General features: G+C 41.4%; 1 protein-coding gene and 1 long non-coding RNA gene across 2 annotated transcripts in view; both read left to right on the forward strand.

Moving 5' to 3' along the window:
* Positions 1-5,987, forward strand: part of SV2B (synaptic vesicle glycoprotein 2B) — a 197,314-nt gene extending 191,327 nt beyond the window's left edge. Inside the window, exons 12-13 of the mRNA XM_069866966.1 lie at positions 2,286-2,445; positions 3,365-5,987. Of these exons, the coding sequence (XP_069723067.1) occupies positions 2,286-2,445; positions 3,365-3,548 (344 nt within the window). The 3' untranslated portion in view covers positions 3,549-5,987. The remainder of the gene's footprint in view (positions 1-2,285; positions 2,446-3,364) is intronic.
* A 10,776-nt stretch (positions 5,988-16,763) lies between these two features.
* Positions 16,764-44,327, forward strand: LOC138725818 (uncharacterized). Its single transcript, XR_011338311.1, has 3 exons — positions 16,764-16,940; positions 42,658-42,734; positions 43,811-44,327. It is a non-coding gene; the product is annotated as an uncharacterized lncRNA (long non-coding RNA).
* Positions 44,328-72,089: the final 27,762 nt, after the last annotated feature.

Raw genomic sequence — 72,089 nt, forward strand, 5'->3', positions numbered from 1 at the left:
GAGTGGGGATGATGGGTGTGTGAGCAGGTCATGGGCACAAGCATGAGTCTGCAAAGGAACAAGGTCAGTGTGAAGGTCTCACTGCATCTGCACACACCAACACAAGCTGAGGTGGCTCAGGTGGGGATGAGTCATTCCCATATCAAATGAAGCAAAAGAGTGAAAGCACTGGAGGGTGAGGAAAGTGGTGTACTCTGTGGCAGTGGGCAAGTTACCTGCCTCCCCACCTACTCTTCTGTGACATTCTCCTTTTTTACCTTTGTTTTGACTTTTATTAAAGCCTGTATGTTCATCCAGTTCTCGGCACAACAGATTAAGAGCTGAAGCAGGACCTCTTGGTGCTGTTGAGCTGATACTGATGTCCATAGCACTCTGGATAATTAAATAAACACTTTGCTTGTAGTAATAAATAGTCACAAAGATTATTTGATGTAGCTGTTTGACAGTCCAGGAGTTCCCTATTTTTTTTTTTTTTTTTTTTATTTTTAAATGATTTTACAAACAGCTTCAGAGAGCATATAGCAGATTAACTGACCATGTCACAGCCAAGCAAAATGTCACCCTTTAGCATTATGGAAATAAGTTATCACCTTATCAGCCGTATGATTACTTGGGGAATTTCTGATGTTGCTTCCTCCAGCGATCAGACCTTCCTCTCTAGGTACTGGGGGAATCGTGCCTCAAGGGACAGACGAGTGAGTTTTAATAAAATCAAGGATATGGCTCAGGGGTAAGGAATGACTCATTCTCTTGAGCTCACCTATCTCTCTGTTCTGAGAACAGAGTAAGTTTAGTTAGCTTAGACTCACCATCAGACAGGTTAAGGTAAGCACGATGACCCCACCAGTGTGTCAGGAATGCATGGGGGGGAAATGAGTGTTCACACAGTGACTTTAGAAAAAATACAACCAAACTAGAGGGTCTATAGAAAACAAATTAAATAAAACTGAATGAGAATCAGATTGTCCACCCTGCAAACATGTCAACATTTCAGAATTTTCATCCGGAATTGAGATGACAGCTGGAATTCTAAATGCTTATTTCTGCTGCAGAAAGGAAAGTACAAGACAAAAATTAGCAACGACACAATGAAACATTTCACTATGGAATTTTTCAGTTGAAACAGCCTTCTGGCATCTCACCCATATCACTCTGTTGAACATGTTATTTCTGGTCAACTTAATACAAAAACTGAATTCCACTTATGTGTTCTGTGTCTCGCTGGGACTTCAGTTCAGTTTTATCATGTTCTGCTAAACTCTCCTGTGCCAAATGTCAGATCTCTTGATGCGCATATGGAAACCCTAATGCTGCACAGTTCCTCTTGAGCAGAGGGAACATCAACACGGCACAGTGGAGGATGTAGTTTGGCCAGGTACTGTGGAAGAGAAGTGGATATGGAGTCCTGCATGGCAGCCTTTCATAGGCAGGGCACCAGAGTGGCAAAATGCAACATAATGCCCCAAATTAAGCATTTTATTTCTAGTTCAGCATCCAAAATATTTCAGATGGTGTTAGATTGATCCAACCCATCCATCACTCTCCCACTCCCCAAAAGAGTTTGATTTCCTGGTAGCAAATGAAAATATTTCAGCAACAACAGAACTTGATTTTGCAAAACTTGCAACCTTCAGGTGAAAATTCCCAGTGGGGTAGAAGGCAGTGATGTGGTCATTAATATTTCTAAATTTGAACTGTGCCTAACTGAGCATGAACACTCTCACTTTCTCCCTCGGTAATGTTCATAAAATTATGGCTCCTGTGCAAATGTGCCATGAAATCTAATGATGTTCTTATAATTAAAAGAGACCTCAAGTGCTTCATACAATTGACTGTAAATTGTCTTAATTGAGACTATAAAAGTGTCAAGTGATTTCAATATGATATGTAATACACCAGCTTTTCACTCAAAATTCAAGTTGGAAAACCTTCACAATGATACTTTCCCCTCATTGACTTTCATGTTTACTTGCCTGTGCTCTTCCTGGATCCATCTGGATGTCTGAGATGCTGGAAACTTGCCTGGAAAAGCCTGTCTTCAGAGTCTCCATAGACCATAACTCTCAGCAAGATCAGATGGCCATTGAGAACACTTCCAGGCTGATTTCCAGCATCTAAGAATGACAGATAGGCAGTATTAAGGTATTTTTGGATTCTTGCAGATTTAATACATTTTGGGGTGAAACGCCATCACTTGAAAGCCATCTTAATCAACAAATGTGTTTGTTCACGTGTGGACAGAGGAATCCAGTGCCAACGTTTTTCTCTTGGTTTGCTTCCTGTAGGTGGCTCAATGTTGATCTCGGCAGTGTGCTGCTTCTTTCTCTTTTTTGGTAACAGTGAGTCGGCAATGATTGGCTGGCAGTGCCTCTTCTGCGGGGCCAGCATTGCTGCTTGGAATGCCCTGGATGTGATCACTGTGGAGCTCTACCCCACTGACAAAAGGTATTCAGTATAAATTCTCCTTTTAGGCTCCAGTCTCTGACTTTGTCCTCTCAATTTCTGACAGAAAAAGTTGCTCTAGACACATGTAGATAGAGGAGGTGTATTTTTTTATTTTATTTTCACCGGTCCTCAAGGGTTTGGTAGTCCCGTGGCTAAACTGGATCGTCACAGGCATTTGCAAGCATAATTCTGTATGCATGATGCCTTGTACCTGGGAAGCTGTGGGTGTACGGAAACTACAGGCAGACAAGATAAGGAGTCTATCATTTCCACAGATGTATATCTGGCCTTTCAGACTGTGTCCCCCAGGCTCTTGTCATAGCTCATCACTGTGATAGCCTTACTCTTCACAATCTGGAGACAATCATGTGCACACAATAGCTTGGGAGTTGGGGCAGCACAGGAAACTTTGGGAGAATGCTGCAGATGAAGTCTTTCCTCACAAACTTAATTCTTTTTTCACCTTTTTCAGACTGTTGGGGGAAGCAAGAAGGGAAGGAGAAGGACTGTGCTTTGAAGGCAGCATGCTCTTAGCTGTTGGATGGGAGGAAAGCCCTGGTTGTTTCTCTGGTGACAACCTTCTTCAGCCAGAGCCTGGAAGGGCTTTGACAAGTTCTAGAGTAAATTGTGTTCTGTTGTCTTTGTGGAAAGCAAAGGCTGTCAGCAGTGGACCATTCTAGGGCTAGGGAGAAGCTGAGATGAAAAGGAGAAATGAGTACACATAGACATTCTCCTCATTCACACAGATATGCAAACTAATGATATCTATTTATCTATTTATTTATTCTGCCTGGTTTTATTTGCTAGAAGCATAGCCTGGGCAACATAAGAACATTCACAAAATTACCCATCCAGATCTTTTGTAGTTATGCCAAGAACCTCCTTCCTAATCATTGTTTTCTGCTTTTCTTCCCCCCAGGGCAACTGCCTTCGGCATCCTCAATGGTCTTTGCAAGTTTGCTGCTATCCTGGGGAACTCAATCTTTGCCTCCTTCGTGGGCATAACCAAGGTGGTTCCCATCCTTCTGGCTTCCTCTGCTCTGGTTGGAGGTGGCCTGCTTGCTTTGCGCCTGCCAGAGACCCGAGAACAGGTCCTGATGTGAGCAACTGAGGCCAGGGAGGTCAGCAGGGAAGATGTGGAAGAAGAACAAAAAGAGCCATGTTTGGAAGCATGAAAATGACCATTTCTATACTCTTCTGTCAATACCTCAAAGAGAGAGGGCAGAGGGAAAGAAGAGCCCAAAGGGATAAAATTAACCCCTAGTTTCTGACCCTTTTACAGCCACAACTGGTGCATGCAACTACTACACCCTCCTTGCAGAGCTTGGGTTTAACCTTGCCTACACTGGAAGTTTCCCCTTTCCCTCTCCATCCCAGTGTAACCACACAAGACATGAACAGCGGCTTTGTGCATGTGTGCACCTGTGTGGGTGTGAGCGTGTCCAACAGGAGAACAGATCCTGACCCCCTCATGCCTTTGCTGAGCCGTGAGACGCTGCCTGCCTTGCCCAGCACTCCTTGGCAATTCACATCAGCTGTGCTCAAACATGAAGGGGAGGCAGGTAACAAACCTACTCTAGGTGAGCTCCAGCAGTAGGGACAGGAGCTACAACTCTGAGTAGGGACTCTCGCTGTCTTGATTCTGCGGTTACCACTTGAACTGCCTGAAAGGGTGAGAGTCCTGATTTCTGGAGGATATGAGGGAGGGTGTTTTGCTCTTTCAGAAGAAACAGGGTTTCAAAACCCTTTAGTGTCTTCACTTGGGCATAGAGAATCACTAAGCACCTTTTTGGTCTGGGAGAGAAATATATAGAAAATTTTATTATATATATATATATATGTATTTACACATACATGCAAATATGCATACACATTGAAGTGATCAGCTATTGAAATTTATAATTTTTCATTTCTGCACCCTTAAGAAGATCTTAAGGGAGACACCAAAATTTTATCCCACTGATTCAAGTTTATCTGTAGTTGTGAAAAACTTTAGTGACCCTTCATTCTTTATATCCAGACACCAAATATTTAAATATATTGCTGGCTGGGAATATATATTTCTATGATGATTAAGAGGGTTTTTTTTCCTACAGCGTTCACAGAGAAGTTGATACAGTGTTGGAGCATTCCACAAACCAAATGTGTACATACCACCCAGTGTAAATAGGGGAATTTTTCTCTAATACCTAGAGTATGGTAACTGTGAATTTACCAGCATTTTAGCCATATTATTTAAAGAATATGATGCTTGATTTTCTTATATACTTGGGTCTCATTGAAACACTGTAAGCACAGTTACTTAAAGCCATTTAACTTGTTACACAGGGAATGCACGCAGCAAGCTTTCACTGTACAGAACATTAAATTCTCCATTAAGTCAGGTTTGATATACTGCAAAGACCATTTTTGAGATTCATATGCCCTTTTTATCATATGAGTTAAATTCTATTGCATGTAGAAGTGAAGTGAGTTGTGTATTTTTGAATATACTTTCTTGGGAAGCAAGAATGAAATTCATGCTGTTAAATAGCATACCAGTGCTCTCATTTGACTAAATAGTGCTAATTAGACACTTTCAACAAGTTCAGCAACAGACCAGAATTGATCAGAAACTATCATATAATGAAGGGAATTTGACTCACCAGTTTACTTTGTGACATAAAAAAATCTTCTGCTTTTGCTCATGATCTTCCCATTTACCTTTCTTTGGAGCTCTCTTTTTTTTTTTTCCTCTTCTTTTTCTCTCTTTTTATTTTTTTGAAGAAAAACATGCAAGGTTAGGCTGAATTCCAACAGGACTGAAGTCTAACACCTCTACCTTCAGCTGCAGAGAGGCAGTCAAACATACTGAGAGCTGACTCCAGGGCCAGCCCCACTCAGCTGTGGGAGTCAATGTTGGTGCTGCTGCAGGGGGCAGTGGAAGGACACAGAATGGTTAGATCACAAGAAACAAATCCTTGCCAATGAGGCAAAACGCTCCAATGAGCATCGCTTTTATCATTGTGTCAATCAGGGATAAACACTTATGGAGCATCTAGGCTACAATGGGCTATTTGGGATCTTTGAGATTTATTCTGAGGTTTATGAAACTGATAAAATCACAAGCTTCTGTAATAACTGAGCTTATTATGCCTCATTTCTTCGTTTTATGGGTAGCTTAGGGCCTTTTTTTGATTTGTCTTCAAAACAACAATTTTCTTTCTCTAAGATGGGAGTGAATGTAATTATGTCCTTTGGCAACGGTTCACAGCTTCTGTTGAGAATCAAGCCCAGAATGTGTTTTTTTTCTCTGAGAATGTCTCGTCCTTTTACATGGTGAGAAGCAGTTAAATATGTATTTCAGCACAAAGATCACCATAGTCTTTATGTTTTTCATCTGTTTTGTTGGGCTGTGCATGCCAATTACATTGTGTTTGGGGAAAAATAGTTTCTTTCATTTTCTGGACTATTCTGTTGTGTTTTGCTGTGAAGCCAGAACTTATCTTTATTTATTTTGTGTGAGCAGTTAGTTACATATCTATCCAATGTTCTAGCAGTTTGTGTTCTCCATTGATGTTGTACAGGGACAAAAATGAAATAATTTATTTTGAAAAACTTCTCTATTAATTTTTGGAGAAGGACAAAATTGAGGTCTTGAGGAGATAGAAATGGTAAGGTAACATTCGGAAATGTTATCCAGTCTTAGAAACCTTTCCTCATTACAGCTCTTTCAGAGGCTGCTAAACCTCACCTTCAAGAGATTAGCTGGGGCAACGTAAAGAGCAATAGGGTCTTGCTTTCAATGTCAACCAGGCTACTCATATGACTGTAGAAACTCTTTACACCCCTAAAATCCACGGTCATCTGAAGATAGGGGAAAATGCACATGTGTCATGACAAAGCTCCTATCCCTGATGTCTCACCAGGGAGTTCATGACCTAATATGAAAGTGCAAACACTGGAGCTGGTGCACAAGGGCCTTGGAAAGGACAACAATGAACAGAGAAGGAAGACGGGAAAAGCTGAGGAGAAAACATCTCACCTAGCCTTAGACACCTATGAGTTAGAAGTCTAGATTGGGACTCATTACCCTGAGTTCCCATTATTCTCAGCTGAAAGGCACAAGAAATATATGTGACCACTCTCAGGCACCATGATGAGATGACTTGCCCTGGACAGACCTGCTGCCCCCTTTCTCTAACAGAGAAATCCAGGGCAATGGCTCCAGCTCAGGCATTTGCCTTTGTGACACCTCGGCTGCTGTCTTCCATCCAGCTTCAGGGTGAACAATACTTTCTGATGTGTTTGTTTATTGTCCTTGTCATGGCCTAAATCAGTGCAGGCTTCATACTATTGCTCTCTAGAGAAAAATGATTGATGAGTGTAGTCCCCTCAGCACTGGCTGTGTTTTGATTTGGGTCTCAGTTTCAAGCTGTGGTCTACCTGCTAGACTGAGCCTGAGCCACAGAGCCCTGGAGCACTGTGCAGGGGGAGATTTCTCATCAAACACATCCATTGAAGGCTCAGCTTTATTTCTACTGTAAAATCAGCATTATACCTGCAATGCAAGGGCCAGCATGCCTCCTTCATTGGTTCCCTCTGCCTACGTTTGCCACAGTGAACAGTCTCCTTGTCTTGGATACACCGGACCACTCACCGAGAAAACTGCTGACCATAGGTCTACTGATGATCTCTGCACTGCACTATTTCTTTGGATTCATGAACTTTACTGCAACAGGGGGTCGCAGAAGACCAAGACAGGAGACTTGCCTTAAATCCCTAAGACCTCTTCCAGAGAACAGCTGGACCTCTTTACGCATGCATGACATACCAGGGACTTTGTGGCATGGAAAGATGGGTCTAGGGAACACAAACTGGCCTGCTGTGGCTTAATGTCTTTATCTCTATGGCAGCATCACGGGGCTCACTGGAAGAGTTCATTACTCATTTTCTGAGCATGCAGAAACAGACATCTAGAGGAACACAAAGCACTGTTGATACTCGTACAAAAAAGATGAGTGGTATTATGGTAAGAGTTCTGCCTCCTTGTAGTCCCTGTTGGTTTAACTACTCATTGTATACTCATTCCTTTACTTCAGTTGTGCAGAACAGTTTCCACCACTGCCTTTGGCTCTGCTACATCCTCCTGGTGGTGGCTGCAGCTTGGGGGTAGGTGGGGTTATTCCCTCCTTGCCCACGAGATCCTCATCTCCATGAAATGCTATGTGACTTATAAACAACAGTGTATTGATCTTTTAGACTAAGAAGAAAAAAAAGTCACTCGCAAAATCCATATCTAGAACCAGATGTTCTGCAACCTGGGGAGCGGTCAGGCAGCCTGATGGCCTTTGGTGATACTGGAGAGGTATTCTGAGGGAAATCTGCTGAGCCTGGGAGTGGTCCAGCCCCTGGCAGGGTTGCACAGTGGCACAGAGCAAGGCTGCATGGACCTGAGCTTTCTGCAGATGTGCAGGTCTCTTCCAGGCCCTACTTTGAGACCTCCAACAACAGAGTATATTCTGATAATGTTAAGGAGGTCCTGGGTCCATTTGTGTTCCCTGCTTATGTCCTTTGACTTTCCAAAGGACGCACAAAACCGGAGAGTATATTTTTAGATTTATGTAGATTGAGTCCTATACATTATATTCCCGTCCATTTTCTCCCTCAGTTTCTCACCCTCGTATTAGCAAATGCTGCTTTTAGGAAGAATCAAGCCTGGGAACCACGAAGAAAACAAAATGAAAGAAATTTCTTAGCTGTATGTGATGCTAGTGCTGTATAAATGTACACACACTGCAAGTTTCACTGTAAATAACACCCAGTGTTGTGCATTTAATGAAACATTTAGATGTTCTGTCAGCTCTGTGTGTGAAATAGCCAATTCCAGTCCCTTGGTTCCTTTTTTTCGTTTGAAACCTTTCTTCATTTGGTTTTTTTTTAATTTGATCTGTGTCTGGTTGTCACTGGAAATTGCAGCTGTTTCAATGGACTTTGGTTTTGTTCTCTCCGTCACATTAAAAAGCTGGAAGAAAAAGAATGACTCTTGCAGTGTTTGTATTTAATGGGCACTTTAAGTCCTTTTATGATTGTCATGGGTGACTTCATACTCTGACATTGTGGGGACTTTCTCTGATGTTTACCACGTGTATGCCCTTGCTCTCTCAAACAATCCCATCCGAATTAAATCTCCCTCCTACCACCATTTTATTAGACTGTGTACTTTCTAGCTGTCTACATGAGAAACTTTATAACCTGAAAAGTTTCCTGGAGGAGAAAGCATGAACTATTTTTAAGCGCCATGTAAAACTGGAAAGCTAAACTCTGCTCTGTAAGAAGAATCTGTGAAAAAAAAGTTTCTTCTAGTAGCCAGGTGCATCATTTGACCATAGCCTACATCTTTATGGATGCATTTCTAAGGTTGTGTGCTCTTTCCTTTTTTATTTACAACAGTTTGAATAAACCTGGCTATCCACCCCATGCTTTCAGATCAGGCTAATAGTCAACTGTGTGACAAAAGGGCTCATGGCATCAGCAGTGGAGGCTGGCTGGTAGACTATGAGTTTTCTTTCTTCAGCTCAGGTTCAGCTGGGTCCCATAGGACCAGTTCAGCTGGGGTCTTCCCGGATGAACTGAAGTAAGCAGCAGGCTGCGGAAAGTGGTAACGGCTGGTCTCAGAAGGGAGCAGGTGAGGACTGGTCTCAGGTGGGAGCTTCCAGCTGTGAATTTTGCAGTGCTTTTGTCTGTCTGTGGAGTACAGAGCTAGGGAGTCAATAGTTTGCAAGCCTCTAGTGTGTGTTCTGCCTTTACGTAAGGAACTGTGTATTAGCAAACACCATCAAAAAGCATTTTCTAGGAAGAAGGCTTTTAAATAAAGGTCAGAGATTTGCACTGAAAGCCTTGGAGGTGCTTTTGAGTGGTTCTTACTCCAGGCTAGTTGACATTCTGCATAAGGCTGAAATCTCAGGAGGAAAATCTCATATTTGAATGTACAGACAAGGTCGCTGATAAAAACTGTGCATAACCCCCCCAACTAATTTTAAAGCAGGGCGCAGGGAATTTAAGAACAGGATTATGTGATGTGGCTGCCTGAGATAGCATAGGATAGACTGGATGATAAGAAAAATCTTCGTAAATCTGTGTTCCTGTTTTTCCATATTGAAGATTCTATCTTGATCATCTCATGTTTCTCACTATGTGGAATTTCTGGCACAGATTCTTGTAGCTGCCAATAAATGACCCAGATTCCCTGGATGTGCAGGTTCACGCAATCTGTCATAGAATATTATTTGGTGGAGGAAGAAGGCTGGAAATGACAGTATTCCCAGAAGCCACTAAATCCAGCAATAGGTCTAAGCAATGCTTCTGAATACTGAAGTCACTCGATATTGGGAATATGATTTGTATTAGATTATATTAAGCTGGCCCATCATTTTATCAGTGCTCCTATATCTCAGATCCTGGTTTGGGGACTCTTAAAGTACAGGTCAAACTTGGCAATTTGAATTCACGTTCGTTGAAAAGTCAGGGGAACAGCAACAACTTGGCCAGGCTGGGAAATAGAGTTTAGTTTTTTCCAGCTTGTGGCAGAAATTGCTGGTGTTTGAGCACCCTGCCAATGCACAAATACTGATATGACTTTGTGGCTGATATTAAGTGAGCGTCTGTTTCTCACTCCGGTTTCTTGTATTCAGATCTGTATAAACCAGAATAAACTAGCCAAAGGAGTTCCGACAGATTATTTTTTTTCGCTATTGTCAACAGGAAAGGAAAATTAAATTAAGAACTTGCAGCTGCCTTGACCCATGATAATGCAAACAGCTAGAGCTTATCTATAAGTTTTAATATTTTAAGTGTATACACTTTTTATCGCATTAACTCATAAAAATTATTAAAAGTGAGACTTAAATTTCCTGTTCATCACTTATATCACCTATAAAAATAAGTGTGTATCTATACCTGCATAAATATATATGTATATGCACACATATGCATTTATATGTAAAACTAAACTGTTAACACCTGAGCTTGCTGATTCTGCCTCAGCTTTTTCAGGCCTGAAACTAGTCTCAATATGACCAGAAGATGGCAACGGTTGTACACAACAGACCCTGCTGGGCCCTGCTCCCCAGCAACCTCAAAGCTGTCTGGAGCAGGCAGTGCCCAGGAGCTGGAGTCCTGGCCAGGATCTCAAGCACAGCCAGGGTGCTGCAGCAGTGCCACCAGGTAAAGGTCACAGGGGTCTGACCCCCAGGAAAGTCGGCGGAAAGGGAGTTAAGGAACAGGATTAGACAGTTTAAGAGAAGGAAAAGCCCTGTCTAGTGCCAAAGCTTTTGAAATAGGATCCGTGCAAACCTGAAGCAAAGCAAATATAATTATGGGGGAGAGAAAGACGAGAGTTTCTGCTTCAGTAGACTAGTGCAATGGTTTTCAAGCTTTCTTAGCCTGCAGCTCCTAAGCATTTTCCAAGGTACATATAAATACCTTGTAAAAATGTGCTGAGACTCCAGCCAGAGGAGAAAAGCTCTGAGCTGGCCAGTGCCTTCTCCACAGACCTAAGAACAGGTCAGCACAAGCAGTGACTCCTGGGGCAGCCTGCTGAGATGCTGCGGTGAATGGAGTTTGTAGACAAGGTCCCCAGCCCAGCTAATCATGGCAAGATGAGACCAGCATTGCCTCATGGGTTCCTCCTTCTCCAGCCTCAAGAACAGACAGAACCTTCTGCAGTTAAAATATATGCTCTTAAAATGAGAAACCTCACTCTAGAGTGGTTTTGTGGATCTTTCCCACATTCCTGTATCATGAGTGTAAGACAAGGGACAACATAAATATTTCCAAGTGCTTTGCCTGTCACCTCAAAACAACCTGCAGTCACAGCTCCTCAATGCTTTCCTTATGTTGTTGGTAGGTGACTCAGATCAGAGGACTCAGTCTGCTGAAAATTAATCAAATAACATGAATAAGCATTGCAGTTGTCCTTCTTCCAGCCTGTAGAAACTACAGAGCCTAACCTGAGCTTTGAGATTTAGTTAAATGGGTCTTTAGCCCAGCCATATGAGCTTGCTCCCACCACAGCTGGATGCAGCTGCAGTCCACCATGGATTTTACATTGGTGGTTTCTCTCTGAGTAGCAAGAGTTTAGGTTTCCTTGGAAAGCTTTTACTTCACCATAGAAAATAAACAAAAGAGCCCTCCAGTAAATACAAGCAGACCTAATTGCAAAGAGACCAAAACCAGACCTCAAGTGGCTTAATTCATACTTTTGTAATCCTGGCTAAGAAAAGAGCCTTACTCTAAGGTCTATATTTCTTTTCAGGGTTGCAGCTTGTCTCCACAATGGAGTCTGCGTCAGTTCTGGGGTTTCAGAAGAAATTTGTAATATTTCTCAAGAGGGAGCTGTTTCTTAGTCTTGAAATCTTCCTCTTCAGACTGGGTAAAGAATATTGTACTCAGCCTCTCAAAATACATCTTTGAATGATAAATTCAGTGCTTTTATCCCTTCTTATTCAAGACAAGGATAACGGCTTTTAAGACTTCCCAGCAGCCTTGTTCCTTCCCTTAGACTCCTGACAACAAAATACTCTGCAGAAACCAGCCACGTAGTGAGCCCTTAGGCCTATAAATATTTCAGAACAACTTTTGTACATCCCTCATTTGACCTTATCCAAAGAGACCATAAAGAGTTTGCAGCCTGTACTTGGCCCAGCTTGCAAAGTCGCTTTGTCCCATTTTGTATCCCACCTGGAGGAGGACAGGAATAGTGCCACCTTTGTGTTGGTCTCTGGGGCAGATTTCTTGCTCTTTGTGTGGTTATCCTGCATTTGGGGCCAAAGAGAACTTCTTCAATAGATTTTAGGAGGTTTTGATTTTGGGGCGCCAGTTACTACTCAATGTCCTGAAGCGCTGTTATTTTGCCGGCATTTGTCTTGGTACTGCAGCATTCCCCCCCCTCCAGGTCAGTTAAAACAGTTTTTTCTTTTTAGTGGTACAAATTTAACTCCAAATAACCAGTTTTCTGAGCTCCTTAGAGTCAAGGTTCAATATAAATATTGTGTGGGAGAAATACTGGTTAAGGAGAAAAAAGAAGTAACTGGGTGAATGCCTCACCCACTACAGAGGAGTTCAAGGCTGAGGGTTAAGTATATCCCTAAATCATGACCATGATTATTACAACCTTCTGGTGTCCACTGGGGATGAAATACTGCCTTAGATGTGTTTTAGAGATAGGATTTCACACTGAAGGGGAAATCCAAATGGGAAAATGATGCAGGGAAATATTAAAAACCAACCAAGCGAAAAAAAAAATCATTAAGCAATTGCAGTGTTTCCTGGTCACTCCACTTTTAGCTCTGGGAGAAATTCTTGTCTGGAGATTTGGACATCCCAGTCAGCTCCTTGGCAATGCACAGACAGCCTAAACAGACTAATGATCCTTCTCTTAGACGGCTCAATCAACAGCAGTGAGAAGATAAACCTCTTATAACCTCTAAGAGAGAACATGCCAAAGTTTATAGCCACTGTTGCAGTAGCAAATAGTCTCACAGACAAGTTGAAAGAATTTCCCAGCTCGCACCCTGACCTTGTAAGGGAGAATTCGTGGCTCTTTGCTGGAAATCTTTTTCACATGGGGAGGGTGTTTTGAAGAAATTCATTGACAAGAGGAGTAACTTTGAGACTGGGTCCACTCAGGCCCAAGCTGTGGAGAAACTCAAAGAGTGGCTACTTGGAATACGTCAACAACCCTCAGTTTACTCCCTTTCATTTCTTAGGACTAGCATAAGACTTGGAGGCAGGTTTGCATAGTGAGTTTAAAGTGATATTGTTTGGACTTTATCAGCCGAATAGAACATATTTAGTCTCCAGGGCAGTATTTGCCAGCACAGAATGCTGACCCCCTGCAAAAAACATAACAATCTCAAATAATTTCCAAGAATCACAAATAACTTAGAGAAAAAGCTTGTATGCTTGACATAGCTGCTTCTGATGAAGTAGGCATGTGATCTTAAGCAGGGTAGCTATTTTTGAAACGCCTTCACCTGAACGGTTTTATGCTGTAAGAAGGATGCGCTAAAGGAGGAGCAGTTACCAAGATAATCAGAACACAATAATCCTCTTCTGACCACAGGTATCCATTTGTTGTGAGGTATTGCAAAGGGCCTTTCCAATGGATTCCAGCTTCTCCCGGTACAACACCAGTCAAGGTTCAAAGGCAAAGGCCTCAGCCCGATTCTCTGTCATGCATGCAAGCCCCAAACTAGCAAAAGTGTGGGTGGCAGATTCTCTGAACGAAAACTCAGAAGAAAGACTTTCTGAACTAGAGCTCTGAAGTGACTCATGGCGCAGCAAAATCTGGGAAAACCTCCTTCTGTCTCTTTTTCTTTCTCTCAGTTTTGCCTCTTCATCTTCAGGAATGACTTTCCCAAGTACCCACCCTCATTTGAAGCAGTTGGAATCTAGTGACATAATGCAAATGCAATGTTGATTTTTAAGCAAGATTATGTAAATCCAATATTTTCAGTTACTGTAGTCTTAGGAATTCCCTTGTCAGCAACCTCATAATCAAGAATAATTCCTCCAGTATGTGAGTTTGTGGCAGGGAAGGAGTAAGGGCTGAGCTAATCACTTAGTATATCTCAGTCAGGATTTCCTCGTGCATAACAAGGAACCGGCACAAGGTGAAATACAAAATTTCTTTCATATTTTACCTTGTTTATACAACAGAGATTTCCACTGCAATGGCCCTGGTTTTCAAAGGGCACACCAGGCATTCTCATATAACTGCATGAAGTGTTGAAGTTAATGTGGAAGAAAATCTTGGTCTTTCTTTTTGCCACACAGAGATCCTAATCTAGTTTGGTTTCTATCCTTGATCTGATTTAGGGGTAAAGCACTACAGTTTTCTGTGGTTGTAGCTCTGAGCTATTAATTCTTCTGTTCGCCTTTCACTCTCTAACAAGAACCTGTTGCCTGACATTACACTTATGAGTAAAGTCCTTAGACAGGGTCTGATTAACTGGATTTCAAGATGAGACATGGGAGATGATGCTGTCAGTACCTATATTATCTCCTTGCATCTTTCTTACTATCTATCTTCGTAATCACTGCTCACTAGTGACTACTTTGTTTTCCTTTGGACATAATTTAGCTATATTTATTGCCATTGTTGTTATTTCAATTTATAAAAGAAATTTTCAAGGTAACGTGGGTGAAGGGCTTTCAAGCATTTGATAATGACTTCTGCAAATCACAAAGAAAGATGTGCCTTCCAAATCGAGGCATAAGCAAAAGCAGGGCAAGGTGATGATGAGCATTAAAGAATAGGTGTCCTTTCAAGTCAAAGATTCATTCCAGATTGAGATTACCATGCAGTAAATAATGCGCCTGAGTCTTTGACAATAGGAAGCAAATTTACCCTGTTGCAAATACACTAATCACTAGTCTAAGTGACTCACATTATTAGCTGAGAATAGTTATTTTCTCTGAGGAAAGTATAGACTTTCAAAGGAGATAACTTCTTAAATCACAGCAAATTTTAATTTAAATTCAAATTGTAGGAATACTACCCTATCTCTCTGTTATCTGGATGGTATGTTGTCATTATAGTGTTTTAAAGACAGCCCCAATCATTGAACTAAATACCTGCAGCCTAACACTTCGCAATTTCATTTTCTCCTTGTCAGACTGTGTAATTGATATTCATACTGGAGGTAACAAAACAGAAAATGTGAAAGTGTTGATAACCATGCTATTACTGCCTCTTAAACTGCCTGAGAGATGGTGAAAAGTGGATGAGGTGAGGAACTGGTACTTTTATAATAGGATATAAAACTATTTACATGGACTAAGCCTGAGTTGGTGTCTACTTAGATTAGGACAGATACATGATCTAATACTGGTATGTCACAACAGCTCATGTGATCACATCTACTAGCAGAAAGCCCAGTCCCGCAAAGAGCCAAGTCCAGTGATTTCAACAAAATGGCAAGAGGAGTGAAAGCCCAGCAGACTCCACAGCTTGGGGCAGCACTAGAAGCTCTGGAGATGACCCAGCGGGGATGTAGGATACTGCTCCAACAAGGATTTGAAGGCCCTGGTGCCTCACTTACTGGTAAAATAATTACCAGAGTAAGTTCCAGAATGTGATCAATACACTTGTCATCAAATGCTCACTAGTGGAAGAGAATCAGATGGATCCATCCACTTGGCAACACTGATTGAATAAGAATTTTATTTTATTTGAATTCCAGAGATGCTTTTGCAAATGTAGAGTGGGGACCTTGTCTTTTCAGTGTTGTGTGCAATGTTTATTTTTAGTATGAGATCAGAACTAATTTTTCAGGAATTTCCTGGTTTTAATCCTCTCAGTTTGAAAAATAATCCATAAAACATTAAGAAAGGCTGAGAGGATGTAACAAGGACGGGGAAAGCTGTGAGCTGTTTCCGATGTCCCATGTTGATTGCTGTTTTCATTCTCAGTGTCAGAAAGAAATTCAGACAGGAGAAAGCAAATACAATGCAGCCTCCAAACAAAATACGCAAATGCAAATCAGCATATAATAGTAGCAGTGACCCAAGGGCAAGCACTTGCTACAGACTAGAGGCTTTCAGAATCTCAGATGAGATTTAAAATCAAAGCCTCAAAGGCCCGAGCTCTTCTTGTCAATAATGGAGTAATGAAACAAATAAACACACTGTGTATATTCCGGGAAGATGTCAGAAAAAATACCAAAATCCTGGCTGTATTTTTGTGTGCAGCACAATATACCGAGTCGCTCTAAGAAGTGAGCTTTTGTTTGTTTGAAAACATGCCCCACACTGAAACACACCCTTGTATTTATACACAGATGAAATTAGACTTACTGCAACATGTATATTATATAAATGGGCTCTGGTAGCTCTCATGATCAGATGTGATTTAGAAATGAAGATTACTCTTATTATTAATAACTATGATCATGACCAGCCAGGGTTTATAACCCAGGACACACTAGTTCTGGCAAGTCTGTTATTAATGTATGTGTCCTGATCATTATCTTATAAAACAGCCAACCAAAGTGCTATACTGTATGTAGGAAATCATCCCCTCTGCGCTGCTAAGTGAACTAAACACACAGGTACCATTAGTCCTCCATTATGTACTCTTCCAAGTACAATTAAGTGCAGACAGGGTTTAAAACTGGGGCCTGTTGTTTTTCCCAAGTGCATGATGTAGGTGGAGTTGGCTTATTATGCCCATTTCAGATCTTGGTTTTAAAAAAAAAATTGCTAAATGGTCTCATTAAAACCTCATAGAGGAAATGTATTCATCCTACTGAAATATTTTTGGGCTCTTCCAAAGCCGGTAATCAGAGTCTGAAGACAGTCATCTGCCTTGCTAATGGACCACAGTTACATATGTAATTGATTAATTAAGGAAAGAAAATCACTGCTGAGACCAAGGGAGGAATCCACAACTTCAGCAGGCATTGAAGGGAAATAGCAGCTCCTCCTGGGCAAAGCAACTGAGTTTGTTTCAGGTATTTATGTCCCCTTTATGCTGTTCTGTGTTTCCTATAAGGGTTCTTATTTGGTTTGCTGAGTGGGTAAAAAAACAGGGGAAATGAGAAACACTCCAGCTCTCCTTTTTCAGCTGGCAGAAGGAGCATAGTTAGACTGGGGTTTAGCACGTGTGTGTTTATTTCCATGTAGTCACTCATTGGCTTTGTGTGTGCGTAAAGAGGCAGCAGAGGGAATTCGAACAAATGAGCTCCTTGCCAAGCTTTGGGTGAGTGTGGTTACGTCTGCTGTTCTTTACAAGCTGTCTTGTCATGATTTACCTCCTGTGGAGGTTCTGCCTCCTGCCCTACTGTTGTTTCACTAGTTCAGAGCTTCACTAGTGTCTTGTAGGAAAGCTGTTTTACAGGGCCCTGGCTGAGGAGAGATTTCACACATAGGGAAAGGCAATCATAAATACCTTGGCAGATATTTTGACCAGGGGAAGCAGTGTAAAGTAGTCTCTGGCGAACCCATTGTGAGTATATTGCTAGGCAGATGAATTGAACTCCGTGGAAGCTCTTTGAATGCATATGACTCCTTGAGGAGTAAAAAGAAGTGGGGCACTGAAGGATGCCATCTGCAGATGGTATGGCAAGTGCTAGTGTCTTTCTGCCTTCATGTAATACTTGACCTGAGAAACTCCTTGCACTTCAAAAGGACTTTCTGGTGTTTTCAGTGACACAGGTACTAGTGGCTGCATCTAAGACAAAAGAAAAAGTAGGCTTATATTTCTCCACCAGAAAGTCTATTGCTTTTCTATAGCTCTTGCACATCTTCTCTTCTGGGTGTGTTATCTTGATCTTGCACAAAGCTCCAGACAGATTGGAAGATCAAGCAGAGTTACAGAGAGCCACAGAGTGCAGAAAATTGGTGAAGAGCCTTAAACCTATCTGAAGAAAAACATTTTGAGGCCTCTAATGGCTGAACCATTGGCAGTTCAGCCAGGCAGTCCAACCAAAGCCAGATTTTAACAGTTCAGAGGCTGAGCTGTTCAGCTTGCTCACTTTATCTGCCCATTAGACACCTCCCATTAGGTATCGCCATTCCATTTCTGTGATGGTCAATGAACTTTCAGAGAACAGATGGCTCTTACGAACACCACAGGCAAAATTTCTTCAGACTAGAAATAGGCAGTTTTAGTTATTTCATATTCTTGATGAAATGTAGACTGCAGGTACAGTTTTGGAGTCCTCACTCACTATATTCTGGCATAGACCCTTTCATAGCCAGCCCATTCTACATCCTCCAGGAGATTATTTCTGCTGTTGTTGATGTGCAAATGAACTGTTTTAAGTTAGTGATGAGTTACCTCAGCTGGTGATGAGAAGAGTAACTGAAATACTAAATGGTTTCTACTCAAATAGTCTCATTAGATGCTGATTTTCAAGTGTTGGAAATCATAGGAAAGCAGCTATGAAGCAGCATCCCTATGTTACCTTTTTTGTAACATGTAAATTTAGCTTTTAGGCAGACAAAATTAAATATATCAAGCTGTCTGGGTTTTATGGCAGCTGTGAGCAATTGCTGTCTTGAAAACTTTAAAAGCAGCACTTTTGTGCATTTATTCCTCAGAGCTTTTGTGACTTTTTGAGAGCAAATTGAACCTTCTTTTCTCAGCTTTCTTGAACTTTTGCTTTTGAGTGTCAAAGATCTGAAGTCGGGTACATTTCCTTAACTGCACCTTATGGCATTTGCCCCTAACTGCTACGAACAACTGTAATAGGCAGCTTTTTGGAGGTCATGTAGGTCTGCATTGCTATCTGGTGCCATATAAAGATTTGACAAGGCACTATTCATCTGGGATGAATTTTAAGCACAACTTTAAGTGAACCAGCATCAGTGGGGCTTACAATGAGTTTTAAATGTTTCACTGAATAAGGACGGATTTAAGCAGGTGCTTATTGTTAAGCATGCACATAAGTACCTGACTGATTCAGGACCTAAGAGAGATAAATGGAGAGAGTTACAGAGCAGCTGGTATCTTTGCTTTTCTATCAGTGCAATTTGCATTCATTGAACAGCTGAAAAGGGAAAAAACAGATTAATTTAAAGAAGAAAGGGAGACAAATAGGTGTTGGCTGGGTCATGGGCTTTTTCACAGTGACACATTGACTCCATCTGACAGATCCCCTTGTAAGGATACGTCCTTTGTTTGTGAGTGGCAGTTTATCTTATGGTTAGGAATGATGGCCTAACAGAAGGATCATGAGGATAAGTACAATCTTATTCATAGTCCATAAACTAGCGGAGGAGAAGCTTCTGGTCTTCTGATTTATGTCAGCTTTGACAGCAAGCCAGGAAACTTGTTATTATGGAACAACTTTGTATGCATGTGCATGCACGTGTGTCTCTGTGTATGCAAAACCTGTCCTTGTCAGACACAATAATGGCATTTTATTGGAAAGAAATTAAACTTCCCTTGTCTTTTGGGGTTATGATTCATCTTGGAGAGGCAAAGCTGAGGGACCTGCTGCCACCCCAGCTTCACTGACTTATGATTTAAAGTTGTTTTGTTGTAGATTTTGTTTTCTTACACATTCGAACAATAACATGGTTGAGAAGGGACAGCACAACAACAATATCCAGAAATCCTGGGTTTTCTTAAGGATAATATAGTTTGTCCGTTGTTTGTTCTCTCTCTCAAGTATTTTGACTTCCCTCTTGGATTTTCATTTTACCTATAAAATGGGAATAGTGATATTTCTCTACCTACCTAAGAGACCCCAAAGAATCATAGAGTGGTTTGAGTTGGAAGGGATCCTCAAAGATCATCTAGTCCAACTCCCTTGCTATGATCAGAGACAACCTCCACTAGATTTGGTTGCTTTAAAAGCCCTCTAACCTGACTTTGATGACTTCCAGTGATAGGGCATCCACAACTTCTCTGAGAAACCTGTTCTGATTTGACACGTATGTGCAGTTATGTGGTTTTCCTGTTAATCCAGGATTGTAATAGTGGCTCTTTAGTGAACTGTCCCTTCCCTCTTCTCTCGATGGGAATTTATTTCACACATATACCTCTGAGTTCATGTTCTCATCTATTAGGAGTATTTAGCCCTATCATGATACCACACCAAATTCAAATTTCATTCAGACTTGTGAAGATAAGGATACTGCAGAAGTAAAATAAATGAGTAGTGGATGTTTAGTTTAATGGATGATGAAAAGCTAAAGTGTTGTAAACGCTAATTTACTACCGCTGAGACTAGCAATGGGATTTAGGGGCAGGAAGGACTGGAGCTCCTGAGTTAGTTGATTTTCTTGCCGGCTTCTCCATTTTTCCAGTTGAAGGCCCAAAGTTTGTATTAGTTGGTTTAAGTAGACAAAGTCTGCAAGGCACAGCAGACAGCCAGTAGGACGGCTAGTTAAAATGAGCAGTCTGTAAAGACTCAAATTCTGCCTCTATCCAAAGAGATAATAAAGGTGCATAGAAGTACTTGGGACTGAAGACTAAATCAAGAGAAAACAGAAAAGAGGATAAGAAAACAATGAAGTGATAGCAGTGAACATGACAGGCAGATGCATCTGCAGAACAGCCTCTGCAGTCTTGATTTGCAGAGGGTAATCATGGCAAACTTGTAGTTCACTCTCATGCAATTTAGATTTGCTACAACAGACATAGTCTATGGTTTCTTTGGAGGTGTTCCAGCCTTCAAAGACCAGCCTGGTAGCAACTCACATGCATTTGATGCAGCATGGGAATGCTGCTCTCAGCGAAAAGAGAGCATGAATCCTAGGCTAAACATGAGAGAGATGCATTTGGCTAGCACAGATACAGCTGCTGTAGCTTTCCTGCACTTTCTGTAGCATGTCTCCTTTCAGATCTCCTGTGGCGGTAAATGCAGAGGCTTTCTGGCATTACCTTGCCTCATGCAAAATTTTTCAAAATTACAAACAAGTGCTGAACCATTTTACAGCCCTGGCCATCTTGGCTGCATAGAAAAGAATCTCTAATCTTTGTCAGGCCTTTGTTTAGCTTCTAGAATAACAGAAAACAGTCTCCTCTGTGGTCTTGACACTGTTCAGTAGATCTAGGGGTAACATCCACCCAAACCCAATCTACACACAGGGATTTCCCTGAAGACTCCCTTTATTGTCTGACTCTTCATCTGCTGCAGTCGTGGGGTTATAAAGTATTTGTATGGTGATGGTAACCATCAAAAGCAGAGAGTACATGAAATACTCAACGTTGTAATTACTGCAGTAAAATGCAGTTAAGTGCCCAATTCCCCTCTAAGCACTTCCTTTCCTCATTGCACCTTCCTTAACATTCTGCAAAGCACAGCAAATTGACAGCTGAAAAGGTTAGATCATAATAACATCCCCCTGAATAAAATTGTAAAGCAGTTGGTCACTTTAAGGTAGCTACCTGGGCTCAAGCAAATATTCTGTTGCAAATATTCTTTTCTTATTCTTACTCAACACATGCAGAATGAAGTGTAGATGGCATACTTAGCTTCACTAAATGAGTTTCATTGAATAATATCAACTTTTTTCTACCTTTCCTTTCACTATGTCCCTCCCAGAGTCATGATATAGAAGGATGGATTATTATTTTGCAAGTAGAAACCAGAGAAAAAGCTTTTAGAAGATGATATCTTTTTCAAAAACTTTTACCTGAGTTGTGCTTTTGCAGAGGACTTTGGGCTAGGAACTATCAGTGAGCACATGCAGAGGAATGTTTTTTTGTATGTTCCTCTCTCCTGTGAAATGTGCAGAAGTCGTTGCTGAGATGCACACAAGGAGAGCTGGTCCCACTGACAGAGAGGCTGCTTCCCTCTGGGCTCACTGCTGCTCCTTCGAGGTTCTGATGCCAAAATGAGTTCCCAGCAATGGCTCAGAAATAAAATGCTCACATGTCAGGAAATGTGTCATTATATTTCACTTGTCAGCTTTAACTCTGATGCTGGTGCTACTGCCTGAAAAAAAGCTTTCCTGCTTTTTGGCATCGTTTTATTGTTCTACAATCAACAGATCTCAAACAGCAGTCAGACCTTCAGGGATCATAATCACCGCTGCCACACCAAAATAAATGAAACGTTGCTGGTTTACCCCACTGGAGGTTTGGGTTTTCTCTTCCATTTGTCCCAAACCAGCCAAGACTTTGGGATTCTGTATCCATCCTGAACTGGAGCATGTTGTCAGTGTCTGATGTCTGAAGACTAGTGCATCCAGAGCTTTGCAAACCAAGCCCCTGAAGAGGTACATTCATCTGACAAACGTAATATTTGGTATCTGCTAACACAGAGACTCACTAGAACAGACTGGCCACTTAGGAGAGAAAATATAAGAGATTGTGTTCAATGTACTGTATACAGGAGTCCCTTTTTCAGCATATATCCTATTAAATTAACTGGAAACGAGTGTTCATCAGTCTCTAAGGGAAAGAGCCTGAAGCCTTTCTTTTCTCTTCACATCAGGCATTCATGAGGCCTTTGATCATACTGCTCATGACTACGTTTGCTTACAAAAAAGGTCAGAAAACAGCTCTGCAAAGACAAGTTGGATTTCCAAGAGCCAAATCATTAGGTGGGAATTTTTCAGTAAAATGATGGTCAAATTCATCAGGTCAGTCCTACTCTTTTCACACAGACAGTGCTGTTTGGAGACTTCAAATGCGTTATTAGTTTTCTCTAGAAGCAGGATGAACTCAGAATAAAGATGAAGTTATCTTATTTTTGCATGCCTAAAACCTTCTCTTCTTACTCCAGGCATCCTTTTTATGAAATTTCACACTGATGACTGTGGAGCATTCCTCCAGATTTTGGCAAAGAGCTAAGGATTTGTTTTAGGGAAAATGTTTGGCTTCAAAAACACTTCTAAAGTTTCTTGATAATTCTGGGGGAGGATGAGTATCTCCTCTGCTTTTGTGACAAGATTATGGATATATCTAGAGCCATTTGCTTATAAATAGGAAGATAAAGCCTAGGTGTGGCTTTGTTCAAGTGTCTTATTTTAGAGCCTCTTGTTATATGATACTATACTGTACCTAACAGCACTTGGAACGTAAGAGATGGCTTTTGTCATAAAATTCTGCTCTGAGATACGTGAATCTGAGACAGGTGAATCTCACCTACACTCTTTGCTGTTGAATTTGGTGCCACAGTTCTTCTGTAGAAAGCAGCCCAGTCCTCATACTTTCCTTCTCCAATCTGAATTTCTAGAACAGATTAAAAGCAAGCTCCTGAACCCAGGCTCAGGAGAGAAGTTCAGTGCTTCACTTGCAATCTGCATGTCTCCAGTTTGAGGAGGATGAGCCATCACACAAGCCCCATGGCAGATGACACCTCCTGCAGTTATGCCACCATAAAGGGGCTGGTTTTGTGCCATGTAAAGCCTTTCCAAGTAATAAATGGTGCTTTTCTCTCTCCTATATCCATCAAAACCTCCTAATGAATTTGATTGCACTCTGAAAGTGCACCCTTGCCATAGGAGTGAATTAATACCAAGGGGAAAATTCAGTTTTCCATTCATTCACATCATTTTTTTTTTCCATGTGTCACATTATTTCCTCAGCTTTAAAATCCTTAATGATCTGGGTGTAAGCTACTGATTAATGCCATAAACTTTTACCATTCATCTATGCACTCGTATAAAGCATGGAGAATGCAAGGCAAAATCAGACCATCTTCAGAGCTTCTTTATCCTACCCTTTAGCCTCTGTGGTGACCTGCACAAGCAGATGTACTTTCTGGGATGTCATGTGTGAGTTAACAAGTCTGAGAGATTTCAAATGAAAGTTTGTCACAAAGCTGAAGGAGGAACACTGTACTGTCAACTCCTGCGCTCGAAGTGAGGATGATCTAGCCCAGTTTCCTTTAGCAAACGCAGTCCTGGTGATACAGCATAAGGAAAGTTGGCTTTTGAGCTGAATATTTGCTCTGAAGACTGACAGAGCATTCAGGGCAACCTTGAAATCCTTCCTCAGCAAATCCTCTGGCAAATGCATATTTACATTAGCTTTTGCAATGGCTTTTTCTTCTCACTGACTTCTTGCATGCAGAAAATCTGTCTAAATGTTTGCAAAAATCAAAACTAAGGGAATGCAAACACCAAACCAAACCCACCTTCCTCCAAGGGAAGGGACCAGCATTTCCTAACCTCCAGCCAGGAGCAACGTGTAAAAGCATGTGCAACAGCCCAAGTTTTCACCCACCTCCTCCATAGCTAATACTCACAACCCCACTCAGACTTTGAGCTACTACAGGCCATCTTATTGTTGGGCTATACTGACTGGATGGGAAAGAAAACTGAAAGGCCTTGGACCCTTTATTAGATGCCTCATTGTTAAGCAGCCCTGACTTGCTTAACTGCTCTAGATTATACTTTTGCTCTGTCACACTGACTAATGGGCACTGCACCCATTATTTTCCTTTTAAACTAAATCCTAATTCACGTCTCCATAGATGACTAAATGTATTAACTTATTTTATTGCAGTACTCAGTCCTCAGTAAAATGTCAGTGGTAAAGTGGGATTTTATTTTTTTAATGCTCTCTGACAGCAATATTCTGGTCACATGCTGTACACATGCATCCTGGGGAAATTAATTATTATTATTTTATTATTATTACCTTTTAACACTTGTATGGTGGTTTATATCTTCAAAGCACTTTGCAAAGATTTAGCTAATTAATTAAAGTGCATTTCATGCAAACTGTTTCATTTCTCCCTGGATTTACAATCACCCCTCCTTTATGGGCAAATTATGTCACATATAAACTAAACTAAAATAAAAGCTGGTTGTAGCTAGAAGCAGTAGCTTTCATGGAGCAGTGGGAGGTAGGGAGTAATGATGCCTCTGCAGCTGTCACCCTTGGCTGGGGTCCTGGCGGGTATTACACAGCCCTTAACACCATAAGACCCACAGCTGACAACGAGATGCACACCCGGCACAAGATTTAGAGACAACCCAGTAACCTTATTTCAGAAGAGAGTTTTGGAAGTGTTGACGGCCGCCTGTTGTTAACAGTGTCCCTCCGTCCTGTTTTTATCACAGGATTGACAGCAGTTATTTCAGCCTTACCCCTAGTCAGTGTGATTGCAGTGACATCTTCTAAACGCCTCTGTCCTGGAGATAAAGATAAAATTCATCACAAAGAATTTTTAACCCTTGTTCAATGAGGCTTGAAAGACACTGAGTGTGAGTGACTAAATGGGAACATTGCTTTTGACAATGTGGCATTAGGGAACCTGTGGCTTCTCGGTCAGCCTTTTCCAGCACCACGTGAGAGGACTGGCTCTGCCTGCCAGCTCGTCTGTCTCCTACATCCAGCCATTAAAGGCAGAAACTTGTTCAGCCATTTGGATGAGCAGAGGAAAAACTGTTCTCACTGTGCTCAGAAATGCTTTTGCTGGCTAACAAAGGATCAGTTCTCATTGCCTCCAGAAGAAGCGTTGCTAATGACTTTGAAATTGGGTGTAATCCCCAGAAGTAGCAGATGCAATTGAGTAGGTCCAAGTAGGGCCCTAAAATTGAGAAGCTCCTGCTGTCTTATATAGATGAGAGTAGAACCACCACTCAGCAGTCTAGGCTAAGGACATCTTGGTTTAATTGGCATCACGCTTCAGCACAGGCTGCTAGAAACTAAACATACATAATACATATATGTATATTATATATACATCCACCAGGGGCGGTTTTGGCTGGACATTAGGAAAATTTTTTTCACGGAAAGGGTCATTGGGCACTGGAACAGGCTGTCCAAGAAGGTGGTTGAGTCACCTTCCCTAGAGGTGTTTAAGGGACGGGTGGACGAGGTGCTGAGGGACATGGTTTAGTGTTTGATAGGAACGGTTGGACTTGATGATCCAGTGGGTCTTTTCCAACCTAGTGATTCTATGATTCTATGATACAAGGTGTTACACATGGAAAATAAGAGGTCTGGACAATCATCACATCAAAAGAGAAGTCATCAAAAGGACCAAAAGAAAGTTGAACAAGGTAGATGATCACTAGATTTGTGTGCAGTTCAGGAGAAAATACTAACAAGAACAATTGTAAAAAAAATTCTTTTTGAACACAAGATACAAACATTTAAACAGGAAGGGAAATTAAAGTAGCAAAATAATTCACTGTCATAGATGTTGTCTTCCATGGTCTTTAGAACAAGACTGGATGCTCTACCAGAAGTTTTGCATTAGCCAAACAGCAGTTTGCCTACTCAGTTCAGCCTAACTGAATGAGGTTTAGAGATGTCTATGGTTCTATGTCTGACATCTAGACAGAAGCCTAACATGAATATCTAATAATTTCTCTTGACCTTGAACTCCACAAAAAAGCATAGGACACTTCTCATTTAGGAACTGAAATAAAAAAAAATATTCTCCAAGGATATTTTTAAGAACATGCCCAGACTTTGAGGGAAAACATAGGTATGTCTTCAACATCTTTCCCTTCAGAGAAAATAAATGTTCTTTTAAAAAAATAGGTTTTAATGAAAAACTGATTCCTGTAAGAATCTGTACAGTCATGGTAACTAAGAAGCATAGCAAATTGTGTCTATAATATTTTAAAGTTCAGCCGCTTCTCTTCTTGTACCAGTGTTATTGGGCTATATGATCACACCTAGAAAAATTGTGGCTGGTAGTAATTTAACTATTTCCCCAGGTCTATGAGAGTCCTGATGTTTCACTTAAGTGAGAGCAGAAGCCACTTCATACCCCTGTGAAGGTGAGATAGCTGTGTTTTTCTTTACAACCTGTTAAACGTGTATAAGATCTAAGAGCAGAGAATTAGCACAAACAAGATCTCAAAACAACCAGAAGTTCATGGTGTATTTGCTTTTTGAATTCTAACACACAAATCGTAATGTTAAATTCTAATGCACATTTTCCCCAAAGCAAAGAAGGATCAGGTGAAAGCTAGCTATGAATAGGCATTTTCTGCATCATGGCTACATTCTAAAGGGAAGCCTCCTCCTCCTTCTAATGATACCCTTTGGCTCTTTAGTTTTTATCTATGTTAGTTTTCCGCTTTGATATTCATTCCTAAATTGTTGCTTATTATTGTAGTATCAGTTCTTTGCAGAACGCTTCAAGGAAGATGTTTTAAAATACAATGTGTAGATACTGCTGTAAATACTACTGATAATCTCTACCACACCTTCAAGTGCTTTTCCAGGCTGGGAAGTGAGATAATCCCAATGCTGCTGCAAAAGAAGGAATTCAGAGTTTCTCCTGTCTGAATATTTTCAAGTGTGGAAAAGTCTATGACCAAACTTTTATGCCTGCATAGAACGAAGCAGAAGTCCCCAGTCTGAGACCTAAACTGACTCCAAGAATCACGCAGAACCTTAAGTCCTGGAGAACAACAGCAACTCCAAGGCAGATGAAAGTTGAAGTCTCTCTGTAGAGCTGTACAATTTGGATGGATTTCCTGTGCAGCACATGAGGTGTGAGAGCAATTTATCTTCTATCCATTCCACCTTCAGTTGTACTGACAACTAAACATCTAATCCTTGTAGGTGAACAGCTCAGTGGCACCAAACATCAGTCCACTGACTGTTGTCATCCAGATCATTTATGTGTGCAAACCATGGCCCAAAACGAGTTTTCTTTCCCCCTCCCCCTCCTACCAGAACAGCCAGCAGGATTAGTCATGAAAGAAATTTCTCGTCAATACAGTTTATACTTGGCTGCTGGGTGCTGGGCTTTCAAGATCTGGCCCCCAGTGCATTCCTTTCCTAAGCACAGGAGGAAAAGCTATGCATGGATGATCTCTTGGCAAACATGGTTTTTAGCTAGAGAAATCAAAGGGGAGCATATTTAAGAAATTATTTGCTTCTCCCCTCCATGCCTGGCTGCTTTCTTGCATTCCTGAGGTGCAATTTCTATAGCTGATCTTCAATTTTCAGCTCTGTGCCACCTCTCTGAACTAAAAATTGAATTCAGTGTGATAGAATCACTGAAGAGATTGACCCATCAAAATTCAAATCTTGCTCTGTGTTCATGTTTTATCCTGCTTGTGTGTTTAGGGGTAGCTCAGTAGTCAACATTTTCAGGTTGTTAAATTGTAGTCCAAGAGGATTCTTGCTCCTACCCCTCCTTTTCCAACTTCTTAGCTCAGAGTCCAGCGATGTTATTTATTGCCAATGCTATTCCATTAGAAAAATTATCCTAATGAATAGGTGTTTTTTTCCAAAAATCACATCTTCCCAAACCATTACCCAGACGGGCCAGCTCTGCAGACCTGAGGTTGCAGCAGGTTTAGCGGGACAGATCTAGGTAGAAATGGAAGCAGCAATATGATCTTCTACTTTGTCTCCATCCCTTCACCTGCTTTTAGGTTTTCTTGAGCACTGGATTGAACACTCCCCTGTTCATGTTTAACACCTCTTTCACTGACGGGAGGCAGTAAATGAAGATTTCAGTGGACCACACTCTGCTTTTCTGTAATGAAAGATGTTACATGGGAACAGTCTTCAGTGACTGATGCCACGGTTGGCTGCGATCACCTTTACAGTTGTGTCTATGAAGGCATCCTTTGAAAAGGAGACTTTGTAAATCATTCAGTCATCACCATCTTGACAGTGCTCAAACATTCTGACCACAGGGCAGGAGCACAGCAGCTCACGCTATGCAGAATATCTTTATTCACAAGGTTGTTTTCTTTTCTTTAGGCTGCGAATATTCTGTAAGATTTCAACAGCCAAAGAACTGTTTGTTCTTAGGGAGAATTTTTTGACCAGAGAATCTGGCAAGTACATTTGCAAGGTTTAATTTCAGTCACTCTTTGATTGTTTGTTTAAGCTCTGATCCTCTCCAGGTTTTGAAGTCACTTCTTCCCTGGGTTTGGTAAAGGCTTGCATCCCTCAAAAACTCCCAATGAAGCTCGAAATATACCTTCCTTTTCAATCCAAAGCAAAGTTTGTGTCTTTCTGTTCTCAGCTGCTTACTGCATTCTTGGAAGCAGGTTTGTTGCTTAGCTTGGACTCCCAGACTGGCTGCCTTCCCTCCTCCAGCTCATGGTGAGCGCAAGCACAGTGTTTTCAGGGCTGGCATGAACAGGCTTCCCGGCAGGACTTCTTGGTGAGAGATTAGGGAGAAAAGCCACATGAATTTATTAAACCTCTTTCCTGCCATTTTGTATCTGGCGTTTGGATTAATCTGTGTTTAAGAGTCTGAATTGTAGCTTTTCCTGTTGTTGGGATGCTAATAATAGCTCTGTCTTCTGTTGATTCTCTGGTGTCTAACAGGGAATGTGGGTTCAGCCCTAGTATCAGCCTGAATATAAATACAGATGCTTTTTTCTTGTTGGCCTATTTCCTCTTGAGGACTTAATATTTTCCAGAGTATTTGCATATGTGGTTCATCTCAGCCAGTGAAAATCACAGTTTGCAGGGAGCATTAGGCAGAGACAGACAATCACATGTATAGCATGGATCACGTAAACCTCATTTTCCCAGGTACGCTGGCTAGAAGCCATCTTCCTTTGGCTGCAGATTCATCCAGGCCTGCAAGAGTTATGTTAATCAAGACTTTGTCATCCCCATAATATTCAGTGACATCTTCTGCTCTCTTATCTATAAGCTACAATAAACCATCAGTCACTGCCCTTTTCCACCCCAGCCGTGGTGAGGAAAGGCTGCACTTAAACTGCCTCACTTCTGTCCATCTGAAATCAGATCTTCCAACTCACTGTCCTTGTAAAAAGAAAAGAGCAAGAATCCTTGGCTCTCTTTTCCTTTGGCCTATGTTTTTAATTAATTCTTAAAACAGCAGTAAATCCAACCCTCCTCAGCCCCCCCAGGCCCCAGAGAAGCAGGACACTGTTAATTAATTCTAATGAACATCAGACGTCTAGCTCCTCTCTCTCTACAGTGGGACAGAGGTTACTTTTATTGCCATAATTTTACTTCTATTATATGATTTCCCCCCAGCCAAATTAAATCTCTGTCCTCTGTTTCAATTGATTTTTCCTTTCTTGCTCTCTTTTTAAACTGAATAAGTTTACATAAATGTAAAAGTAAGAAGACACGGTCTTGGAACCGACACATCAACTGTCTAATGTGGCCCAGGCTGTTGGAAATCAATAGTAGTATATTTTAATTTATATTTTCATAATTCATTTTGTTCCCTTTCCCTTTTTCCTCCCTAACCCTGAAATCTAAGTCTTATTTAAATGTCACTGGGTCCTGGGAGGCTTGGCTCGAGCTGCCAGGACCATTGGACCATTCATTTGATGCAAGAGCCGTGAAAGACTCAGGTTTATGTCACGGAAGCAATATTTCTTACATTAGCTATTTATGGATTTACATATCTCTGCATTTCTCAACAGTAAATAAAGTAACAGGCACCAAAAGCCTGGCAGTGTGACAGGGACCTTTCTAGGATGCAGAACAAAGACAAAATTAAAATCAGAGAGTGTAAATAAATCTGGACATGGCTTCTGACACTTGCATGGGTAATTGCTGCACTCTGTGCTTTGCAGTCATCATTATATCTGTGGGGGGTCAGAGGGAGTAGATATTCTCCAGAGAGAAAGAGGTACTTGCTGTAAAGTGAGACAAGCCTTGAGCAGGAATCTGGCATGGGCAATAACCCAGGGATAAGATGGGAAATAGGTGAAGGTCTAATGGCACCTTTGCTTATGAAAGCTATTTCTTATGTTCACCTAATCAACCTGGAAAGACTTGGCCCTGTGTAGGCAAATGCCATGGCTGCCAACAGCAAACTAGCTTAATTATTTGAATAAAGGTTTGATGGTTGTGGATGTTGAAAGGAACTATTTGTATCTATTTGGATCAAAACATAATTCAACAAGTTTTTTTGACTGTGGGAAAAATTCAAAAGTGTTTACACTGCCTGCTGTGTGTAACTCAAAGACGGCCAAGGAAGACTCCACTGACTTGTGAGACTCCTTGAAGAAGGGCACAGCAAAACTGCTGGGCTCTATGACTGCAGGATTTGACCCTGTTCACGTACAGCACCAGCAGTGCATGGGATGCTGTGATAGAGGGTGACAATTTGCACTAGTTGGCACTAGATGATCTGACTGCTCCTGCTTTTCTGACTGTCCTTGAGCTCTCTGATTTACTAGAATAATTAGGTTCCCATCAAAAAGCAAGATTAAACATGTGCTTAACTTTCACCACATTCAGTTTACCTCCATGATCTCAAGTTACTGCATTTGGAGTATGCTTTTCTCCGCCTTGTTGAATTCAGGCCTAAAGCCATAACAGATGTGTAGGCACAAACAAATACGTATGTGTGCGTGCATACATATATACCCACAAACAGAAAGCATGTAATATTTGCTGTCACCATAGCAACAGACTGTGTGTTGCTTATGCCTTGGTAACAGCGTCAGTGTAAATCCGCACATATGTGCGTACGGAGCTGCCGAGTGTGGATTGTACTTAGACTAAGTTAAAAAAAGCATAGGCATAAGAAAACCTAACAAGGCATTTATCTGGCAGATCATTATTCCTTTTACACATCTCCTTACAACCTGTGCATGCAGCTCTGCTCTGTCCAAGGAAGACTGAAGAGTCTTCATAGCATCCTTTTTTAACCTGTGCTTGTCCCCACAAGCGATGGTGATGAGGTGCTGGCACAGGTTGCCCGGAGAAGTCGAGGATGCTCCTTTCAAGGCTAGGTTGGAAGGTGGAAGGTGTCCCTGCTATGGCAGGGAGGTTGGAAATGGAGAGCTTTAAGGCCCATCCTGACCCAAACCATTCTATGACTCTATGATTCACTTAGTATTCCAGTTCTCGTTAAATGCCAGCTTTCCATTGACAACCATGTGTGATAGCAGCTCCAGAAATCCTTTGCTAGAAGGTTATACCAGCAACACATAGGGCTGGAGCATTACTTGTTACCAATAAAATGCCTGGTAGTAAAGGCTTCTGATGTAATCCATTGAGCATCACAAGACTCATCTTCAAGATGACTGTATATTTAGAAGGAATCTAATTTTAAAAGCAATGAACAGTTAAACGAGCATGAGGAAATTCTTACACAAGTCACTGATTTCTGCAAACTTATTCAACTCTTACAGAAAAATTCTGTAGAAATCCATAGGGAAAAAAAAATATCTCTGAAGAAGTTTGAGGTGAGAAGGTTAATAGACAAGTCATATCTCTGGTGTGGAATTTATTTTTTTTTCAGTATACCTCAGTATAGCATTCTGTGGGATTGCTAAAAGGGAGGAAAAAAAACTTATCAGAAAGTAACATTTTCTAATCTAGTTGGCTACCTTTCTGCCCTGCAAAGAAATAAAGATTTTCTCATGCCATGAATCTAGCAACTGTAAAAGGCAGATAGGAAATAATTTGTCAATAGATTTGCAGATAGCAAATTGGTGCAAGAGGTTAGGTCAGGCACACACCTCTGCAAAGATCCATAGTTTGTCTACCATTTTCTTTAACAGTTCAGGAAAAGCAAATAGTTTTCCAAGAACCTTTACGGTGGAGGACAATAAACAGGCCCTCAGCAGCTGCTACCTTTAATTGCTCTTCAAGTGTTAATACTGGCACCTCTTGCCTGCTGTATGTACCAGAAACCAAAGGAAGATTTCAAGAAAATCCAAGGAAAAAGCAATTCCACTTGGTCAGAAGACTCTTCAACATGTTTCATGTTGGAAACAGGGTGTATTTTTTAAGGTTTATATGTGTAAGGTAACCCTAGACAGCCTAACAACCAAAATAGGTCAGTGTGGATACCTAATTCCTTTGACCTTTTGCAAACCTGGTCTGGGATCGTTAATCTAAAACCCAAAGAAATGCAAGTAAAGCTCTGATTTAAGCTACTTTACACCAAAATACAGAAAACACCCCTGTGATTTCATTTGCTATGAAAAGTAAGCCCTAAACACTTCTAAATGCAACAGGCACTGGCTTTCCCTGGCAGTAAGATTTTTGTGGGTTTATTTATAGTCTGGTAGCATTCATAGAATGTAAGGAACAATAGTCTCAAACAGAGTCAACAAGGTTCATCCCATGCATATTGGGCTCCTGTGCAATCCCCAATAAGCAGTGTCTCCCTCCATGAACTACAGCAGAGGCAGGAGGAGACATCACATCCTACTTGTATTGAGCTACAGCATGAAGGCTCAGCTGTGTGCTTTTATTCCAGAAGATATTTATATCACATGCCAAAGCCTCCAGAGTCTTGTTGTTAACTTTAAATTAACCTCTTCCCTCTCCCACTAGTGGGAATAACCCTGGCTAGTTTCTCTTCTGCACACCAGATTTTTCTTTGCTAGCAATCTTCTGATTTGAATTGTCCCAGAGCTTGGAATTATCTGGCAGGTTTAATCACGAGGTATGCTGCATATGCAATGTTGAGATTGTGGAAGTATAATGCTGAAAAGGGGAGCTGGGACCCAATCCTGGTGCTTGGTTTATTATCTGTGGGGCCCACAGAAGGAAATGGTTTGGCCGCTCCTATTTTTAAGCATCAGTGAGCAGCAGAGCAAAAGGAAATAAAATACAAGGTCTTAAATGAATCCAATTACTCATGCCATTAATTTAGATTTACTTGAGTAGTTACAGCATGCTAAATAAACAACAATTGATTAGTTAGATCATGTTCATTTGAAATTTAACCATGAGTGGATGGATATTCATCTTACAGTTTAATTGCAAAGGTTTGTCAATATGTTTCTGTGGTATTTAAAAGGAGGTCACTCAGACTTTTTGGTCTTGGATTTCCAATTATACCAAGAATAATTTCCATTTGCAACACTGATTCCCTTCTAAGTTATCGTGCTGTAGTGATGACAGGTATAGGTGACACTTTCTGCATGTTGTAATCAAACTAGACACACACATACATGGGTATATGAGGAATGAACCCTGAGATTTGCTTTTGGCTCATGTGAATATCAGCTACTGCTCACAAAAGGAGCCAACTCTGATTTTCACTCTTGAGGGACAACAGCATGGTGTTACTTGTTATGACAGCAGCTGTAGCAGAGAGAGTGAGAATACAGTCTTCATAGGCTTTGCAATGAAATCAAGCCAGTGGACCAGAGATGTGCACACCAGAGCAGCTGAAAACCAATAACTAGGTGCTGGTGAAAAAAAATCTTGATGTTTCTATTTAGAAATGAGGAAATTTCCCCTACCTCCCATTTCCTTTTGATAAAAACACCGTCTTCCCTGTAACTCAAACATATCTGGAGGTGGGCTCCTTTCTTTCTCCCCGTATGCACAAGAAAATAGCGGCAATGTTTTCTAGCACTTCCCTGTGACATGTTCTGCCTCAATGTTTTCCCTTTGCAAAACACAGCAAGGCTTACCTCCCCTCTGAATTGCTCTAACTACTCAATCTCTGACAAAGAAAGAGTGAGAAATCATTTCCTCTGTCATTTAAAATCTTAATCTGAACCCAGGTAAAATCATTATAAAGTAATGTGCTTCTTAACCACATTACTATCAGCCAACATTTCCTGTCCATTAATAAGGTTCTGAGATTGCTGCATGGATGAAAATAGCATTTAAAAAAATAATTTATTATTTCCTCCAGTGGAAACAGAGTTAGGAAGCAAGGTGCATGTAAAACCAGAATATACTCTTATATTCTCTTATGTTATGATTATGGTCTACATAATCTTCTAGCCAGAAAGTACATCTTGATTTTTGTCAGACATTTGTGGATCTTTGGTTTTTTCCTCTCCATGAATTCTGTATTCAGTTCCAGTCAGTCTGGTTTCTTCTCACTATTTTTATGATGGAAACACTTTGACAATACTGAGATAAAGCCCTGTTCTCCCAGACCTGGAATATATGTGCAGAGAGAGCAGAATATTAAAATAAACTCTGTATTGTGAATCACAGCAACATTCTGCCCACAGCTAATGGTAAAGTAACAAAGGTTTACGTGGCAAAACTGGGCTGTTGCTGTGCAAATTTTATTTCCTTCTTTCATTTGATGGTCTTCACTCTTTATCAACTCAGTTGTTTTTATCTTCATCACTTGCCATGTCTCTGAGTGCCTAAGTCAGACTTCTTCAAAGAATGACATTATAAATGAAATATTATCTTCTCCAATGCATTTTTAAAGAAATTAAAGTACTCTCAAGTTCCTACTTTGGAAAAAATCAAATCTGGCAATTTTGGAATATTTCAGTTGGGTTGAGTTGTATTTCAAGTAGACAGTTCTATGTGCAGTCTTCTAATTAAATGAACAGATACTATCAACTTATTAAATTAGCTTCCCATATGGTAATTTCAATTTTTAATATAAAATCTTTTCTGTGTAGAAAAAATCTGAAGGCAACATGACAATTGTTAAACTGATGTTCGTACTGTCAATGCAACAAAGTCTCCCAAAAGATGAGGGTGACATTGGTGTAGGGGAGGGCAGTGTTGATAATCCTCATACAAAGTCTAGTAGTAGCAGATTAAGAGTTTGGTGGGGAAGAGGCAGACAATGATCCTGAATGTTTTACTGACTCCTCACCAGTCTGAATTATAAGTTTTCCCTAAAACTTCCATCAGTCTGCAAGTCCTATGTGAATGACTCCTGCCCATATTCTAAATAGCATGAATAGATTTTGAAATAGATGTGTCTTATTAACAAATATCACTTACAAGTATTTTATATTCCAAAAAGGAGGGAAAGATCAACTAAACAGTCACATACACACGACATAAGAAATAATTAAACCTCTTTTTTCCATTTCACTGAGTGCCTCCACCCAGTTGTAAAGTAGGTGCAGATTCGGAAGAATGTGTCTCCTTCCAGTAATGAGCCTGGGATAAAAACCTCATCAGTTCAATATCCAGTTGGGATCCTGGCTCGGTAATAATGAAGCAGTAGCATTACTGTTGGATTCCAAAACAAGAAAGGGAATTTTATCCCTTAAATTATCATGTTCATTTCCCTCCCCAGTTCATTTCTGCCTCCACAGAAACAGGAAAAAAAAAATCAAAGAGGAGCATTTTGTTAGCAGATAAGGCAAGAAATTCAATACAGATGACATTTGCTTTGCAAAGCAATAAAATAAGCTCAATCTGTTTAACCGTTAGGTACTTGAAGATAGGATTTAGCACAGAATATTTTCAAAACCCCATAGCCATATTAAACAAACAGCCCTCAGGACAAATGTGGGGTGGAGATGAGGAAACTGAGGCAGAGAAGTAGAGAGAGACACCTTGAATATGAGCCATGGCAGAACTGCAATTAGGACTCTTGGGCTTTGGGGCACTAGCCCAGGAGCAGAATATGTCAAATCCTGCTTTGCTGTGTGAGGTAACCAGTGTGGCAAAGGTTAATCAGCATTTCAGCAGCAAGCTGGGCATCTTATAACATATGTTCTCCACATGAGAGGGGTGGGACCTCAGGGTAGTGGTCCTAGATGAGCCATGATGGCTCACACCTACCCAGCTATTGTGATTTCTTGGGTCCCAGGGCCATGGAACATCTTATGCTCCTGTTTCAGCAACACTGTGTTCATGACTGACAATGTTTTCAGACCTAACAAAGATACTCCTGCATGTGACACTGATGTTCCTGTCTCTGCTGCTCATTCTTCCATGACACAAACGCTAGAAATGTGCTTTAAAAATATAGTTCTTTTCTTACTTCAAAGGAGGGTGGCAGTGTTTAACAGGTTGGGACAAGTCATCCCCACAGAAGTGCATATCTGCTTTCTGCTGTGATAACACGAGATACTCAAGTCAGGTCTGTGTCAGGAAATAATTCAAATCCGAACGCGAATGGCTCCCACTCTCCACTCACTGCATAGGTCAGTGAGGTCCAATGAAGGGCTGCCAAATAAACAGCCAGAGCACGTGAACACCCAATCACTGAAAAAATGGCCTTAAATACAAAGCATAGTAAAGCCCTAGCACCTGCTATTTCTGACACAAACAATAGCTTCCAATTAATATTGGAGCAGTGTGCAAAATAGCTATCACATCTTCACAAATATTTGGAAACCACAGCTGGTCTTTTTGTGAATGCTGGTGCTTGAGACTTTGCACAGGTTATAAGTTCATTGTTTCCATTACACTATGTGTGTATGAGCATATACATAGCAATATACATGGAAGTGTGGTGAGGGTGGGCACATCTATTGGCATTTTCTTCTTGGGAGGGGTGCCTGCCTGTATGTACCTGTGTGATGGAAAGGTCTTGTTCATCAGCTCAGGGTGATCATATTATGTATATTCTATTAAGCACGTATTGAATATGCATCTCATTTTCATTTCAATTAGGATCTGAGGGCTGATTTCATTCATGACTATTGATTCCTTCCAGACCATTTGCATTTTATTCTGTTCATTATTATTTATATGCTCTGTGCTCTCTCGGTAATTTAAATATCCCTCTTATGATTGCTCCCAAGCGAAGAATTATATACTCTTCTTCAAAAACCAACACACCAAGCCCTGTGTTAATCCTCTGATTTTTTTCTGTGTATTTATGGGTCTTTCTGTACTCAGGCTTTAGTGCCTTCTGTTGGGTTAGGAGCAGGTGATGCATTGGACAGTGAAGACAATTCGCTGCATGACAAGCTATCCTACCACCCGCAGTTTTCCAGTAGAAAGACGTATTTAGCCCCCACCTCTGGCAGGTAGTATTTCCTATCCTGTCAGCATTCTGGACCTCCAGGAACAGTTGACAAGATGACAGCTGAATCGCTGATACCTCTTCAGAAAATCACTGAGTTTTGTCCCTGACTCATGAACCAGGACAACCAACATTTCACGCCCAAATCCTCTCCCTCCCCAAGCACACATTCTTGCCTGACATTTCATAGTGTCATAGGATTTATTAAATGTTCTCCTGTTCTTATAGGAAGGCCATGTACTTTTAGGTGAGATACTGTGGTTTGAGTTCTTTAGAGAGAGGTTTTAGTTCAGTGGTTTCCATAAACAGGTATGTGTGACTGAATTTGTCTGGTCTCTGAGCTCCACAGGGGTGAGTGAAAAACTGGAGATTCTTCCTGACACATGGAGGCTCCCCAATGCCTTTTGATGGTTTGGCAGGTACTGCCTGAGATTAAATTTGCACAGCCCTTAACTTGGAAATGAAGAGACAGGAAACTTCAAGAGAGATGAAATTGCAGTTTAAATTGCAAACAGTGTTTTCATTGGCAGAGCTATGCAATAATTAATTGTTTACTTACATGCAGGTCTCCATCTGAAAAGGCTTTTGGGGATTTAAGAAGGTCTGCACTTAGATCTGACAGGAACCTATGCTCCTATATTGTTTTCATCTACCCTAACAGAGCTGAAAGGATACAAAAGTGCAATAAAAATAAAATGCAAGCTGAATGTTTCTAGCTGTAGAAAAAGTTGTTGCTTGATTAGGTTTTGATATAAATGGATAAAAGAGGAGAGAAAAAAGGCAAAGGAAGTTCTTTTTTCTTTTAATAAACTTTGTGCACTGATATCAAGAAGTAATGGAAGACAGAAAGTCCGAAGACACTTCTCCAACAGCCATGTGAAAAGGACAGGTTTAAGTTAGATGAATGTTGTCTAGAGATCGAATTTTTGGCTCTCCAGTCACCAAGCTAACTGATTAATAATTAGCATCCCGGCTACTCCTACGGATCAACACAGAAGGATTTTTGAAAGTGCAATTTAAATGCTGAGGATTCACATATAGGCAGCAGTACTGGGGGCAATAGAAGCTCTTCAGCCTATCAGGCGTTTAGTGTAGATGGATAGGAGAGAGAGGTGTAGGACAGATAACAAAGAGACAAGAATAGAAAAGCTTTCAAAACTGTGCTGGGTATCCTTAAACAGAACAGAGAGGATGAGATGTTGGCCAGACTTTCAATTTCTTGCAGCAAATGGTACATGAAGATATATATATATAATTATATTTTCCCCAGTCAAATTATTTTAAGGAAGCACAGTAATACCTTTAATAACATACATTAAAGCTGATGATCAAAGCAAACCATTTCCCAGTTTTCTGCATGGAATTTCAGCTGTAAAACCTCACTTGCCTTGTACCTTGGACATATGACTTATGACCAGGCTGCTGAAATCAGCAGACCCTCTTAGCTGAGCTTTGTTTAGCTCTTTTCCTTAGGGAAGAAAGTCTAAAATCTACCCTGTATCTCATTGGAATGGTGACACAATCAGCACCAACTGACCCTTCCCTGGAGTTATTTGTGGCTATTGACTCTACTTCATCTGTACTTCAAAAGACTGATTTAAATCACACATTTAAATCACACTGAGCCAGCAGTGTGCCCAGGTGGCCAAGAAGGCCAATGGCATCTTGGCTTGTATCAGAAATGGTGTGACCAGCAGGTCCAGGGAGGTTATCCTCCCTCTGTACTCGGCACTGGTGAGACCGCTCCTCGAATCCTGTGTTCAGTTCTGGGCCCCTCACCACAAGAAGGATGTTGAGGCTCTGGAGCGAGTCCAGAGAAGAGCAACAAAGCTGGTGAAGGGGCTGGAGAACAGGCCTTATGAGGAGCGGCTGAGAGAGCTGGGGGTGTTTAGCCTGGAGAAGAGGAGGCTGAGGGGAGACCTCATTGCTCTCTACAACTACCTGAAAGGAGGTTGTGGAGAGGAGGGTGCTGGCCTCTTCTCCCAAGTGACAGGGGTCAGGACAAGAGGGAAAGGCCTCAAGCTCCGCCAGGGGAGGCTTAGGCTAGACGTTAGGAAAAAATTCTTTACAGAAAGGGTCATTGGGCACTGGAACAGGCTGCCCAGGGAGGTGGTTGATTCACCTTCCCTGGAGGTGTTTAAGGCACGGGTGGATGAGGTGCTGAGGGATATGGTTTAGTGTTTGATAGGAATGGTTGGACTCGATGATCCGGTGGGTCTCTTCCAACCTGGTTATTCTGTGATTTTGTGAAATACACAGAAAAACTTGAAGGATACAGGCTGTAAACACAGGCAGAAAAGTGAAGGCCTTCTCTTTAAACAGCAGATGACAACATGGATTTAGTTGCTGGACAGACCTGTAAAACTTTTATCTCTTGAGGGGAATTATGTCAGGAGCCAAAGGACACCACTTGGTAAAGATCATTCTCAGGACCAAACACCTAATCCCATGATGACAATGGACAACCATGTCTTGCCCCGCTGGAAATTTCTGGTGTAAATCAGAATTGGATCCCAAGTTCTATCTGTATTCTCAGACAGCTCCAGCCCAAACACCTGGTTAAAAGGTGGTTTATAAATTACCAATGACATTGTCAGAGCTACTTAACGAACTCCTCTACCACAATGGAATTGGAGTGTTCGTGATGTACAACATGCAATGGAGTAAATGTCACCCTTCTAACAGGTGAAAAGGAGGGAGCAAGGGCCCCTGGAGTTTGTTCTTACTACATCATGGCAAGGAGAGTTTGTTTCTAGAGTTCTTGTTGTCAGTTGTCAGCCACAATCCACTCTGAAACCCAAACCAGTTTCCAGGTCGCGTTTGTGAAGAAATCTATCATTTTACCTGGCTTTTCAGGGTCTTGTAAACTGGGGCAGCAGGTCTTAATTACAAACTCCTGTTGCAGAAGTTGTTTATTCTCCAAACCATGGTAAGGGATGACTTATTTCCAAATAAATCATAAACTGCGCCTGTACAGAGCTGCAGCTGAGACGCTTACCTCTTTTCTACCAGCTTCTGGGATGTGCTCAATGAATCCCTGGAAAGATACATTTCCCTGTTTCATTGTTGTAAAAATAAAAGCCCATTTAGCTCAATGTACAAAGGGCCCTATTGACACCAAGCCTACACTCGATAGAAGTCAATTATGTTGTACATACCCTTTAAAAAAAAAAAAAAGGTTTATGCTTCTTTCATATGTAAACTGGGTATTCCCTAATTTATCTTGGAATAAATGCTATTAAACAGCAGAGTGGATCAAAGGGCCCCCGTCTTTTCCTCTCCACACCAGCCACTGAAGCCATACTCCCCCAAACCCACAATGTTCAGTTATTTCACTCCTTGAGCCTAAGTTGCCACCACTGTCTACAAAGGCGAAGCTGAGGGCTGCACGATGGAGATAAGACCCAGAACTGAAGCACTCACAGATGGCAGTCGCTATAGAACAACACACAGGATTCTTTAATTAAGTCTTCCCTTCCCCTTATTAAAATTCAGGAAAGATTACCAAGGAATTTGTACTGTATCTGGAAAACAAATCATAACAATTACAGCAGGCTGCCCCAGGCTGGCTAGATTGTAGCTTATTATTCCACAAAGGCTTGATAAATGTGTAAATTTATATAGAAGGCTTCTGCATGTCATCTTTGCTATGCAAAGACTCCCTGCTTTCCATATCCAGTTTTAGAAGGAAGACCAGCTGGCTAGAGTCCCTTGAATTATTTGCTGTTGTTGTAGAATTTTTAAAATACATATAAATTATGTCTCCCATCTACAGTTTATCTACAAGCTGTCAAACTGGGACTCATTCATGCTCTTTTTGATGCCTACTGAAAAGCCATCTAACATCTCAGTTAACCCTCTGGCCTCACATCCATTAAGTATCACAAAAAACAATGCTTTTCAGATTCTAAGCATGCATTTCTAAGTGCCATATGCTTATTTTTAAGGAGAGAGGCAAACTTTAAAGCATAATTGTTTTATACTTATGAGCTTACTTGCCTTACAGGCATAAAACACGTGGATTTGTGTGATGCACACATCTATAATATCAGCCTGTGTTTCCCCCCTTGTTGATTAAATGGTGGGTCAAGGAGGGAGGGCTGGGTGAGTCAACCATTATATACATTTCCACTTAAAAAGAGAGCTTTGAACAAAGATCAGGGCTAGATTTGTTCCTCTTCATCATGTCCTTAGCATATGTAATTCCATCATGAAGCCTGGAGCAATGGCATGAATTATTGACAAGGCTTACAGATTATAATGCCAGAAGGGACTGCTGACATCATCTCAGCCAACTCCCGTGCATAAGACAGACCAGAAAATGTCTCTGAATTAACTTCCGCCTGAAGATCAGAGGTTCAGAAAACATGTCCACTCAATTAACATATAGCCATTGCTGGATAATCCACTAAAAACCCTGGGGAAATGTTGCTAGCAGCCATGTTGTTTAACAAGCATCTCTTAGTCAGAGGGCAAACATTTCCAGCTGGAGCTGTTGGATTTTGTTCTCCTCTAGACTGCAACTCTGTACAACCCTCACTTCTGAGTTTCCCTTCCACATGCAGTTATTAGAGATGATAATGTGGTGCCCTTTATGTTCATCAGCAATACACTAAGCAGATTAGATGCCTTTTGTTTTTAAACAATTACCAGGTTGCTCAATCTTCACATCTTTTCTGAATCCTCTTTAATTTTTCAGCAACCTTCTTGAAATGGGGACATCATACTGGGACATGGCATCCACTTATGGCAAGGTCCATGCCTGATGCAGTCTCTCTGCTTTTTCTATTCTGATTTTATATCCAAGACCTCAAGCTACAGTGTTGCATAGGGAGCTCCTTCACTATACTCTCGCACATACGACTATTTTTGCAAGTTTGGAGTAATTTATATGAAGCTGGTTCAGTGTGAAAAATGCCTTATGGTTGCTCTAGAAATGAGGAAAATGTAGATTTTTGAATCCTTGTGTGTCCTCATGTGTTCTGTTTCCCAAACACAGCAAAAGAAACGTGAGGTCGGGTTTATGAGAGGTATGTTGCCAGGCATCTTTGGCTATTGCTCAAAGGTTTCACTGGAGATGTCTTCATAGAAACAGGATATGTTAATTATGCACTTCAATAATTTTTTCTATTCTGCACAAACCTGTTCCTGCTAATTCTCCTTCTCTTTCTCACAGGGATGTGATTTTACCAGGACCTCAGCATGTCTTGCCACTGCCAATGAGTCCATCAGCATCTTTTCTGGAGCCATCAGGTACAATTAGGTGCTGTGATAATGGTGTCAGCTGTTTAGAATTAGATAACAAAATTCTTATTCTCATGTTTCCCAGCAAAATGAGGGATTTACTTAGGTGGATGATATGTTGCAACAGTAGTAGACAGTTGGGTTTTAGTTATGACATTCAGATACTGTGTAAAAAAGGGTTTTTTGAATCCCCATAAGACTAAGGATATTTTTGTGAAAGTTATTAAAAGTAAAGTAAGAGGCATTTGGTTTTGCCACAGCAGTCAGTAGTTTGTCTGTGCCCTGCAACTGGTTGTGGTGACTTCTCCTTTTCTTACAAGATCCAAATACATGTAAAGCCCATTTGCAAAGAAAATATCAGGCTATTTTTTTCACAGTGCCTGAGATCCCAAAGCATTACGTGATCACTTTGCAAATATTTTAAATTCTGCTCATTGTACTTCAATGACTCCTTGAAGCCTGGACTCCAGGGTCTCAAGTTGCTGTGCTAAGACACCAGCTTAGGTAAATCAGACAGAGATTTACACAAATCCAAGGTGCAGCAATCCACAAGATGCAGTTTGAGGCAGAGGCTGGGCAAATGAAAAAGAAGAGCCCTATGAACTTCCCACTGGAGGTGAAAGGACATGTGGGCTTCTGGTTTTGTAGGTTTTCAGGTTTTTTATGATTTTAAACTACATTTGTCATTGAATCTCTGTGTAAATAATCAAAACAAGACACTCGGCAACCTTCTCCAGAGCAGGTCCTTATTTCTGCTTTTATTCAAAAACACTCTGGGCTTGTCCAATGAATCAAAGTCTTCAGCTTATCGTGAAATTAATAAACAAGGTGACACATTTGCCCTCCATTGTGGATGAGATTTCCCATTTCATCCTTCGGTTGCCAGAAGTAAGAATGTGAAAACAATATTTGTTCTCATGCTGGTAAGGAAAGCTGGTGAAAGATTACCTTAAAATCCCTCATAAGGGATGAACAAGCAAGAGATTTTTTTTTTTTTCTTCCCTTAAAAAAGATAAAAGCAAAGAAATAAATAAAATAGAAGGGAGCACACTTCATACTGATTTTTTTGATCTGGTTGCATTAAGGCATCATTCTCCCGGGTACGGCAGGGAGAGACAAACTCAAATGAAGAGATGAACAGATGCCACCGGATTGTGTGGGCTGGCTACCAACACGAAGTGTGGATGCAGTGACGTTCTCCTTGCTGCCCACCTACGCTTTTCAGGACTTCTGTTTGCAAGTCCTGCACAGTCAAGTTTCTTCAGTGAACACTCACAACCTTGTCCCTAAAGATGTGTTGATTTAAAAAAAGGGAGTAAAAAGGGAGGCCTCTTGCATTGAGAGTGGAATAAAAATGTGGCCTGTTTGGAGGGGGGTTGCACACTTTTGCAAAATGCGGAGCATTAGAAGGACATTTTGAATTTCATTTGGTTGAAGTTGCCTCCAGTTCCTGGGCTCAAACTGTTTTGCAAAGTGTACAGTGCAATTAAGAGACTGATGTACTTTAATGGTCAAAGAAAGAAATTCTGGCCTGGATGTGTGTTTGTGAGGATACATACAGACCCAGCTATGCATTATTCAGTAAAACGATCTCATTGGAAAATAATTAGTAAGGTAAAGTAAAATAATAAAAAAAAAATATGTAAATAAACAATAAGCAAATTATCTCATCAAAGCAGGATTTTTGTTCTGTTTGTTTTTTCTTTTAAGAAAGGGAGACAGTAGGAGGTCTATGAGTTCTGAAATACATTATTTTCAAGAATTAAAGCATCTGATAAAATTCAAGAGATCAGTACTATTACTTAGAAGATGGCTTAATTATATTTTTGATCGAATGTTTGAAGTTGGTGCATCCTTCAGCAGCTCATAAAAGATTGGACCTTCTTCAACTTCACAGATTTGAAATGACTGTCTTATTCATTCAAGGAGGGAAATACTCTATTCTGTATTATTCTGTAAAGTGCTTTTAAAACAACAGAGAATCTTAAAAAAAAGGTCTCTTCATTACAAGGCAAAAAAATATTATGTGGTTGATGATGCCTTGTTCAGGGTACCCAGCTGTTCATTGACATACAAACCTGTATCTCCTTGATAAAATTAAAAAGTCTTTTTTATTACAAATAGAGTATTCCATTCAGGAACTAACAGAGAAGGGGTAAGATGATAGAGACCAGTAAAGCCATCTTTAAAAGAACAGCTGATAGAGGGGAGATTTAGTTTATAGGAAGAGATTTTTTCCTATGAGAGTGGTGAGGCACTGGCACAGGTTGCCCGGAGAAGTTGTGGCTGCCCCATCCCTGGAGGTGCCCAGGACCAGGCTGAATGAGACTTTGAGCAACTGGATCCAGTGGAAGGTGTCCTTGCCCATGGCAGGGGGATAGGACCGGGGTGGGCTTTAACTTTTGTTCTGACACAAATCATTACATGATTCTGTGATTCTATGATTTTCTTTGAAAAATGACAAGGGAGAGAGATGTGTGGCCACATGAAGGATTTGGGTAACTAGTGATAATAACAACAAGAAATGGTGCTGCTGAGAGACTGATTCATTGGAGACTTTATTTCTACTTCCCCCTACATAAAACAAGATTTGATGTTGACATAGAAAAAAGCATTTGTATTCGTTATTTATATAAAAGACCTTGGATGCTTCTTAAATGTTAATTTGTTGATTAGAATGTTGAGTGAAAAAGTTTTGTAATTTCTAAGACAGAGACCTTGACATTGAGGATATAGATAAGGTATAATACAGTCACTGAAAACCAAACTGATTTTGGGAAAACATTTGTAAGATCACTGTGACTTGAATTATGATGAGAATAGAAAAGTATGGTACTATAAAAGAGTTAGCCAACAATTGAAATAAGGTATCAAAGAAGCACACTGAAATAATTGTAAGGGAATATGTAAATGCAGTAGTTTGCTTTCTAGAAGAAATTCTTTTGGAAGCTTTTCCTGAAATTTTTTTACTCAATTCCGCCAGACTGAAGAGACTGTGAGTACAAAAGGTTTAACGAAATGTTGGAAAAGTTTTGCTTTTTGCTATTTCTTCTTTGATTAATAGTAATAAAGTACCTCAGCTCTGTGCTTTGTTTCATTCTGTTTTTTAAATCTTTTTACCTTTCTAATTTTAGGGTGGTTCATTACAGATACACTTAGCTAAAATGACAAGGGTTAAATAATTTTTCCCATTCTCACTCTAACCTTAATATCAGGATGAGCATGGATTTCTAGTCTCTCCTTCAGCAGGAACTGCATCCTACATCAAAAGGCTCATTAACTCTCACTGTGGTGATGAATTCATAGGCTGAACAGAAATTTCTCAGCTGTATTAAATGTTCCCAATATGCATTCTAGCAAGTTAATGAGTATATATATGTGTGTGTGTATAAACATGTTAACTTATAAACAGAACTTTCTCCCTTATGAGTCTTTATGCCATAGTAAGTTAACCACATAAGCCCTTGTTTCTATCACTCTATAGAATATGGGGTGAGGGGGCAGTCCGGTTTATGCCAAAGGAATTGCAGGCTGATTGATGTTACCCTCAACACCTGGGCTGAATGAAATTATAGATTGTCGAGTCTACAGTTCATGAGCTTCCCAGAAGCTGAATGTAAAAGACAAAACTGAAGTTAACCTCAAGCTGTAGGATTAAAGAAGACAGGTACATCCAGCTCCCTGAGCTAGACTTGGCCTCCTTTATTTGTAGCTCACTACTACTGTTTATGTAGCTCCCCTGCATGAAAACACCAGTCTGCCAGTGGGGCACTCCTTGTTCCCTTGAATGACCAAACTGTAGCAATAGATAGAGCAGAATTCTTCTATCTGCAGCCAGGCAGGAGGTCAGATCTCTCAGCTTTAGGGAGATCCTGATACCACTGTTATATCCATATCTAGGATTTCAGTATTACTTACTGAATATTACTGACTGTGTCATCTTTTTAGTCTATTTATAGAGGAAGAAAATTACAGAACATTTAGGCTATGCCCAAATTTTGAAACCCAGCAGTGGTGCTTGTGTCCTGGTCTTGCTCCTGGCTCCATCTGAACCACCCTTGTTTCAGTACAAGGCCATCTCCAGAGTTGATGAACTCTTAATTCAAAGTACCCAGCACGGGGTGAGATCCTAGTGAAAATCAGACAGTCTGTAGTTTAGAAGTAAACCTCTTTCTTCAGACAGCTCTGTCTTGGATCTTCGTGACAGACACCTGAAGTCAGTTCTCTCCTGTCTAATAATAGATAAAGTAGAACAAGTCTCTTAGTTTATTTTTTTTCCTTTCCCTGAGTCTATTGAAACCTCATTTTTTTCAGAAAGAGGAGTGTAAATCAATGAGCCTTTCCCTATAATCATCACCAACAGCAGTATACTGCAATTCACCAAGCTGAAAGCAGACTACCTTTCTTTTTGTTTGATCCACTTTCCCTGGCATGTTGATGCCTGCAGGAGATTCAGAAGGCAGCAAGGCTGCAAAAAACGTGTAGGATGAAACTCTAAACAGGAAAGAATCTGTTGGGCACAAAGCCTTTTGTCAGCTGAAAATTGCACTTGTGGTTAAAGCTTGTGGTTAAAGAGTAACATCTTTAGCTCTAATTTATACTGACAGCACAATAGAGCTATTGCTCAGGCTCTGTCTGCTCTTGCCCCATCACAGCAAGGGTGTTATTAAGTGATAAATCAATTTTTATAAGGCAAACTGGAGATTAAGTCCTTATGCAACATTCATTTGCAATTGAAAGCAAATAAAAATGCCCTGGGACAGAGACTTGGTGAAGCTTTTCAAGGGCCAAGCTTGAATGAACACCCCGTGGGCCAGCACAAGTCTCAATCAGTATTACATGTCCCAAGTGAATGTTATTTCTCAGAATCTGGTCCATTAACAATTTCTTCTCTAAATTAATAAAGCTCCCAAATAAATAATTTGCATTTGAATGGTCACTGCTGGCAGAAATACTGCTTTTTGGATCTGATAGTGAATCTCAGCTGTTGGTAACCAGTGCCCGAATAGCCAAGAGGGCTTAGACCAAGACCTGTTTCATCCTGTGCCTGGTGGGGGCAGAGCCTAATAACTCAGAGGACACAGGGAGGCTTGACAAGGAACAGATCCATAAGTGACCTGCACGTGGACTCCTCTAGGTATGGCACAAGCTCTCCGCCATGGGAGATTACAGCATCTCCCTTTATCCTGTAGCTGAGGTAGTTTCACCCTATCTTCTGTTCAGGGAAAGATGGAGTGGAAAACTCACTACAGCTTGTTACAGTGCCATTAACAAAACCCAAATGGGAACGGCCCCCTGTCCAGCTGTTGCTCATCAACTTAACTAATGGTGCCAAACACTGAAAGTAGGCAGGGAAGACAAATGGGTGCATCAAGGCTTTTTGTGTTCAGCCTGCTGACAGCTCTTTGAAAGGGCACCCGAACCCACCCACTTTGAGGTGGTATCAAGTGCTCAGAAAGAAAACACAGGCAGGAACACCTGTGAGCTGGGGAATGGGAGGAAGAGCAGCATAATGGAAACACAATTATTCAGGAGATCAAGGTAAACTTTTGAGAAGACGTGTGCTTTCTTCTCGCTGCCAATACTCTTTCAGCAGTGCTGGAGGAAGCAGTGATAGCCTAACATCTATTTTTCACTTGGCATGAAGCCAGTTACTCATAATATGTGATTACCCTTCTCGTTCGGCTCCTCTTAGCTTTGAGGAAGAATTTTGGTAGCATTTGTCACCTTATAAGTTATGCTTTCCTCTGATTCGATGACCTTCATAGCATCTCACCCAGCTTAGAAATGAATGATGCACATCTTCAACCGTTGTAGGAGTCCAGAGATGACCTTTGGGTCAGCTTTAGCTCCAAGTTTATTCTTAGCATGATCACGGAGTTGTGAGTTTTTCTTTTTGGTTGGGTTTTTCATTGCAAGGAAATCTAGAACTGATCTGTCTTTCGCTTTGGTAGCTGTATGATAGTGAGAAAGCAGGAATAAAAACTGTTGCAGTATAGGAGAATGAAACTCTTAAGTTGCAAATTACTGGCATTCAAGCAAAGTTGTTACAGAAACCATCAGAGGACAAAGATCCTGCCTTTCCACCTCTCCCTCAGGATGTCCCTTGCAGGAGTACCAGGCTTTTTGTAATCTCAGTCTTTGCACACTGGAATGGGTTAGGGAAGGTTCCCATGAGCTTTTCAACAGGGAGATGTGAGGGGGTGGCAATCCCTGTGTGTCCAAGGCTGAGTGGAAACTTCTACAGCTGGCACAAAGTACATGAGTCGAGGGCCTCCAAAAACTGCAGGTGCTCAGCTCCCTGCAGGCTTTCCCCCCATCATTAATAGGCTCTGTGTGTTCCAGTGGTCTCGTTAACAACGTGGCAGCAATATGCAATGAGTAACACAGCCCCATTGCTGCAAATGGTACTGCTTCGGATCATTACTATAGATTGCTGTAGCATTATTCCTCTCCCACTAAGAGTTTCATTTGAGTTCAACCAGATTCTATCACATATTCAAACGCAAGCAGATATCCAGTTGCAGTGGAGGGTGATCTGCAGGCGGTGAGTCAAAGCTTTTCGTAGTTTTTCAATCATTCCTTCCATCTCTGAGCTGTTGGTTAATCGCTTAACTATCAGGAGGGAAGACGCAATTTAGCAATCGTTGGGGAAAGGAAAAAGGAGCAAATCCCTAAACCACAGATGAGCAACATGCAGTGCACTTTGTCCCCAGAAAACTGTATCAGTGTTTCTGCTTCCTTAAAGCTGGTTGTACTGCGATATCTTAGTATATCCTAGAGTCCAGTGGCTGGTGCATTAAATCTCTTTTCATCCCGTGTCATACAGATAAGCTAGTTTAAAACAAAGTTTTTACTGGTCTGCAGCGCTTCATAACAACACACAGACCTTGAGAAAAATCTCTTTCCTTCCTCTAAATCTTTGGTTTACCTCTTAACTGGGAGCTGCCCTTGCTGGACTTACCACCACCACAAACAGGTCTTATTCTCAGGGACAAAAAAGAGTAACAAAGCTCTAAAATTTTGAAGACCAAGATGACACTAAGTCCTTATGAAATCCAAGGCACACTCTTACATATTTTCACGGTTCACTGTTAGTACAAATACCAGGTTACCGTAAACCATCTGGTGAACCTCCTGGATAGATTAGCACAAAGGAGATGTTGAGAAACTGGGAGGTAACAGCAGGGAGGACAAGTGTTGGGAGCCTGCTGAGGTCAGGTCCCACATGAGGAGCAGGGAGATGGGGCTGCTGCTGCTCTAGAAGCCCATGGCCCTGCTGCAGAGGCTGGCAGAAGAAGCAGCAACAACCCCACTGCTCACCCAAGAATGGTAGGACAGCAAAACTGAGGGACAGATTCAGGCCAACTGCTGCAACAGTCAGACTGCACACAAGATGCATCAAACTTAGCCACCACAGCTTCTTTGTCATGAGAACGGGGGCGGGTGGTCTCGGAAAGTAGGTGACCTGAAACCACTGAGCTCCTGCTCCAGGATTCAGGGCATGGTTATTCACACTTCCAATTCAGCAGCAAAATCAGGTTGAGAAGCTGCACCATGGCAGTTCGTTCCTGATCTCACACCACCCATCCACCACCACCTCCACTGTGCCACCAGGGCAGACTGGTGACTCGACTCCTAAACTGCCTTCAACTTCAAACCATGTCTTACATAGCCACCAAGCTGGTGTCATAACAACAGCAACACCTAAGACTAAAAAGGCTGTGCTTCTGTGGCTTTACATGTTCTGGTACAAATTGTCTTGTAGGACAAACCGTCAGCATTATCTCTGCCCTTCTCAAGTCCTTTATCAGAGATCCAGTCTACCCCATTTGTGTAACACAGTGATTTGTTAACCAGCAAGTAGATGACCATAAACAAAGAGTACATGGAGAGTGGAAGGGAGATACAGAGAACAAAGGAATCTGAACACAAACTGCTGTTGCTGGATATAGTAATGTGACAGCATTTTAGCATGTGGGAGTTTTAAGTTTTACATCTTTGTGTTGGAGAATTTGTTGCACAAAAGGCAACAAAGAGAATTCAAAGCAAAGTTTTGTCTCAGTTCCCTTTATGATAGGAATCTGTTTCTTTTGCAAATAAAACCATGTTTTTTTCCCAGCTCATCCCTCTCTGAACAAGGGAGCAGGCAGAAAAAAATTAATCATGCTTACGCTGCCTATTTGGTGTTTGCTCGTTGCTCTAAGCTCCTTTGTGATCTCTCTCAAAATATTTTCATCTGCTTGTTTGGGGAGAAACTTTCCTCCAGGCAGTAATGCATTATACAGTAATACATGACACTGCAGCAAATTTCATCTTGTCCAGAAAAAAAAAAAGATACAAGGTGGATTGGGTCTCCCATTTGAATTCCCATTTACTTACCTAAACAATAATGCTGTTATACCCACTGTGAAAGGAAAGTCAATACGTTGCATATAATGATGTTTTTCTGTGGTCTGTCTTTTCTCTGCATTCTAATTTTCAGCTTTAACTTCCAGACACATCTAATGTTTCATAAAAGGCAATGATCCATCTCAAATTCCTTGGGACATGTCTCATTTTCTGAAAGATATGTGTTGTTTACTGCTGGCTGAGGAAGAAAAAGAGTCTTCTTTCTTGCTGCTGGACTTTATATCCCAGACTTTGTCTTTTTAAATCCTGATGGAGAAAATGGAAGAGGTATTGACCTCCATTTTATGGAATTTCTACCCTATCAGTTTTTCTCTCACTGATTTCTTAGGGTTGATCCTACAACTTGTAAGTGACCTTTTGCAGATTGTTACAGGCAATGTTTTCATAATCATAGCATGTGAACTGATGCTTGGGCTCTTGGCTGTGTTGAGTGGCTATGTTTATCTAGTTTGCCATCTTTGTCTCAGCCATGCAGAAGGGTTCATGTGCCTGAGAGCCTGCTGTCTTTTTCTATCCCTCTGCTGTACTATAACTGATCTGCTCAGCTAATTTAATGAAAAGTATCATTTCTCCCTCTGCATCTTCCCTCATTTCTTTTCCGAGCAACATTTCAGATTCCTGATAACTATATGAAGAATGTCCTTAGGCTTTCTGAGCCCATTTTACCAGTTAAAGTCTTGCATCAATATAAAACCATCCCTTTTCCAAGGTACAGATCTTGACCTTCCCTGAACAAAGTGGGTGTACCGTTTGCAGGTAATACCTTACCTGTGTGTTGAGGGAAACACCTTGACGTCACCTCACTTGTCCCAGCTGAGTCTGCACAGCCTTTTCCACTTATTCCCAGCCCCTAGGGAATACATGCTGAATCAGCCCAGCAGTGGCAAAAACCATATCATACAAAACCTGCCTAATATTCCAGGGAAAGCTGATGCCAACAGGGCCAGAGCTCTTCTGTTCCACTCAATGCAGCAATCAGAGCAGTATGAAGGGGCAGAAAGGGTTGCCTTTCCCTCAAGGGGCACACCACAGTGCTTTTAGCTACATGCTGTGGCATGGGGCTTTGGATCTTATCGCTCCCTTACAAGGCAATGAAAAAATACAGAGGAAAAACTTCCCCTCTGGGAGTTTCTGATGGAAATATTGGGATGGATTTGTCTGATAGTACAGAGAAACTAAATGCCAGGAGCATTTGGACAGGCATGGAAGGTCTCAGTAGGAAACGAAGTCATAGGTCAATCCATGTGAGATTCCCAGCCCGTTGTATCGCGCAGCATATCTCCACAACTCATGACCCTGATGAAACCGCGTGGCTTGTGCTGACATGAGCATACACAGAAAACCAGAAAGCCAATGCAGCACACCAGCTTTATCACTCCATGCCATTACACATTACAGAGAATAGCACTTTATGCCTGCAATAATGCTCAGGCATCAAAGTCAAGTAAGCACTAGCTTTATGGAGGATTTTATGTATTGATTTGTAAATAGACAAACCAATTTTGTCTGACTCCCTTAAGACATTATTGATATTTTCTGCTGTAAAATCGTCCCTTCTGTTGTGCGTATTTATCAAGGACAAGGCAAATAAATGACAGGACTCGTGTTTTATAAGGGTAGCTATGGAGTGAACCATCAAGGATTTTTCTTCCTATTTCCCTTGATCCAGTTAAGTCTTAAACTGATATTATATAGCAATAAGTAGAATTCTTTTAGCCGTTCTTTATTGTATTGGTTAAGTTTGGGATTGTTCCAAAGCTTTGACAGTTGTTCAGACTTCTATACGAGTCTCTTGGATTTATAGCTTCTCAGCTATTCATGCAGAATATATGACCTTGAGAAAGAAAATAGAAATAAGATTTAGTGTACATATTTGTATCCTTAACCATCACTTTCTATAACAGACGGACCATCCTCTGGTGAGGAGATACACTTTGGTGCAGGACTCCTGAGCTGATGATCCAACACCTCTGTGTGATTCCTCTGCAAGTAGGAACCAAGGTTAAAGAAATGCAATAGCACTGATTATTGAGGGTACTCATGTGCTCAGAGAAAGAAATAACAAATAAACCCAAACATCACCTATAATACATTAACAAATTGTACTGAAATCTGTTGTACCTTCCATAAGTACTGATCAGCTTGGTTTGAAGCAAAATAAATCCCATTGTTGTGCATATGTGCAGAGGATAGAGGTATCGAATCATGACAAAGCAATGTCTTGCTGGATATCGAAATCCAGCAGGGTGCATATTTCCCATTGTGCTGTATATGTAGATTAAATCCTAGCCCTTTGTGGTCCTGGCAGAGAACATATTCTAGCTAAGAATGTCCCAAGTGTTTTTACTAATTAACCATTTTCACAATTTCCAGTCCAGAAAGTATGAGTCAGATTCCAAGAAAGCACAGTATTTTTTATTTTTAATGCACTTTGGGCTTCCTAAGACCTAACATTGAATTCACACTTTTCTGTGCAATCCTGATGGCTAAGAACATACTCCCTCTTTTTACCAGTAGCTGAGATTTCTATCTAATCATACATTTGTAGGAGTTCCAGTGATGAGAAAAACATGAAATATCATAAGAGTCGAGCTTTACTCTGTTTGACAGTGAAGAAAAAAACTAATTTCCATCAGATTCCTCCAGGATATGGATTTTGCATTACTATTCTAGGGTATTTTGATTGGAAAAGGCCTTCATTGAAAGAGGTTCACACAGGTTATTTCTGAATGGTACGTGACCATAGACAATTCTAGTTAATAGAAATCATCCCACTGGATGAGCAGGACAGCACGAAGCCCTGTGCAAGCACAGTCCCCTATGCAGAGTTCTGGGTAGTATCTCAGCCTGTTTTACTGTTTCCCCATTACCTTAAATATCGAAGTGACTTCTTTCTTCTTGCTCTCACCTCTTCTAGGCCAAAACCAATTGCATTTACAAGAAACCTGAGCAGCCAGACTCCTCAAACGAGACAGAATATCAGAATTTGCAAGATACAGGCACTCCTTGCTGCCAACTGCTCACAGACATGATAAAAGAAGGCATATTTTTTTATCTCCCATTGGACAATTAACTAAATCAGAACCCTAAGGGGATGGAGTGGTGTGGGCTGCACTTTTCTATTTCATTATCAGCTGTTTTCTGGTAAGGACAAAACGTATCTTAATCTCTTGAAGATCTCCACGACTTTAGCAAGCTCCTGGTGTGGAGCTCTGATCCAGGGTGGCACAAGCCAACCTACAGCAGCTGTCAGGTGAATTATAGTCCCACAGCTGGCCCCTTCCCATGTGAGATTGGATGAGAGAAGTGAGGCAAAATGCTCTTATTCCTGGCCTGGCAGTATTTGAGGAAGTCACTATGCACCTACTGTTCTGCACACAGCACCTTTATTTTTGTCTCCACCTGATGAGCTCCGAACTGGCAGCCAAGAGCAACAGTGATGGCCTGACAGTTCAGCTCTGCACCAGCTTTAGCTAGCAAGGGTTTAAAGACAAATGTGGATATTTTTGGTAGTGGCAAGAGCTTCAGGACTCATGTGCCAGCTCTCCTATTTACAGAGCAGCCGACCTGGGCTGCTGGAGAGAGAGTGCCCATTATATCTGTGCTACATGATGGTAAAGTGTCTCCACAAAATCAATCTGGGTCCCTCTCCAAATCCTAGCTTGATTGTGTTAGCCAATTTCTACTGAAACTGGAAGCAAATGCAAAAGCCAGGAAATCAAATTCATTTCTGCGAGATATCCACAAACTGGAAAACTTCAAATGAGACATTTTTCATCCACAAAGGAGAGCATTCAGGGTCACCCTGTGCCATCTCTCTACATAAAACATTTTATTGTTTTTACCTTTCCCAAGCCTGAGGAGTCTTTTTGATCATTAAAATTCAGGTGAAAGCAATATGAATGAGGGGAAGGTGTGGCAGAGTCAAACTTCCTTCCATGAGGCAGCCACATCAAAATGTCTACATAATTGACACTTGCAAATGATTTCTTCTGAATCCCCAAAGCAGCTTAAAAAATAATGATGACCCCCTGTCCTTCTGCTCCATTACTCTCAACATGCCTTTTCTTTCACATGGATACGTGCCGTAACACGGACAAATACCAGGCAAAGTTAGTCTGTGGAAGAAGTGCTGTTTAAATCCAGCGCTAAGCCATTTCCACGTGAACAGACTAAGAGGTACAGAGGAATCACAGATGGAGGGGAAGTTAGTTATCCTGAAACATTAATCATCACTACCAGCACAGCTGTTTGACTAGGAAAGGATCCACTGGGCCATTGCTGTTGCTCTTGGCTGCCAGTTTGGAGCTCATCAGGTGGAGACAAAAGTAAAGGCGTTATGTGCAAAACAGCAGATGCTCAGTGACTCCCTCAAATACTGCCAGGTCAGAATTAAGGGTATTTTGCTTCACTTCTCTCGTCCAGTCTCACATGGGAAGGGTCTGGCTGCAGGACTGTAATTCACACTACAGCTGCCATAGGTTTTCTTGTGCCGCCCTGGGTCGAGCTCCACACCAGGGCAGTTGTGACATGTTTGCTGAGGAGAAAATTGGCCCTTTGCGGTGCCAGTTGCTAGTTTTGTTGCAAAGGCATCGTCTGGATTTCGGCCCCTTTGGTGATGTTCCCTGAGAGATGGAAGCAGGTTTGGGGTTTATTTAATTTTTTTTTTTAATTTCCATGAGAAAAGTGCGAGTCTTGCTAATCACTGGCATCAGTTTCCAGGGGGTAATGGAGACTAAGATGGATAGCTGCTGTTAGCAATGTCTGCTTTGTTTTCAAAGACTGCTTTTTGCTGTTGTTTTTTCAGTTGCCTGTCTAATAAGTGCAGAGCAACTATCAAAGTCATTACACTCAAGAGGAAATGGCTTTGGGCCATGGCAAGCTGGGGTTGTTTTTGAGTTGGCAACTGAAAATGAAATTTCTGTATGCTATTTACCACCCTTCTGCACCTCCCAGTCATCTGTGCCCCTCCCCTCCCCTCCCCCCCAGCCTTGCCCTTCGTCATGTGGTGGTGTGAATCTGTCATTGATGGATGACATCCCAACCCAGGTCCCCTCCGCACCATCAGATGTGAATGACAGGCAGATCACGACTGCTGCACAGAAAATGGCCTCAATTTTACAATGTTTAACAAAAGCAATTTCTCATTCAAGGAAATAATGACTGAAAAGAGAAGAAAAATTATGGTTTCTTACTGTGGTTTTGGCTCCTTCCTTCTTTCATGGATTCTGTTGCTGGCTCAGCCACCATCCTGCCCTGATGGATATCACCAGACTTCAGGAGCCCAGGGTTGATGGTACAACCACCCTCCCCACATACTCCTACACCAGGCTCTCCATTTTCTCCATGCAGCTCATTTCATCAGCCAGCGTAAGTGGAAGAAATACTGTCCCATAAAATGCAGAGGGTCTTCTCTGCAGCCAGAGGCTCTCCTGGCCCCAGCCTGCTATGGGGCTGGGTACTAACAGGCTGCCAGGCAGGAAGCAAATGGGCTCTTCAGAGTAATCTTGCTCCTTTTGCCTCATAATACAATCTATAATCTTTTTTTAATTGGCCATTTTCCCCCCTCATTTGCCTATACTAACAGCCCTGCTTCTAATCCTCGGAAAGGTAATATCTGGGAATCGTTTGCCATCCAAAATACTGAGGGTGAGAAATTTAACAGGTTTCAGGATGGAGCTTGCTGAATTTATCAAATATATTAAGCAGTGGATGTGCCTAGGAGATCTGGTACCCTTGAAGTCCCCTTTGGGTTTGTCTCCTATGTTTCTATCTCAAAGCACTCTGCACATATTTAGCCTGTAAACCTCAACAACTGGCAAGTTGATATTATCACTTCTATTTTTTTAGCTAGGGAGCATTAGACACAGAAAAGAGTTGGTCAAAAATATTGTTGCTAACGAATCTAGTGGAATTGCTTACTAGTTAAATAGAAGTATGTGCTTCAGTACTCAGGGTCATGGCCTCCCTTGAATCATAGAATCATAGAATCATAGAATCATAGAATCATAGAATCACAGAATAACCAGGTTGGAAGAGACCCACCGGATCATCGAGTCCAACCATGAGCTCACTTAGATCCATTTGTGCCTTACAAACAACACCATGTTAAGATACCAGCTGGCTCCTTGGCTTCCTAGTTGCTTAACATGACCTGTCCTTCCACCACTGCCTTTCACATTCCCAGTCAGGTGGTAGTGGGCATTTAAATACCTTTGAAAGCTAGAGGAGCACAGGAACGCATCACATGTTATTCTTGATAGTTAATGGAAAGCATGAGACAACAGCTGCCAAACACCACCACTTCCCACTCCACATACACATAGTCCCTCTTGATCCCTTCTCCTTTCCGTCTCTGTAACAGCAGCACGTCAGTGGTAGAGTTGGTGGCTATGGATGAGCGTGTTAGGATGCAAAGTGGGCACCTGGCCTTGGGAGCAGAACAGACCTTCACCCAAATATGTCCACTCTGCAGTCGTATAATTTCATACAAATAGACTTTTCCAGCTGCCTTGCAGGGCTTGTGCAGCACTTATCAAGGACAGGAGGAGCAAAAGCAGAGAGGGAGAAACCCACAGAACTCACAGTGAGTCTTACATTAATCAAGAGCAGGAAGCAATTTGTATAGCCAGAAGAAGTGAACAGTGGTTAGTGAGAGCCTGAAAAATTATTTTTTTCCTTTCCTGCTTACTCTGTGATTTTTCTTTAGTTGTCATTTAATTTTGAAAATACAGTCTGTGACTTCATAAATGTTCAAAGCTCTTCACCTCCTAAGATAGTTACAGCATGCTTTTTTGGGAATGAACAGAGACAGCCCTTCATTTCCAACTTGTAGAGGAAGAATGTCTGTTCAATAAATTTTACTGCTGTAGCAGTAACTGTGGTAGTAACTAAACGGGTACAGGAGCTGACAGAATGGTTGAATCAATATTCTATCAAGAGGAGAAAGAATTGCCATGTACAAAACTCTTTAAATTATGATCAGCAACAAACCATAAAATATTTTTTAAGAACAATAAATTACCTGCATGGAAATGTTTGATGATCAATGTCTGACACAAATGATGTTATCGAGATATGTTTCAGCTCCTCAAATCTCTTTTACTTATATTTTAATGCAAATACGGAGTCAAATTTGCACAGGAAGCTGGGATCAGATCACTTGCCGTGCCAGCACTGCATGTTCAGGTCTACTGCTAAAAACAGTGAGTAGATGGTGGAGAATTATATCTGCTAGATTTAAAAGACAGCTGAACTCAAAAAGCTTAAAGGTGAAGTTCCATGTGATTGTTGCAAATATTGATTCAGCCTCATGGCTGCTGTGAGACCTTTCTAGCACTGGGATGGAGAAAAATCATGCTGAAACCAGACCACTGTCTACATCACGCAGAATTCCCTTCTGGGCAAAAACTGAAGACTTTTGGAGGTGAAAAGTCAGAAGGTGAAGTTGCACTGCAGCAAAAGCTTCTTAGAATCATATTTTGGCAAGTTCTGATAAAGGAAAAGCACTCTTTGCCTGTAGCTGTTTATGCAAGTATGTTTCTTGAATGTTTTCTGCAACCTCAATGCTGTTTGTCAACAGTTCAACTAAAATAATGCATGACCCTTGTGCATTGATCCACTGGCTTGTCCAGGGTAAGCCATAAGCAGCACATCAAATTTCCATCATTAAAACCTCAAATACTATTTACTACTTCTTGATCTTATGCAGGCAGCCCTGTAAAGCCTCTGTCAATGAAAATTAGCTACTTGCACTCAGAATTAGCAAAAGGGTAAACAACTTATTTAACACCTTCTCAATCTGTCTGCTCAAAGGCCTTTTCTTTTTGTATTTACTGCAGATGAAAGGCTCTGGGATAACCAAACAAACTGTTGGTACTTATCCAAATTGAATGAAATCTTAGAAACTTTCCCCTCTTTTCTTGTGGGTAAATCCCGGCCACAATGAAATGACAGACAAAATTCCTGTCACTTCAATGGGGATTTAGTCATTCAATCCCCATGTTCCCAGTAATTACTCTATGGCCTGACGCCTTCCTTTTTCACATGATGAATTGTTCCTTGTTCAAGACACAGAGAGGCCTCAGCTCCAAGCGTGTGGAGTGAGCACAGGACACGGCAGGGTGGGCTGGAACAAGATGCTCCGCTGAGCCAGCTGTTTTCTGTCCAGCTACTCTGCACTGTGCCCGAGTAAGCAATCAGTTTAGGGGTAGGTGTTCTTTTTTATTTTTTTCAGAAACTACTGGGCCTGAACAAAGTTATTTGCAGGCTGTAAACATTCAGGGTTGGCAAAATGCTTCATAAGAGCAGGTCTGCATATCACTACTGGTGGCTGGCATCCTGCCTCTTCTCATGAAGCTCTAGTACATCGTTATCTGCATAAGGTAACAGAAGCTAAGTCACAACAATCTGTAGAAAAGCGTCTTGCTTTCACATATAAATTCTAGTATTTGTCACTGAATTAAATGAAACCACCTAAAATTATGATCTAATAGATAGAAGTGTAGCATATCTTCACGGTATTTTATGAGCAGTAGTTATTGATCTCTTGTTTGTCTGCAGAGTGCAACGTGTGAAAGCAGCATCCACCTTCAATATTAATGGATGAATCATTTGAACAGTTTACAGCTTCAGTTCAGATAAAGTGCAATCTATGTCTTGGTTAAATAAAGGGAATACCTGGGGAGGAAAAAAAGCCAGCTTTTCCAGTCATGATTAGGGTAAACTCAGGAGGCATGGGAATAAGACAGGGAAAAAGAGAGCTGTCTGATCCAATCTGTGTCCTTAGCACCCAGAACCTTTAGGTGCATAGAAAGGTGTATAAATCACTGAAGATAAGTCTTCCCAAAACTGCCTTATGTTGCCCTTGGCCAGCCAGGCTGAACGCAGCACAGGATTGCCTTTTCAAAACATCATTGCAATAGATCATGCTACCTTCACTACCTGTAGAGAAATATGGAGGAAATGAACTCAGTCTAAATTCAGAGAAGTCTAAAGGTAATCCTCTTGCCAGGTCTGGGTTAACATTGTTGTGACAACTGATACTGTTGTTGCAGTAGAGTCTAGAGTGCTCCAAAAATCATGAAGATGCCATTGCACTGGACACACAAGAATTTTGCCCTCCCTAACAAAGTCTGTGGCTGGGCTTTAAACTGTGGGGAAGTGGTCAAAGGCACCAGAAAAAAGACCAAGGAGAAATAAGATTATACCTAATGACTGTCCAGTGCTCTCTACAGGGAGAAGCCGTCACCAGCCACAAAGACAACCATGGTCCCCATCCCTTGGTTCGTTCCTTGCTCACACCAATTTCCTGGATCTTTCAGTGCCTCACAGTCACAGATCAGACCCTGACCATCAGCATCCTTACTCCAGCTGCACCAGTATAAGAAGCCCAGAGGACAACTACACCGAGGTGGCTCCCATGGGTGACAAGCATGGGAGACATCCAGAAGGCACAAGAGTTGGAGAGATTTCTGATCAGGGCTTTCTGAGAGAATTACGAGGCAGAGAAGTTCCAGGATAACCCCAGGTGAGTGAATCCGGAAGAGGAATGCTCATCTTTAAATATCTGAGTGTATACTACTGTCAGCAGCAGACAGACCACCAAGTACATCAAACTATGATGAGAAAATCAGGGGCATCCTGTCCTGGAAACTTTATTTGATGTCCTTCAACACACAGCTTACAGGAACTTTGTGCATGTGTTACGAGGAGAAATGCTCTGACTGGGGACACAAATCTCTCATTTCCAAGAAGCCCAGTCCCATTCCTTTATCTAGACACAGCAGCCTGAAACATCACTATTTTCAACAACCTTACAAAAATGTATCCAAAAGATAAAGTGCTCTGCTATAATATAAAGTCACATGCAGCAATGAGCTGTGCTGGGAAAGCTTGAGAACAGACATACAGCTCAGTGGATGGGATTAGCAAGAGCTGGAATTGCTTTTACAGCCTGGTTTCTTGTTAACCCTATGGTGCACACAGGTTTGTACCTCTTCAGCAGCTCTGCACAAGCACCACAGGACTGCAGGCACTTTTCAGATGGGCACCGAGCCTGTGAAAATGTATTTCTTATCGGCTGTGTGAAGGCAGGAAAAATCAGCTAGCATTTTTCCTAAAATGAAATATTTGCCTATTTGTCTGACCAAAATCTTCTTTCTTATCCAAACAAGGTTGTGAAGTGTCTTCCACTGAAGATGCAGCTGCCTGAATAGATAGGTGAGGAATGAACATGCATGCACAAGCACATAGATTTGTTCAGCAAATGCATCATCCCTAGAATACAGATGTGCACAGCATTTCAGTGCTCCTTTGAGTGAAAGCTTCTACTATAGTTATTGAAAATAATTCAATAATTATTAATCCCAACAACAGTCTCACTGCAACCACATGAGGAGATGCAAGTCAATGCAATGAGTGGTTCTGGTTTGTGCACTAATAGGATGCATGTTTTCCTGACAGTGAATGGCTTCCAAGAGCCATAGATCATGAGTTAGGACACAGCAAGTATTTTTATAGGCAAGAAAACTTCTTGAATAAGAGCAGTTTCATTAAACTCAGAGCTAAAGGAAAATCATTTCCTCATAATGTTTATATTTCATGTGACCACTTCTAAGATAAATATAAGACAGAACATAGAAATCATCTTATTCAGGTGTTACTGGACCAAAATTTGTTCAGTGATGTCCAAGATTTCCTGAACACATGTAAGATCTAGCTTATACACAGGATTTGCTGTAGCACAAACACGTCTGAGACTTCCATGCTCTCTGGATAGATGTTGGAGAGACAGAATTCCAGTAATGCAAAATTTTTAGTTGAAAAAAAGCATATAACTGAACTTTCACAAGTGTTTTTAGTATTACATAAAAGAAAATAACCTTTTTTCTCCCCCACCCTCAGGGATGTCTCCCACAATCCCTCTGGAGAATAAAAATTATATATATATATATGTATGTATATATATTCCTAATTGGCTTAAGACCAATACAACCATCTGCTCTAAGAAGCAATTACAAACTTATTTCAGGTGTTGCCCCCAGTCTTCTTCAATTAAGGAGGGACGAAACCAGCTGACATCACAGTGCTTTTAAGGGCCAGTAAAGCCACCTGTGGCCCCCTGAGAGCTGTGATCCTTGAAGTATTAACAGAGAAGGAGAGTGCTAGGGCAGAAGCTAGGAGGATTGTTGTATTTCAACTCTGGTGAGTTGCTCACGCTTATTTTAGAAAGCCTTTCCAGCTAGTGGTGCTGACTTGATACTTTCATCTTTTGGTATCAGTTGAGGAATTGCTTATTCCCTTTCTGGATCTGTGCCTTAGGTCTGCACTGAGAAAAGGTTTAAAGAGTGAAAGGAGCGTTGCCCTTAGCTCAGGGGGATGCCTCTCGAGGGCTAATTTTAGGACAGCAATAGTCACAGTATAGCTGAGGATTTATATGTTGTTACTGGTGTGGGCATTACTACTACTGGAAGGTCCTAACCTCCAGCATGGCATCTCGCTAGGATGTGTGTGGGTGCTCCGGAGTGCTGCAGTTTATAGGAATAGTACTAACAGCAGCTGAATTGAGGAGAAGGGGGGCGCTCTGTAAATGTTGTGAGGTGTAAACTGCAACGGCCCTAGCAGAAAGGCAGATAGTTGCTGCACCCTTCCCAGATGTATCTGGTTCCAAACTTCTTTCCACTGAAATGGCAGTGAAAACTTCTTTGTGGTAGTGGCTTAAACTGGGTTAGCTCCTTATGCTCGGCTCTAGGCTCCCCTATGGGCTTGGATAATGTATGTTTGGTAGAGTGTTGCTGTGAAGGAAGCTCATGCATGGGTGACTTAAAGTTTAAACTTAAAAGACCTTTGGGTATCAAAGGAGAGGAGGGAGAGAAGCACAACTGTGACTGCAACTTAATCTAAGTACAGGTGTTGCAGCAACAGCATGGAAATTGGGATGGCTAAGAAACCCTGTTTGCCTCTGAAGCTGCAAGGTAGGTGTTCAGACAGCTTAGTCCTTTAGACTACACCTCAAAGGGGGTGGGAAAATGGGATATGGGTGGGAGCAATGCCAGAAAATACTCTAACAGTGCTAGCCTAGTAGCGTTATCCCTATTTACAAGCTGTTCTATTTCTAAAACTCGTTTTGCTGTGTTTTAACGTTTTCCTTGGAACGCATCCCTCCTCCTGCAGAGAACAAAGTCAGTGTTTAATATGTACCCTAATGAAACTACTCATTCGTTTACTCTGGATATTCCTTCTCTCTAACCCATTGGTCACAGCTAGGGTGAAAACCATGTTTCTCTTTACTTCTGTTGTCACTAGTAATACACCATAGAAGCTGTATTAACAGATCAAATAATAACCTGCTGTGAAACTTAAGACCCTGAAAGGGGCTATTGATTTGAGTGTGCTGCTTGCAAGTGTTACCAAGCCTAGGACAGGTGCCATGGGGTGCTTGGTTGTACTCTGTGCTGCTGTGTGCAGTTTACCCTTTTCAAAATCTGACCAATGTAGCTGTAGGGAATGGATGTTTCTGGTCTGGAGATCCAGAGTCTGGGAAGAGATTGGAGGATTTCTATGCCCCATTGGCTGTCATGCCATCAAGGCAGGTGTCTGATGAGACCATTCTGACTGTCTACCTGCTTCTCCTTCCTCTGGGCATAGATGAACCAGGAGCCAGTTGTCATGGCCACGTTTCTTCAATGTTCTCTGTTGTGCCACAATGATCTAGAGAAGTGGGATCAGGCCTTGTATCCACACTGAGTGCTCAGGGCTACTTGTAGCTCATGGCACGTGGAAGTGCCTTTTGCCTCTCCCTTCTGTATTTTTGTTGTCTTCCCTAGCATTAAAGCCTTGCAGACCTGCTGAATTTCACATGTTTTCTTGAGTGGGAGAAAGCTCTTTTAGATTTCTTTATGGAAACCCTCATAACTCTTAACTTGTCAGCAATAATTAGGAAAAATGAGAATGAGTCTCAGCAAAAGGTATAAATCTGTAATGGAAAGCACCTTATTTGAGGGAAAAACAAAGAACTTTGCCAGAGTTATTTATATACTGTTATCTCTTAAGCATCGATGTTTCTTTCCTCTGAAGAAGGCCACACTTCCCTGAGAATGGAGTCAGGAAGATATGATCCTCTTGGGGCTGTTTAGTAACTAATGTGCTGGCTGTCTGCTTTCCCAGTAGCTCTGGGCATGTGTGATGGAAGAAATAGAAAATACGTCTTTCTATGTTAAATCTAGACTTGATCACCTTTGACAATGTGGCTCCTTGTTGCCTCTTTAGAGACTTGTCCCCAAGATATAGAGTCTCCAGCCCTTGCAGGGATGATCGTGGCAGAGCAGAAATTGGCTTCTGTGCTTTGTTTGACCTAAATGTGAAGTTGGCATGTAATGGTGCCAAAATAATCAGCTCTATTACGCATCAGTAAAAGTGACTCCATTATCCATCCTGCATAATCAAGTCCAGAGTAAAAAGGGTGTAGTACAGGCTTACTTTGTCCAGCCCAACCTCTGTGTTTGGTCGCAGGAGCCCCTTTCAAGTGGTGTTAAAAGATTTAGCCTGACAGCCTGATTTAACCCCAGCCCACATCTTGGATACCTGTAAGTAGGTGTCAGGAAGCTCCTCTGTGTTGCTACCAGACGGGGAGCTGGTTGGAGGGGGTGATTAGAGTTAGACCCAGTTATCCTGTTAGCCCCTTCCCAGACAGCTGCTGTCACATGCCACCAGCTATTACAAATGTGCTCATTGTAATCAGTGAGCTGAGAATTTCATTACAACCTGCACAGCTCTGTAAATTATTTTTAATGAGTCCAGAGCAATAAATAACACCTGCTTCTGCTTTCCAGAGCACCCTGTTAGCCTGCCATGCAATGGCCCTGCTTTCCCCTAGACTGAGAAAGTACTGGATCTGCTTCTCTTAAGAGATGCTGTTCTCAGCAGTTATCACTTGGGACTAGCTTGTCTCCTGACCAGGAGAGCCAAGAGTTGTTCAGCTTCATGTGTGAAAGCTCTCAACTGGCCTGCATAGCACCAGGGTCTGGAGGCCTCTTGAGAGGGTATGGAAGAAAGTGTAAGACATGAGCTCTTTTCTGTTTGCTTAGCTTTTCTCATCTCTCTGAGGGCGTTATGTTTTGGCAGTGTAAATTCATGTTTCGGTAGGCTTTTCTAAAGCACATCTTGCTCTGTCCTTTCACCAAGTACAATACAAAGGGGAAAGACAAGGAAGCATGAGATGATTGATTTGTGTGTGCAAGATGGATCTGACAATAGAAGGTATTGACAAAGATTTTATCTGAGCAATATCCGAGTCTTGTTCAAAACAGACGTATCTATCTCTGCAGAACCAGGTAGCTAACTCTGTGTTGTCTGGAGGAACTTAAACACACAGCAAAATGAGAAAGAAGCAGAGTCCTGGGTTCTGAACAGGCTTTTTCTTGCTGCTTATATTCTTAGTCTGAGACTAAGCATTTGAAAGCAGTGTGCACCTTGAACACTTAAATAAAAGGTGAAAAAGCAGAATTACTGCTTTCTGGGAGAACATCTCAGCTTGGTGAATAGCTGTAAAGTGAGAAAAGGGCAGCATGAATCTAGATGCAAGTTCAAGCCTTGCTGCTGGATGGACTGGAATAGGTCTCAACTGCATGCATTACCCCATTGCATTTATTGTTACTGACTGGGGCAGGTTTTCTGCTTGCAAGGGCCCTAATCCAGATGTCTCCTTAAGTACAGAGAGGACTAGAAATGGAAAAGGTGTTGCCTTCATTTTGTGCTACAAAAGGATTTCCTGATGCCAGGAAAAACCCAGAGCCTTTTAACCATTGTCACAAAGCCAGCTATCCCCCCTTACTTTTGACAAAGGTGTAAGTTTTTTTTTTTTTCAAAGGGAGATAGGCATCAATTTCTTGTACTGGTGCTTAAATGTTTTACCTAGTCCTTGGTACTTAAATCCAATATAGTTGTCTTTGCTACTTAGCTCTGCCTATATGCTTTTCCTATTGGCCTTTCTATTTTGTCCTTCTTCCTTTAACAGTTGCCTGCCCAGCTGAGCTGCAATGTTTTGTGTCTCTGCAAAGGTGCAGAGAGACAAAACAAAAGCACTCTAGTGAGACACTGAGAAACCCAACTGTGAGCAAGGGGCTGTTGTGTATTTGCAGTGTATATATTGGCCATGCTTAGCAGACCAAGAAAATCAGTCTGTGGCCTGAGTATATATGAATGATGCAAAAGGAGGATTAGATGCAGTAAAATACCCTGGTTGGTTCTCCTGCTGCCTTGTTTACTCCCTTTCATGTGTATTAATAAGTATCCTGTGGAGAGGGTAGGAGATGTGTTGCTATTACTCTGCAAAAGTAGATAAACAGGTTTAAATAAAAAGAATCAAGGAAGCTTACCTAAACTCCAATTTAATGTGGCCTTTGGCAAAAGGCACATGTTTATGATGTGGTAACAAAGTGGGCATGTATTAGTTACGCTATCCAGACAGGAAAACAGATACGGTGAGAGGTGGATGGAATTTAGGATGGAATTTGATGTTGCATCTAACCAGGATCCTGCTACTGAAAAGTACAGCCATCACCTTTTGCTACCAGCTCTCAGTGGTACCCTCCCCCTGCTTTCCTTTTGCCCACTCAGGGCAAATTAGGTCAAGAAACTGATCTCCTAGAAGGCTTTTTTTTTCTTTTTATTTCACCTGTCAGATCAGGTCACTACACTGATTCAGGCTCAGCAGCTGAATGACCCGCAAGGCTGAATATCTTGTGCAATGCAGAAACAACTTGTTTCTTCGTCAGCCTGTTGCTGTGTTGCAGGGTGAAAGGTGTGCTGAGAAGGTTGTTCATAAGCAAACATCAGCCAAGATGAGGAGCAGATTGGCTTCTCTGGAGTTGGTGGGAGCAGTGTGATGATAGTGGGCTCAGGGCATAGGGATGTGCTTAGAGGGAAGAGAACAGAATCCCCTTGCTCCCAAACTTTACCACTTGCCTTCTTCCATCCAGCAAATATCATGTCCCAAGCGTTTGTTTTATTTGTATATAATTGTTTGCTAGCATTGATGCATATCCTCTGGAAGCTCATTTTTCAGCAAGGAAGAATTTATTATTCCTTTAAAGGAACGTAAAGAGTGTGGGTTGAGGAACTCTGTCGGGGGAGTGGAAGCTATCAGTGGGATGGAGAGGGAAATTCAGTACAAACTGGCTGCAAAATTATCCCTCGCCACAAGAGGGTGGTCTAAGGTGGTACTTTTCCTAAAAGGTCTAGTACTTTGTGATAAGAAAAAGCTTTGTTTATGTGCATTTCCTAATTCCAGCCAGAAGAACAAGTGCTGAGGTATGAGAGACTGATTTAGCTGCTGTTTTTCTGCTATGGTTTGCAGATCAGAAGGGTTTAGATAGTTTACTTGAGCAAGTTTTGCATAAGCTTTCAAACTTTCTGGGTACTTATCAGCATGATGTTGACTCCAGCAGGAATGAAGGATGCTTGAAATACTAAACAGTTGGTGAATTGTTCATAATCTCCAGCTGAGCAACAGTGCCTAAGAAGCTCCATTTGTGATCTGTAGAGCTGTGGAAAGTGGGATGCTTTTCTACTTCACATCTGAAAAAGTCTAGTTTAATTCATTGGAGAGAAAGCAGGGGAAAGTAAATTTCCCCAATCACTTCTGTTTTCTCCTCTGCCTGTATTTGGTTATTAGCTTTGTTACCTTAGTTTTCAGAATAAATAAGGCAGTTGGTAAACCCATGAGAGATTTTCCATGCTTCATAGCTGGTACAGACATAGCTGCAATTACTTTTACATCAAACCAATATATGGAAAAAGCCTTTTGATATGTGATTTCTCAAAGATAACTGATTTCAATCACATTATTATCATGGGTTTTGTTACTTGTTCCACAGCATCAAGCTGTGAAGAACATCTTGTGGTCCCAAGGGTTTTTGTTAAGGATTGGTTGAGTGAAAATGAGTGGGATTGTATTTTATATTGATCTAGTACTCTTTGGTTTATATTTATCCTCGATTCCTTCCTCATGATGAAAAAATGCTGCAGAGATTCAGCTTAGCAGCAGGTAGCCTGTAGTTAAATGGAGGAGAGGTGTGTTTACAAGGAAGGAGGGTCTTGATGAGGTCTAAGGATACTTTACCTGAGAGGGAAATAGTCCTGAGGGGGAAACACAGGAGTTTGGTAGCCTCTGAACCCTAATTAAAAGATAAATGGGAACACTGGTGGTTATGAAGCAGGATGAGAAGCAAGCACTGAAGGGTAACAGGTCAAATGTGAGCTTTGATCTCAGATACTCCACGGAGCCCTCAGCTTTAGTAGCTTTGCCCAAACAATGCTTCTGAGGCTCATCACACTCATAGCAGCACTTAGCTGTTTCACAAAGCAGCTAAGGCAGATGTTCAGGCCCAGGAACACAGATTTTCTGCAGGGAGTTAATTTCCTTTTATTGTTTTTCTTTTTCTTTTGCTAGAAAGGTGTTTAGCTTTGCAACCAGAGAAATCATCACATGAAATTGAAGGGGGCAGTCCTGGAGAGCGTTAGCTTCGAGAAACTGCTCCCCATGGCTTCAAATGGTTGCTGCCTTCCTAGGATTTTGGTGCCTATCTGGATATTACTGGAGTACTGATGAAAAGAATTTGGATAGCTATTGTATGAGGGAATTTGGCAAAGATGACTAAAGCAGAATGGTTTCTGTTTCTAATTTTGTCCTTCAGTGCTCAATGATTACTAATGGAGAGGTATTCCCTTGGAGCCTGGACTCTGAGCATCTTCCCTGCAGCTTGCTGGGCCTTTTCTATCAGACTTGAGCTCTGTGTTACTTCAGCTGCAACCACCAGTCAAGCTTTGAATGCTAAACATTCTCATTAGTATGGGTAATGATGACGAGGAAGGTACCTCCGGCTTTCTTTGCTGCCGTCTTTCCCCTCTGGGAAACCAAAAAAGAAATGGAGTGTTACTGAGCTTGCACTGACAACTTCCCAGCTCTCTCATGCTTTGGAGTGGGATGGCAGCAAGTGAAAGGCTCAGATGTCACGTGGGGAATGCTGCATCCTCCCAAAACCACAGTAAAGGCAGAGTCACCAGTGCCTTGGCTCTCCTTAGTGAGGAAGGATGCTTACTTGAAGGGAGCATCACATCTGGGTCCCCTAGCCTGGGGGAAGCAGCTGCAGCCATGTGCAAGAAAAGAGGAGGAAGCTGTGGGGATGGCAAATAGGCACCAGCAGGACAGTTTGGATTTGTACTGCAGCAACTGAAGGGTTCTCATCCCTCCTAACGTATACTGCATGTTGGCTGCAGGGCCAAACCTCATGGTAGTGCTGTGCCAGCAGAGCTGGGAGGTCAGAACAGAGAGGTGAGGATGTATCCTTTCTCCCGCAAATGGACATAAAGCTCCTGTCCCCCATTGCAGTGGTGTTATTGCACAGGTAAATGGACTCTTGAGACTCTTTGAATAAAGCATCAGGTCCATTCTTGCAGGCTTATTGTAGCCTCTGTTATAGGGGCTGCTCCTGTTTTTAGGAGGCAAGTGAGACAATGTCATAAGGAAGGGAAAACCTGGCAAAGTAAGCATTATATGTCCCCAGAACTACTGAAGTTAAACACTGTCTGTTTTGCTTTTTTTGTCTGGGTGTCATCCATCACTGCTGCCGTTCTTGTATTCAAAGGTATAATACATTTCTCTTTTAAAGAAACAAATTCAAACCACATACAAATGTGGTGACTGCTCTGAATATCATTGATCTCCATGTGCTTGCATAAACTGCGAGTTCACACTGGAAGAAGTCATTATTCAGATGGTCATTAAATATATCTGTGCAACAAATGCTAGGGGGTTTCAGATTTTTTTAAAGCAGTACCGCCATTATCTCATGAATCTTATTCAAATTTCACAGAACTAGCTTTTCTTACCCTATTATATATAACAGCAAGAAAAATCATGACACAAAAAAATATGCCAGTGCCCAGCTGTCTTTGCTTCTCCAGCACAAAAGATCCTCTTTTAAGTAAAACTTCTGTTTGTATGTAAGTGAACCTGCTACAGGATTACAATAATGGAGTGTTTCAAGGGAAAACAATAAATACGGTATCAGCTGACAGATGCTGTCCTTCCTGGCTGCGGTGTTATATCCATTATTTAATGGATAGACATGATGTTCAGGAGAGCTTGAGCAATGAGCTGTAACCGTATCTTTTTGCTCAACAGAGGAACCTCCAAAGAGATTAATGGAGGACGAAGGAGGGTAAGCCTTCCTTCTGGGCTCTGGTGTCTTATGACTGCAGCTTTTGATTTGCAGACAGGACCCTGGAGGAGCTCTCCTGGATGATGTCTGAGATGCAAAAAGCTGCTAGTAATTTTTCTCATTAATTCCACAACAAATGTTTTCTTAGTCTTGTTTTTCAGAAATTGTCTATGTATGTGAAGTTGTCAGGCCCTGTTCAGATATCCTTGATTAGAAGGAGAAATATAAGAATTGTTATTAACTTTTAGAGTTGAAGAAATAACCATAGAGCAAATCTTTGCTGAAGGTGTGGACAGATAGATCAGCAAGTGCAGCTCACTCAAACATTAACTGTTCTTCCAAAGATGCTAGCAGAACTACAGTGGGATGTTCTCAGAACTGGCTAGAGAAACTTGGAGAAATGAATTTTGGAGAACAATATACATATGAAATGAGGGTGCATCTTTCAGCTGTGCTATTTGCAGCCAGCTGAGACTGGAATGTTTCTAGGCTCTGATCAGCCTCATCTCTAGTGGTTGGTCTGATAACAGCAGTTTCTACCCAGCAGTTTTCCAAAGTAGCTGCTAATAAATACTATGAACAGGTGTGAACTAGCTCTTAGCTGTGAAAGACAATGATGTTCAGAAATGAGATCAAACAGAGCAGACAGTCAGTGAGTCTAGACTGGAACAAAAATACATACCAAATCCTTTGGTTCGTGCAGGTCAGATCTATTTCAGTAGCAGGCTTTGTGCCTGGCTACTGGGATATAATGTTGATGTGGCTCCTTGCCAGCAGGAGTAAACCCCTGGGTTTGCTATCACAAGGCAACATACTCCAGGCGTGCTAACTTTCTCTGATCTGGCCTTAGGTGTTCAACTGCTAGCAATTAGTCTGCCTAAATCTTGTTTCTTGGGTGTTAGAATTCTAAGGAAAGGGCCAGGGTCTGATTCTTAAGAGGGCGAGGGGTTAATATTTAATAAAATAATCTATCACTATAAAAAGATGTATCCTTATCTCTGGAAGTGACACATGCTATTACTGTGGAAATGACTGATTGGACCTAATGAAGCTCCATGGGGAGAACATACAGCAATATGGCTGGGTCTGGTTACCTTAGCAACTCTCTCCTTGAGAATTTGAAGGCTAAATTTATATAAAATTGGAGATCTAAAAACATCTGACAGTATTCCAACAGAGAAAAACATTATCCACCAAAATTAACCTTGATTAAGAACAACGATGTTGCTGTAACTAATTTGGTGTGTGCTCCAACAGAAGGGCTGTGAATGCTGTCGCTGGGGTGAGGCAGGGGAAGCAACAGGAAGCTCTGAAGGGGCTCAAGGAGTAAGAATCAGTAACATGGGGAGAAGTGGGGGAGAAACTGCTTCCAGGTAACTCAAAACCATCCATCCCTGCACGTTAGCTCTTGCAACCATACAGCCATGTTACTCTTTTCTACTACTTCTCATATTATTCTTTAACTTAAACATTTCAGGCAAGGTCTGTTGCTTTACTTCTTGAAGTACCTACTTGAGTCTGGAGCTGGACTAGGAGAACTAGCGATCATAAGTAATTAATACAAAAAATTTAACCAGGCACTCTAATACAAGTAGTCGTATATGCATTGGCTTAACTGGTATATAATAATGTACTTCCCTGCATGTCACTGCAGATAAAATCTTTTATGTTTGCTGACCACCATCAGCTATAATAATGCTGGGAGAGTATGGATATTGCTTAAAGACCT

Source organism: Phaenicophaeus curvirostris, chromosome 12 (genome assembly GCF_032191515.1).
Source record: "Phaenicophaeus curvirostris isolate KB17595 chromosome 12, BPBGC_Pcur_1.0, whole genome shotgun sequence".
Classification (NCBI taxonomy): Eukaryota; Metazoa; Chordata; class Aves; order Cuculiformes; family Cuculidae; genus Phaenicophaeus; species Phaenicophaeus curvirostris.